General features: G+C 39.9%; 3 protein-coding genes across 3 annotated transcripts; 2 read left to right on the forward strand and 1 right to left on the reverse strand.

Moving 5' to 3' along the window:
• Positions 1–2,023: 2,023 nt before the first annotated feature.
• LOC139460960 (serine/threonine-protein phosphatase 6 regulatory ankyrin repeat subunit A-like) lies at positions 2,024–19,627 on the reverse strand. The gene is made up of 5 exons (XM_071242433.1): positions 19,584–19,627; positions 18,844–18,869; positions 15,989–16,033; positions 10,332–10,382; positions 2,024–7,264 (listed from the first exon to the last, which is right to left on the reverse strand). Exon 5 carries the CDS (start codon positions 7,224–7,226, stop codon positions 3,600–3,602), a length of 3,627 nt encoding a protein of 1,208 aa, XP_071098534.1. The 5' UTR covers positions 7,227–7,264; positions 10,332–10,382; positions 15,989–16,033; positions 18,844–18,869; positions 19,584–19,627; the 3' UTR covers positions 2,024–3,599.
• LOC139461333 (mucin-22-like) lies at positions 11,892–40,405 on the forward strand. Its single transcript, XM_071242950.1, has 5 exons — positions 11,892–12,025; positions 34,763–35,945; positions 37,105–37,208; positions 38,958–39,165; positions 40,313–40,405. The coding sequence occupies exons 1-5, from the start codon at positions 11,892–11,894 to the stop codon at positions 40,403–40,405; spliced, it is 1,722 nt and encodes a 573-aa protein (XP_071099051.1).
• An 8,096-nt stretch (positions 40,406–48,501) lies between these two features.
• Positions 48,502–64,955, forward strand: LOC139460937 (uncharacterized). The gene is made up of 5 exons (XM_071242412.1): positions 48,502–48,826; positions 60,293–60,486; positions 60,882–60,973; positions 64,255–64,459; positions 64,830–64,955. The coding sequence occupies exons 1-5, from the start codon at positions 48,502–48,504 to the stop codon at positions 64,953–64,955; spliced, it is 942 nt and encodes a 313-aa protein (XP_071098513.1).
• The last annotated feature ends 7,134 nt before the right edge of the window (positions 64,956–72,089 follow it).

Raw genomic sequence — 72,089 nt, forward strand, 5'->3', positions numbered from 1 at the left:
CACGACAACGCATTTGTTAAACGATACAGGAAAAGAAAGAGTTCTTGACACGACGATGCATTTTTTAAACGATACAGGAAAAGAAAGAGCAGTAGTTAATTACTTTGTGTTTAACAGGGTTACATGAGTTTAAAATTGGTACATTTATTTTGGATGTTCAATGTTCTATAGATTGTAATATGAAAGGCTTGTGGGAAAATGCAATCTTAATTCACGCTCCAATTTCAAAATGAAAAATGTCCACCACCATAACACCAAGGATGTGATTTTTTGTTGTTATATCGATAGGTTTGCATTGTGTGTAAATTAAAATAAATCAAGTTTAGAAATACACATGGACATTTATGAAACAATTTAGAAACAAAATATATTGTACCACATCATGTAAATTACTACGGGGACCTGTGTTTAGAAAAGTGATATGTGTCTTATTGTTTGTTTCTGCATGCTAATAGTCCAGGTACAGCCTAAATAATGTCACGATTGAAAAACAAGCAATTTAGTTTATTAATCAAAAATGCAAAGCTGAATGTGCACTTTAACTGGGGAAGTCTGTAGAGAAAAGGAAGCTATATTAAAGTCAATGGAACACTACATATATAGAGAGAATCTCACCCGGGTGAGATTCTGTTTATCAAACAACATCATTCTTCCAGTTCGTAGACAGTGATAAGCAGTGTCTTGGTGTAAAAGGTACTGCTAACAGCATCAGTAGCAGAGCCATTAGTGATGTCATTTGAATGTGACGTCAAGTGATATCTCCTGTGGGACCCAGTTTTGGATGGTAAATACTACTAAAATGCTTGTGAGAACTGTTCACCCATTATATTCCTCTCCTATGAACAACTTTTTACACTCTCTCCCTCCCTCACTATGAAACATTTCATGTCGCTTATCCAGTGTTGTATTTAATCTTAAAAAAATGTAACTGTGCTTCATACAATTTGAATGAAGATGTTTACACTAAAACTACACAAAGTAATACGTGGTCATGACTCTTCCACTTTAAGGTCATGATTCATAATGCGAATATGCATGTCAGATAGTTAATGCACGGCCACAATTTGGATGTTTCGTGTTTGTAGAGAGCATGAGACTCCTACACATACAAGCTGCATGTGTTGTAACAGACATGTTGAGTCAATGTAAACTTGGTGTACTGTCATGGCCGGCTGTTTCTCCAGACCTTCCCGATACAGAACATAGTCTTGGGTGAGATGGCCGATATCTACGAAATGACTGGAACCAGCCAATAACGCGAGCTCAGTGGGTCTCCACTGGACTTTTCTAATAATCTGGTGTCTTCAATGCGCCGACGCTGCCTCACCTGTATCAACGCAAACAGTGATCACACCTGACCTTGTTAATAAGGTTGTTACACCATCCCACTTTCAGGGCGTGTCACTCCTGTCACCAGGTGTTGGTTTTGTCATTCATTAGACGAATAACCAAATATTATGTTCAACTGTTTGTTTGTTGTTTAACGGTGCACTCAGCAATATTCCACTTATATGACGATGGTTTGGTTATAATCGAGTCTGGACCAGACAATCCAGTGAATGACATCATGAACTTCGATCAACGCAATTGGGATACGATGATATGCATCAATAGTCGCCTCTTACGACAAGCATAACTGCGTTTTGCTCGAGATGTATTCTATCCCGGATCTTCACTTGACTATTTTCAAGTGGAAATCATTTACACCACTTTATATGAAGTACAGTTACATTTCTTCCGCAAGTGCACATACATTACATTTTAAAATTCGTAAATACCATGGAGAGGGCAGTACAAGTGAATTAGTGTTTAAGTCAATGGAAGCTCCTGATATACAGCTACGATGTTCTAAACATGGATGTAAATAAACTGACGGACTAAAAAAAACTATACCAACATTGAATTGGTGTTGACAACATTATCAAATATATCACAAAAATATAGTGTTGCAAGTTGGAAAGAAACTTTATCTGACAATGTTCTGATTCAAGTTCCACAAAGGTGGCATTTACAGGAACTACAATATCAGGTAAGGAATGACACAGGGGGTAAAAGTCAATTTGCAAAATAAACAAATCATCTGAACGAAAAGAGAAAACGCATTTTTTTCACAAATGCAGTGCTGTCAGTATTTTGTATGGCCTCCATTGACTACAGGCTTTGACACGTCACCGCACGGAGTTTACAAGATCCCTGTTGACGCCATTGGGAATGGCTCGCCATTCTTCCAACAGTGCCTGAATCAACGTTTGACGACTTGACGGAGGGGGATTTCTTTCCCTTATTTGTCTGTCCAGATAGTCTCACAAGTGCTCTATGGGTGTTAAGTCAGGCGATCACACTGGCCATTGCAAAAGGTTTACATTATTTGCAGTTAGGAAGTCTCTGGTGATCCTGGCGGTGTGGGGGCGAGCGTTGTCCTGTTGGAAGAATACTCTGGGATTCCTCTGGAGGAAGGTAAGCACCACAGGATGCAATACATGGTCGATGTAGACTTGAGCAATTAATTATAAATTATGGTCAAAGACAACCAGGTCTGTTGTACGGTCCCTGCAAATTCCACCCCAGACCATGACGCTTCCAACACCGAATGGCACGGTCTCTTGAACACAACATTGGGCTGTTCTCTCTCCTCTCAGACAATACACACGCACACGGCCATCAGCTCGATACAACTGGAACCTGCTCTCATCAGAGAATAGAAATGCCAGAAGTTGCCAGTTCATGTTTTGCCACCGCTGTAGCATTCTTGCTCAATGGAGGTGGTTACGTCTGTCACGACGGCTCAAGGTCATCCCGCGAAAGGGCCGGAAAGCCCAAATACCGTGTTGTCGAAGACGCCTGGCAACTGTCATTCTGCTGACCACGTGATGTTAGGCTGTGGCTGCCGATGACGTCATAGTGACGAAACGATTGCGTAGATGTAAGATGCGGAGGTACTGATCTTCATTGGCGGTTGTGACCCTGGGTCTTCCACTTCTTGGCCTGTCATCTGTAAGACCTGTTTGTGTGAGTCGTCTCTGAAGCCTCGTTATCGTTGTTCTGGTGCAGTTGAAGATGCTCCCAACTGCAACATACCAATTGCTCTCTTTTCCTCTTGTGCGGTCAGTCTCGGCATGTCAGCTGTTGTGGTCGGTACGATTGTGGTGTAAAACATACAGGTTGGCGGATTTTTTACCGTTCCGAGCCATTTTGTGGTGATGCACGTGCTTCCCATTTTGAATGAAAAAAGTTTGATAAAGTCCATATTCGGGAAGAAGCAGGATTTTTTAAACTCAGCAATGATGAAGCTGCGTTCATGCGATTTGTTTGACAAAGAAAAATCTAGTTCTGTGCTGATGTCATATTTTTAAATAAAAAAAACTATAGTTTAGTTTCTTTTGCCCGTCAGTTTATGTTACTGCCATTACCGTGGGCCCACATACAGCAAATCAACAACAGAATATCATATCAGTCCATGGTGGAATTATTTACACCAATACCATGCAAAGAGTTTGTGCAAAGTACAAATTATGACTTGTATTATTTTACAAAAGCATTTCAAACATGTCTACAAGCCTAACAATATCGCATGCAAATAATCTTTTCATGCACAGATTTCACTGTGCTTCACTATGAAGTGGTGTGTCACCTGCATTATTCTGTACATTCACATCAGCTCCTGCCTTCAGCAACATATCAACACACGCTGTATATCTATCCCGCAATGCTGCTACTATTTTATACAATTGTGTGCTACCTGTATTATTCTGTACATTCACATCACCTTCCTCTTTCAGTAACTCTGCAAAGTTCCGTCCTGCTGCTGTTGCTTTATGAAGTGGTGTGTCACCTGTATTATTCTGTACCTTCACATCAGCCCCAGCCTTCAGCAACATATCAACACACTCTGTATATCCCCGTCCTGCTGCTGCATGAAGTGGTGTGTCACCTGTATTATTTTGTACATGCACATCAGCCCCAGTCTTCGGCAACTTATCAACACACTCTGTAGATCCCCGTCCAGCTGCTTTATGAAGTGGTGTGTCACCTGCATTATTCTGTACCTTCACATCAGCCCCAGCCTTCAGCAACATATCAACACACTCTGTAGATCCCCGTCCAGCTGCTTTATGAAGTGGTGTGTCACCTGCATTATTCTGTACCTTCACATCAGCCCCAGCCTTCAGCAACATATCAACACACTCTGTAGATCCCCGTCCAGCTGCTTTATGAAGTGGTGTGTCACCTGCATTATTCTGTACCTTCACATCAGCCCCAGCCTTCGGCAACTTATCAACACACTCTGTAGATCCCCGTCCTGCTGCTGTATGAAGTGGTGTGTCACCTGCATTATTCTGTACATTCACATCAGCCCCAGCCTTCAGAAACATATCAACACACTCTGTAGATCCCCGTCCTGCTGCTGTTGCTTTATGAAGTGGTGTGTCACCTGCATTATTCTGTACCTTTACATCAGCCCCAGCCTTCAGCAACATATCAACACACTCTGTAGATCCCCGTCCTGCTGCTGTTGCTTTATGAAGTGGTGTGTCACCTGCATTATTCTGTGCCTCCACATCAGCCCCAGCCTTCAGCAACATATCAACACACTCTGGAGATCCCCGTCCTGCTGCTGCATGAAGTGGTGTGTCACCTGCATTATTCTGTACATTCACATCAGCCCCAGCCTTCAGCAACATATCAACACACTCTTTAGATCCCCGTCCTGCTGCTGCATGAAGTGGTGTGTCACCTATATTATTCTGTACCTTCACATCAGCCCCAGCCTTCAGCAACATATCAACACACTCTGTAGATCCCTGTCCTGCTGCTGTTGCTTTATGAAGTGGTGTGTCACCTGCATTATTCTGTGCCTCCACATCAGCCCCAGCCTTCAGCAACATATCAACACACTCTGGAGATCCCCGTCCTGCTGCTGCATGAAGTGGTGTGTCACCTGCATTATTCTGTACATTCACATCAGCCCCAGCCTTCAGCAACATATCAACACACTCTTTAGATCCCCGTCCTGCTGCTGCATGAAGTGGTGTGTCACCTATATTATTCTGTACCTTCACATCAGCCCCAGCCTTCAGTAACATATCAACACACTTGGTAGATCCCCATACTGCTGCTTTATGAAGTGGTGTGTCACCTTTAACATTCGAACAATGGTTCACACTTGCTCCTTTCTCCAGTAACAACGAGACAACCTTAGGATTGTATCCACATGAGCTGTGAAGAGGGGTATATCCGTCAGATGACGTCATGTTAACAGAAGCACCCTGATCAAACAACATACTGATAATACTTAAGTCCCCTGCCTCACAAGCATTGAACACAGCATCACCGTCAACCTCTGCTCCTCTGTCTAAGAATAACTGGACCACATATGTGTTGAGGCTCTTACAAGCACATCTAAGACCTTCCTGGTTGTCTACTTCACATCCTCTTCTCACCAGCAGTTGCACCACCTCTACGTGGCCATTTTCTATGGCACAGTATAGAGGGATGTTGTTAGAATACAATTTAAGCCAACTGTAAATGCTGCGTTCGCCTGGTGACATATAATGCTTTTTAACATCCACGCCCATGTTAATCGTAGATTCCACAGCTGATGTAAGGCCATATTCGCAAAGGTAATGAAACACAGTTTGACCTCGGTCGTCTCTTGCATACAGGTCAGGGTCAAGGGACATAATCTGATTAACAAACTCACTGTCCTGTGTTTGTGCTGCTAACAAAAGTGGAGTTTTTCCTAAAAAACCATATCTACCATTTATGTCAAGCTCCATGTGTTGACTGATATAGGTCAGTACACTACAAGCAGCATTCATGCACACTCCATGTAAAATGTCCCTTATTTCACTCTGGCTGAATGATATGTTTTCTTTCTCCATAATGAATTTGATGAGATGAAATGACTTGTTGCTAGGAAGTAATTCACAAAATGACTGTTCTGAATATTCATCGGTTAGTTTCAGAATATCAGGAACAGACATGTGACCTTGTTTCTTCACGCAGTCCATCAGCAACTCAACAAACCCTGCTATACAACACGCCTGGTGTGATAAAACATGCAACAAATTGCTCCTTTCAATTTCAGTTGCAAATCTTCTTGCTAAATGTCTAGCACAGGTCCATGGGATGTTTGCAACAAGATCTGTCTCACTAGGAATGTTTTCCCCTGATTTTGAGGAAGGTCTAAGACGAATTCGCTGATGGATGAACGTCAAACTACAATTCTCTATGACAAACTTTGGTTGTGTTGTACTGAGAATTAAAGCAACACTGTCGTATATAGATGGATGATCAAACACGTATGTGCCATCTTCTTTCTTGAGATAAGAACCAACCAATTTTTCAGCAGCTGTAATGCAGTTATAACCAAGGTTACCATCCTCCTCCAACTCTTGTCCACTAATCTTCCCATCTCCTTTAATCATAACCATAAACAGTGAACGCTTTATCTCATCCTGAAGAAACTTTTCCATGGTGTTTGTGAGGAATGCAAGAGGTGAGTTGAAGAAAGCCTCCACTTGAGCTTGAGTCTGATCATGTTCATATGCTGTGACAAACATTTTACAGACATGGGGAAAGCCGTGTGGACAGTCAGCCTGACATATCCGAGACACAGTTGACTCATCAAAGTCTATGTGTTTTGTTTTGGCATGAACATGCCATATCTTCTTGCGCTCATCTGCATCTCTCTGTGAGGTGACTTCCACCACGTATTGGGGACTGGATATGTAATCTGCCATCCTTCCTAAATCTGGCAATGAGGATTTCAGCACATAATCGCGGCCTACGAGAATAATGATAGCTTTGCCTTTGTTTGGTCCTGCTCTTTTTACCTGTGTTTGTTCATCTTTTGTTCTCTCTAAACATGTTGGAATTTCAGCGGACTTGTCTCTCGGCTTTGGTTCAGTATATGTGTCAGAATTGTTCACATCCACAAAAGGTTGTAGACTTGGTCTCCACTTGGCCCACTCTGCTGCATCGAATTCCAGATCACCGAAAATGTCATCTAACATAATGGCAGGATCAGCACAGGCAGTTATGACCTCATTGAACTCTTCTGGTGACACCACCTGATAAACTTGTTTCCCCTGACTGTGCTGATCTTTGAGGGTCATGTAGGCTATTGTAGACTTCCCCTCTCCTGATCTTCCCTTGATTGTCATCCATGTTGCTCCTCTGTCCAGCTTCTCTGTCACCTTCCTCAGGGCTGCTGTCTCCACCATGTCTTTAGTCAACGCCTGTATCCTGGATTTCGTTCTTTCTGCGGAAGCAACACAAATTAGATTTATGTATGTTATTTGAACAAAATATGCTATCATTCATCATAAGAAGAAACACTCATACCAAAGTTGATATCCTCACTTTAATAGAAGACGTTTACAGAGTAAAGTAAACTTTTGAGGGAATATAACAGTTATGAATACATAAGTAAAAATAATGCAGAAAAGGGGACTGAACAAGAGTCTCACAATGAACAATACAAATACAAATACAAGTACCAAATCTTACCATTACATTTCTACAAATGTGTTCGTGTAGTGGCAATAAATAGAATTTTCAATATTGTGCCTTGCTATCCACATTGCGAATTGTTTTTAAATGACCAAGTAATGGCTGTGCACACTGACATTTTGACTTAAAACTGTTGACCAAATTCATGTGCCATCATTATTTGGAACAAGCAAGTGGTGTTTCAACTTCACTAGTTAGTGGTTTCAGTCCGCCTCATCTGTTTCATATTTACACCTGTGCAAAAAGATTCAGAGTGACAAAACACTCTCCACAAGACTATATGACAAGAGGGTTGACTCCAACATTTCAATAGTCAACTTTAAGCAATATTCAGCTATATCACGGCGGAGGACAGTGGAAATGGGCTTCACACATTGTACCCATGTGGAGAATGGAACACGGGTCTTTGGTGTGACGAGCTAACGCTTTAACTACTAGGCTACCCCACAGCCCCACAACGTTTAAGATCGAGCAAACAACTCTTGCACAGAAGTTGTGTGATCAAGGCTACACCATTCAAGGCCTCAGTAAAGCTTGAACAAAGGTTGATGGAGGACATTTCCACATTTGACACATCAGTGACAAAAAATATGTCCGATGCAATTCCCTGCAGTGTTCTCGTGTCTTTTCAGGTGAACAATTGACTTGACTTTGCGTGTGTTTGTGACAGATGCCACAGGTGGGGTCAGAATACCCTCAACCTTTCGCGAACGCCTGGTATCATCACTATGTGATAGAGTGATTCATGAACACATGGTCATGATATAGTTATGCAGAAATTTCTATAGGATAGGGACAGGGTTTTTTTCTGAGGAGACGCCGTTTCCAACAGATGACAGACGAAAAAGGCCATAACATAAACCAAATCGACTTTTGAACTTCTGTAAAGTAATTAATCTTCCAGATTAAAAGTGTCCTCAAGATCATGTTGTGGTCATCATTACATAAGGTTTCACTCGGAGCACCCTTGTGTCAACATGTGTCCTGTGAACATTGAATACGGTCAAAATGCTATCAATAGGTTTGACAAAATCACCTTTGAAACCAGATAAAACAAATGTCATATTTCACCTTCCCTCAACATCTTCTGAGTCTCCAATATCTGTCTTTGACTGAATGTACTGAACCAGAGAGCAGGCAGTTAACATAGCGTTTGACAGTGGACAAGGGGGATCGTACCAAGTCATGGACATTCAGAGGTACACAATCATGGCAACAAACCAATTAGAAATCTTTCCATTGTACGATTCCAACTGTATCATCAATATGTGTTCATAAATCACTATCAGGTGTTAACGAAAACGTAAATGTATCCTGTCCCAGAGTGGCTCCCAACACAAACACATGCAAAGGCATGTCAATTATTCACCTGAAGCAAGTAACACCAGGTACAAGGCAAAAAAAAGGAATTGCACTGGATATCATTTTGGTTAATGATGTATCCAATTTGCATACCAACCTGCGTATGAAAACATAAAAATGATGATATATACTCAACAACAAAAGTTCCTGTGACACCAATATTATAGTGTATTTTTTAAACAAATAAAGTTTTCAGTATTGTAGAATGTATGGAATCAAGTCACAAAAACTCAACTGCTACAGAAAATGCTACAGATGAATGCAGTCAGAGACCATCCTCGGAGTGGCAGGCCACGCGTAACCAATAATCGACAAGACAACTGGATTCGAACAACACACCTACAAAATCGATTCCAACGAGCAACAGTGACTGCAATAAGCATCCCTGGCCTTCGACGAATATCTTCACAAACCGTACGTCGCCGCCTCAGATGTGCAGGGATTTTCGCCAGAAGAACCGCCAGACGTCCAATTTGACAGGAAACCACCGTCAAGCACGTCTACAGAGGTGCAGACAGCATCTACCTTGGACGGCCATGCAGTGGGGACATGTTCCATTCACTGACGAGTCTCGATTTCACCTCAGCAACAGTGATGGACGGATTCGTGTGTACCGACGTCGAGGTGAACGTTACGTCAATCATTGTGTCATGGAAGAAGATCGGTTCGGGGGCGGCAGCGTTATGGTATGGGATGGGATTACAGCAAGACAGAGGACCCGTTTGATACTGGTAGAGGGAAATCTCAATGGACAGCGCTACCGCGACGACATCATCATCCCTCTTGTTCTACCATTTTTGCGACGTCATGTCCTAGGCATTACCTTTCCTAGGCGTTGCCTAATATTGTTCGACTTGTTCATGATTCTCTTCAACAAAACAACGTGAATGTCTTCCCCTTGCCGGCTCGCTCACCTGATCCTTCACCAATCGAGCACATGTTGGATGAGATGGATCGGCGCCTTCGACGGCAACCACGTGTTCCACAGACACTCCAGGAACTTCGAAAAATGCTCAAGCAGATATGGACAATACCCCACAGGACTTTGTGCAACGCCTGGCCCATTCCATGAGATGAAGAAGTATTGCTTGCATCGCAACCAGAGGTGGACACACGCTATTGATTTGTAACTTGACATTTTGGCATGTTCATGTTTCTTTTATGAAATCACACATTTTCTGAAGTCAGTATGGCAAATTAAACTATATGAACACTTACAGGAGTCTTTTATCTATTGCAAACCGAAATTGTTTCAGATTTGGTAAAAAACATAACTTTGATATTAAATCTTATTCAATGCCACAGGAACTTTTGTTGTTTAGTATATTACTGCGCCCGATTTGTATAATGTCTGCGGTGCACAAGTGCAGATATTCTTTTGCTTATAAGTAAAGATAAACAAACTATCCTTAGCTGAACGATCGTTCAGAGATCTAGTACAGCAAATAACCCACTCCTGATCTTCTGTGCTGCAGTCAGTGGTTCCTCCTCCTGGACTTTGGTATCTGTAACAGGAGCCATTTGAACCTAGATATTTGATACTGAGATACTGAAAACTGACATATGTCATGAACAAATAAATTATGCTACATCAGGCTTAAAACAAACAGAATGGTGCTCAAGCAATGGCTTTTTGAAAAATACTTTGCCCAATCGAGGGAGAGTTGAATTGACTTTGGAATAGGTAGAGGAATACAGTGTCCTAGCAGAATGTAAATATGTCTACATGATATGCAATGTTGTAAATATATTACTTATTCTTCAAAGTCATGATACATTAGTGTGTATTGTGATAAGTCATTGCTAAAGTAAGCCATTAGACTATAATGTAATCAGTGTGTAAAGCTACCACATGGTTATAAGGTGCTTTCAGTAATTTATATATATAGTTTATAGCTTGTAGTTGTGTTTATAGCAATAATGTACAGCTTACAGCTATAAATGTCAATAATATATTGTACAATATTGTATCAGTTAGTTGATTATTATGTACATAGTTCCATAAAAATGTTGGTAAACATGTACTCTGTGTGTATTAGCTAGACAGAGAGAATGCACATTTCAATGCCATTTTATTATTAGGTATAAGATGAACATATAGAGTATTACTGTTGGCTTTGCCGTGACGAGGTTGGTGTTCAGGTGCTTATATTTGTGTATATATTGATGTGTATTGTATCATATAAATGGGATTTGTAACTGTAATATACTGATGGTTATTCTGATAACATATGATTAAATTCATGCTCATGGTATACAGTAACTGTAATAATGTGTTTGTTTAATTGTAGATTCCTGTGATTGCATATCACTAATTCAACTTCATTATATTATGTTGTAATGTTTTATCAGCCTTATCTATATAGTGATGGGATCTCTGTATTCCCGATCCCCGAACACACAAAATATATCCCACGAGCCCCCAAAAAGTTTTCGTCAACAATCCACACAAACATGATAGCGCTGCTACATATCTATTAAAGTCAGTACATGTTCTTGCTTTTCCCTTTCTTATATTTGTCTTCTGTATTTGGGGTAAGAGATGACTGGCTGCAACAAAATGAAATTGACCAGATTACTCTGCTACAGTAATGGACGGCACGACACGACGTGTAAATACATACAACATAATTAGTATGTCTTATTTACGTATAACGCAGCTAATTCAGTTAATTATTAATGTTACTCGAAAATGATTACCATTTAATATGACCAAATGACATTCTTCAGAGCAAGGCCATCTTCATTCAAATGTCGACCAGATGCCACTTCTTAGGTCAATAAGAATTAGAGTAACCTCCCTTTTTAAGATACAAACTTAAAGCTTCGTAAAATCTTTGAACAGCCAAACACATTCATAGACTTCAGGCTGTATTTGGCCGCTACAATGAATCTCGTTTAACAAAGTCAGCTAGAAATAATTCAATGACACTTGACATTGAGTTAAAATAACTGAAATCAACCAAAACACTTCTGTTGTCCACTTGATCATATAACATTATTCCTAATTCAGAATGGCGGAATCACAATATCCGGTAAAGAGAGTAATGACACATCTAAGGGAAGAACGAGGTAGGGCACAGGGTTATGATGGAGATCTGCAGGCTGCACGACGGGAAACGAGAGAAAGGAAGGTGAGGACATCAAGGTAAGTAAGTTCACACAAAAGGTGTGGAAACTTCGCGAATAGAGCGGTCAGACACTTATCACAGGAAGAGCTCTTTAGCTCACCCAGAGGGAAATGCCAAAAGGAGCATCTGATTCGACCTAGGGAAGCTCAGGAAGATCCCCAGGAGATATGTGAAATCCTCCACAATGGTTATGAGTGAGTGTGTTAAAATTTAACGTCGCATCAGCATTTTATCAGCCATGTAGCGACCAATGGGATTGAAGACACATGTCCTGTACATGAGCTTCAAACATGGTGAGACCCTGAGAGGTGTTCACAGGCAAACTGTTCTGAGCTGAGCGGATATATTTGTGCCAAGAACTTTTGATTTTGTTCAATATGATTTTAATTTGGTTATCTTATATTGCTGTACTGACATGCTGGTGTGGAAATGATAAATCAGCCAATTTATTCTTGAAATGATACTTTGGCTGATAAACTTCTAGCATCTGGATAACGCAAGGGATAAATAAGTCAGCCAATCATAACTAACTACAAAATCGCATGGGAGTTTATCATTAATGGAATATATATTAACATATGTATTACATACATTTTGAATGACCTTTACCCCTGCGATGTTTTTATTGTACGATAAACAACTCCAACTCGAGATTTATTTCTAAATTACAAATGTTTGGAGAGTTCTAAAAACAGTCGGGAGTATTGACCATTAATAGAAAAGCTTGAAAGTATTGAAAGCCATCACCATATTGTTCATCTAAATCAATAAGGGTTGGTTACTGTTTATCAACAATACAGAAAATATAAGAAGAGGATTGTTTCATCCTGCAAAGATGGAGCGTATGATCCTAAATGGAATGATTTGACTCTAGGATGAAATCAGTCCAGAGTGATATAATCCGAGAGAGGGACCTGATCCTCCTACACTGGTAGTGGCGCTCACCTCATATATTTCCCATGCCTCCTCAACTAACGCCTTTCCTCAGCCCTTGGACCCCCTTTCCAAACAAGCACCCATTTACGATCATCAGGGTTAGGTACCACTTTCCGATCAAACACCCCTTGGCAATCCTTAGGGATAGACATTCCTTTACGATCATTAGTGTTTGTTGCGGGGTAGGTATGTGTTATGAACACACACTACCAGAGATCTAGACGACCAGTTGTCATACTTTCATTTCAGTTGAAGCCTCAGTGGCTGTGTGGGTTAGATCGCTGACTTTGTGAACTGGCGATTAGGTGCCTCCCTCTGTCTGTGTGGGTTCGAATCCGGTACGGGACTTAACCCCAAAAGTACAACAATCTGTACTTTACAAAGAAAGTGTGATCCCAAATTTAATATGTGTTACATAGGCATGCATAAGCAATCTCTTTTTATGATTTAATCCAATGTCATTTGAGGAAACACCGTACAAGTTCTACCACGTTTCAAGTTCGCGGAGAAACTGCCTCCTATGCATGCGCATGAGGGTAAACAATCAGGTGTTGATGACTTGGTATACGACGACTCATTTTTATTAAAGTACCCGTGGTCCAGTGGAAAAAGTGTTGGCTAATAAGATTAACTCATTTGCCAAGCATAGCTTCAAGCGGGCATCTGGAGGTAGATCCTCCATCAAGGGCTAATTGAAATCAGAAACAAGTGTGCCCGGTAAAGTGCACTACACCCATTTGTGTTATTTTTTCAGTATCGAGCAAAATATTGAAAATGTATTGTATTACTTTATAACAAAGGATTATCAGCAGACTACACCTGTCTGAGACACCACATCGGTGATATTGGCACTGACAGACACACTGTTGTCAGAGACACCACATCGGTGATATTGGCACTGACAGACACACTGCTGTCAGAGACACCACATCGGTGATATTGGCACTGACAGACACACTGTTGTCAGAGGCACCACATCGGTGATACTGCCACTGACATACACACTGTTGTCAGAGACATCACATGGGTGATATTGGCACTGACAGACACACTGCTGTCAGAGACACCACATCGGTGATCTTGGCACTGCTGTCTGAGACACAACATGGTGATATTGGCACTGACAGACACACTGCTGTCAGAGACACCACATCGTGATCTTGGCACTGCTGTCTGAGACACAACATGGTGATATTGGCACTGACAGACACACTGCTGTCAGAGACAACACATCGTGATGTTGGCACTGCTGTCTGAGACACAACATGGTGATATTGGCACTGACAGACACACTGCTGTCAGAGACACCACATCGGTTAAATTGGCATTGACAAACACACTGCTGTCAGAGACACAACATGGTGATATTGGCACTGACAGACACACTTCTATCAGAGACACCACATGGGTTATATCGGAACTGACAGACACACTGCTGTCAGAGACACAACATGGTGATATTGGTACTGGCAGACAAACTGCTGTCAGAGACACCACATCGGTGATATTGACACTGACAAACACACTGCTGTCAAAGACATCACATCGGTGATTTTGGCACTGACAGACACACTGCTGTCAGAGACACCACATTGGTGATATTGGCACTGACAGACACACTGCTGTCAGAGACACAACATTGTGATTTTGGCACTGACAGACACACTGCTGTCAGAGACACCACTTTGGTGATTTTGGCACTGACAAACACACTGCTGTCAGAGACACAACATGGTGATTTTGGCACTGACAAACACACTGCTGTCAGAGACACCACATCGGTGATTTTGGCACTGACAGACACACTGCTGCCTGAGACACCACATGGGTGATATTGGCACTGACAAACACACTGCTATCAGAGACACAACATGGATGATATTGGCTCTGACACACACACTGCTGTCAGAGACACAACATGGTGATATTGGCACTGACAGACACACTGCTGTCAGAGACACCACATCGGTGATTTTTGCACTGACAGACACACTGCTGTGAGAGACACAACATCGGTGATATTGGCACTGACAGACACACTGCTGTCAGAGACACCACATGGGTCATATTGGCACTGACAGACACACTCCTGTCAGAGACACCACATTGTGATATTGGCACTGACAGACACACTGCTGTCTGAGATACCACATCGGTGATATTGCGGTACAGTTTTAAAACAGGAAAGTATGTGGCTGCCGCGAGCATGATTCCATAATTTCTAAGGTCTCCCGGTTTAATGACATGCCTTTGGGTATTGAAAGCGCTTGCCAAATGGAATATAACCTCGAAAGTTACTTCCTATATCAAACTCAAGAACACAGGTATTAGCACTTCTGGATTAACGCTATGCCTTCTATTCGAGAAAATGCATGTCCAATGCAATTACTCCAAGATTCAGATAAACCACAAACAACTTTGATAGTTAATATCTAAATTCAGTCTCACATACTCAGATGCATCAACCTTAAGCAACATAGATCACGTTGATCGGGAGCTTGTTACACCCTCAAAACAATTCACATTTACTTCTGATTGATAGCACAATAACGTATAAATGCACTTGAGTCATCCCGCCCATTTTTGAAATGTCCTTGAATGTAGGCGGGAATCAGCAACCACCAACTCATTAGTGAACATACGAGTTCACCAGTAGCTTGTTGTTTCCAGTAACCCCAGCTGCTGCTGCACTACTTATGATACATATACCGCCATCATCATCTACGTCTCTACACCTGCGGGACGGTGGCGTAGCCTCGTGGTTAAGGCGTTCGCTCGTCACGACCAAGACCCGGGGTGGATTCCCGACATGGGTACATTGTGTGAAGCCCATTTCTGGTGTCCCCCGCCGTGATATTGCTGGAATATTGCTAAAAGCGGCACAAAACCATATTCACTGAAGGTAAGCTTTTATTAGGCATTGACAATGTGAACGTCAAGTCAAATTCTATTGATGTTAGTTTTCCTTTAACAATGTTACGGAATATGTGAGAATACATATAACGTCATCGTTACAACACAATTCTGTTGTTATGGTTACCTACTTGGCAGTAAAGGTTCGCCTTCAGGATTCTCAGGGTCAGCACCAGCTGGAAAAAGAAAAAAAGGAAAATCTCATAAGGGCATAACATGCGATAATATTAATAGGAAGTGAATCTAAAAATAATTTTAAGATTTAACGTAACCTATTTTGTGATTGAGTGGAATTGGAGAAAATAAGCTTCCAGATGGTGCTGAGTCAGTGGGTAGGCTCATCAATATAACATAAACTGACAAAAGAAGAGAATAACGCACCTATATTTTCTGCCAAAACAGATTCAATTTGGCGTAAAGGGCAAATAGATGTTGAAATTGTGTGAATGGACCACTGAAATTCAGTGATAACACCAGATATTCGCAAAAAGGGTAAGCCTGTCCTGACCTACCGGTAGCACCCGCCATTCATACAAATTGCATAACAAAAGTTAGTATGTATTTCCTGACGCAACACAGCAGTACCCCTGCCATGCGGCTTCAGCCTGTAAACAAACCAGACAATCAAGTGATCCATGCGAGTTTGTGTTCATGATAGTTGAAAACATGTTTAATGCAACTGTTACAACTGTTATGACTCAAATATTTAGGAAGGATAAGAATGTATGGATCAACAACTTCTTTATTACGATAAAGAGCGAAGTCAATTCAGGAAAGGAATTATTTCAACCCCAGCGACACGAGCTCACAACACCTGTTTTACGAAGCAGCATCTACCCACTGAACTAATCCACCTCAAACAAGAATGTTCACAGTATAACCTCTACCCTGAGCAACTAGTACAACAGACGATACAGAACATCACCAAGAAATCTCAGAAATCTCCCCGTCAACAGTCTGCACCCTTTGTGATCAGCCTCCCCTACTTTGGAACAGTTAGCTAGCCACAAAATCCAGAGACTCTTAAAGGAACAGGCCAACATTGATGTAGTTTTCAAGAAAAGTCATACCATTCAGAAAACAATTAAAGCCAGAAGGAAACCACCGTCCAGCCACAAGCTAGAACCACCAGGAGCAGTGTACCACATTCCGTGCAATTTTGAACAAGCTTACATAGGAAAAACATCTAGGCCCCTCAAAACCCGAATTAAAGAACATCTAAGCTCAGTCTCCAAATATGAGTCTAGATCAGCTCTGTCAGACCACATCAATGACAACCCAAGCCACAGCATTAAGTGGGATAAAGTCAAAGACCTCGCCTCCAACTTCAAAGACTCAACATTCCCCCAGCGTACCATCAACTCATCAAAGACCCCAACCAGTCATAATCCGGTTGTTAATATAACTGGCTTCCTTCACTGACTTCAACGATGATTGTCGCTACTACCGTTGTGTGTACATAACAGGCTTCTCCACTCCAGTATAACTACATCTCATATCTACTCTTCTGTATAAACATTGCCTCCTACCTGTATATATAATTGGCAACCAGGCTGAGTGGTAACTGCCCACACTGCAAACAACCAGAAATCCCAGAACACGCACTCATCCACTGCACACACTACCTAACACATCGAACCGCATTACAAACAACCCACAATCTAAACAAGGCTCTAACTCTAGAAGCAATACTAAACCCACAAAATAAACTACAAAACTTCAAGGCCTTAGGCATATTCTTAATCAAAACGGAACTAATAAAACGCATCTAAAAACACAATAACCTACCAAATCAAAATCACATCCACCATACCCAGCTCCCTTAGTTCTCCTTCCCAATCCCATCGGCATCTATTCCAAATCTCAAAATTCCCAAATTCTATATAAGCAACCCCTTAAACCCCCCTCTTGGGTTGCACAGACCACTTTCGCCCCTTTCGGAAACACATTAAATGGCCTGGCCGGGCCCGTGTGCGAAATACGCATCAGTCGGAAAGCGCACGTTAATTCTCCAAAGTAAGTAAGTAAGTAAGTTGTGTTGTATATCACTTGCTTCATAACGATTTAGAACTAATACTCTAACGTCGCTCTTAATTGTAATAAAGAAGTTGTTCATCCATGAATTAGTATCGTTACTTAGTACTCCAACTTCTAAATCCCTATCAAAGAAGACTCAAACATTGACAGAAGCATGACTACTGTTTTGGGTGAGTTGAAGTCACGTAATGACTGGTACAGTCAAAGTATGGGGAAACATCGCCTTTAAATATTTGTTACTGATGTGTCAAATTAGGAAATGTCCAAATAATGAAACGTTGGAATATATCAATAGGCTCAAGTCAACGAGGATTATAGTGTTTTTGATTCAATAAAAGTGTTAATGTACACTCGTATTGATTCTGACATATGTTTTTTTGTTTTATGTGTAATGTTCTTTGTCAGTTGTTTTTTTCCAGAATAGACTGACCCTGAGGACGAGGATTTTCCCCGGGGCTAAATTATGTTGGTCTGTGCATAATTCTAGAGACTGACAACATGAGCATCGATAACCGCAAATGAGGAACTATGCTGATCACCGTTACGACAAGCATGGGTTGCTGAAGACAATTTATAACCCAGATCTTTACAGTAGTAGGTTACAATGAGGACTAAAGAGATACAACTAACATCAACCGACAACCCGACCTTACTCTGTACATCAGCCACTCAAGGAGATAACAAAAATGCATCTTGCTAACTAATTTTTGTTGTGCTGCATCAAATCAGCCTCCATCCATCATTGTGGGACAATGACATACTGAGTACAGTTCTAGAGTTGTAAATATACATCTACGTGCTAGATGTAAGTTTAGGCCTACTGTTGGTTGCCATCGTGAAAAGAATCGACCAAAGACACACAGCAATGCATCAGCATAAGGGTCAATTACCCAGTGACAGTTACCATGTGTGAAGATATCTAACCCTCTAATGTCGTTTGCTACATTACCTGTTGGCCTCCAGGTTGACTTTCTTCTGCAATTAATAAGAACATATCATTAGTTCTGAGAGTAATTTGATAGACACAATCCTGGTCATCCAGTTGATAACAAGTACACTCTACGTCCACTGATGTAAAGGTCACAAGAAGTAAGTTTATTGTAAGGAATCACGACTGTCTCATCCACCTTTCCACAAACTCGATTTTTTAAATATCCTGCGTAAGACAGAGGCAGCAGCATCCCAGCTATCTCGTGAAATTCAGGTTAGTCAGACGTTTATTGTAAGAGATGTAAAGTTAAACCTATTATCGGAACAACTCTTTAGGGGAAAAAATAACAACAACTGCAATTAAACAGCACTGGCAAGATGTCATTCATGTCCACTTTACTAAGGAACAATTGTTGTCATTTGTATGTAAAACTAGTTCAAATTTTCACTTGTGGCATCGAGTATGTGATAATTACAAATGATAACCTATTTAGCGAAATATCGTTGAACTGAGTACATGTATTAGAACTCCACCGTCACCATTCTCGACAGTAACAATAACATTTCATCATGACTCGTATTTTCACTTCAACAACAACAAAAAAATGCATTTGTATTTTTCAAACCCAAGTGTTAGCACTATCAAAGAGGTCATCTTCTTTTAAACCATGTAGCCTTTGCATCAAGCTTACACATATACTATCTTAGACATGAAAGTCACTGTTTCAAGAAGATTACAAGAAATATTGTTTTACTTACCTCTGGCGTCGACGTTTTATGACGACGGCAACGACGATGATAACAATAATGGCCACAAGGGAGATTGTAATGATCACTGCGACGTGTGCCGTTGATAGTCCTGTTGTTTCATCCGTTGATGTATGTGTTGTTTCATCTGGTTTGACCTTGACGTCTGTCGAAATAAACGTTGCCTATGTACAACCGTACAAACGCATCATCTTATTGATATAGTTTACGTGATGAATAGAGGTTTTACTTGTGGTATGTTGTTCTTAATGCTAGATTCCAATGTTGTTAAAAAGTATTGTGATGTAATAATATTGTATAATTATTTATATACTATTTGATGTGATGTATAAGTAGATAATATGTACTAGTGTACACAAACAGACATAAATGAGATGATAAATAGTTCAGATTTATTATACTAAAATAAACCACAAACATATTGCTAACATGGTGAGTGATATTGAATTTATGTTTTATTTTTGAAAATTGCAATGCCCAACAGCTGTTTGCTCTGAGGAATCATTGCATGAAAATCAGGATTTCTATAATGTCATTTGTCAACTTCTAAGCGGTGCCAATCAAACAAAATATTTAAGAATCGCAGATACACCTGATGAAGCCATGTTTTGAAGTAACAATGTGAAACCGGTGAGCATCCCACACCTTCAGTGACCTCACAGAAATCCCCTATTTGGTTTCCACTGCATCCCCTTGTGCAGTGTCCATTCACATGATTGCAGACGTTGTCTAGACAGTTCTTGCTGCAATGTTGGTCACATTGAGTAGCATACCATCCAGTGATGCATCCATCGGAACACTCTCCAGTGTCCTTGTTACAGTGTGTGAGGTTCCTCTGTAGGTTAACCTGACAGTTTGGGGGGCAGAGTTTGTCACAATCATCACCATATTTGCCCCACTCGCACGCTGTGACTGCATGAGTCAGTACTGCTGAAACTGTCAGGAATAAACATGACTGAAACTTAGAAAGGAACACACAACTTTTATTCCAGCATTTCTTATCAACTGGTGATACTGTGTCGATGTGCATGTTGCACTTAATGTTGTATGGTTAAGGCATCATGTACTTTGATGTTTACATTTAAGTAAATATTACGTGCACGAATTGTTTATAACTGACCGTATCAAATCAGTCATGCACATGTTTTTGTTAATGTTATCCTTTCCTGTAAATCATAAATATTACCACAAACTTTTTGCCATTCCATTATATCTAGTGCGTCGTAAACAACATTTCAGTTGCTTTACCATAGGAATATTACGGTAATTGGGACATATTGATGTTGTTGCATTAACAGTTCTCGTCAAGTCAAAACAATGAAATGATGTACTCACTGAATATCAGAGTTGTTCCTGGCGTCAGCATGGCTTGGCTACTTGTTCAAATACTACCTGCTGTGAAAGTGAAAAGCCATGACTAAATTGAGCTCTTATGTGAGCCTTGTATATTATATTCAACCGTTTAACATTCAACGATGTCAGTATATACGAATCACAAACCAGTTCACAGTCAGTAGTGAAAAATAATCAAAACTCAGATATATAATCTGATTGAACGATCATTCATCATAAACTTTTCATGTAGTGGAGATTAAAAAGCCAAGATTTCTGACGAAACAGATTCCACTTGGCGTAAAGGGCAAATAGTCTTGGAGGTTATATGAAATCAGAGATGACAACAGGAGTTCGCGAAAAGGTAAGAATGCCCTGCCCTGCTGGTAGTAGACACCATTCATACAATTTGCGTACACACATGTATTGCCTGACCCAGCACAGCAGTACCCCTGCCAGGCGTCAGCCTGTAAACAATCCAAGTGACCCAGAAACTCCAGTGATTCGAGAATACTATTACTGAATGTGTTGAAAGTAATAACACCGGTATGTTAATTACGAATTACGCCTGCTGTGCACAGATGTTGCTGCTTATGAGGAAGACAGAAGTCCTGTGCTCTTACCTCTTATTCATGATTATTATTATTTTTTTTACATTCTGTTGAACCGTTTAACATACCACGACGTCAATATGTACGAATCACAAACCAGAGTTCAGTCAGTAGTGAAGAATAATCAAACACAAATATATGATCTGATCGAACTAGCTTTCATCATTAACGTCTCGTGTAGTACAATTATATGTAAAATATGTACACGAACCAATATACTTTATGAAACACTGTCACTCGATTTAAAAGTACCTTCAGATTTCACATAAACGCCTGAACCATGGGTTTCTGTGAAAAGTTAAAACTGCAGTTTGGGCAAAATGTTCACCAGATACACTGATCTGCTGTTTGTGGAACTCAATTCTTTGGATAAGATGGTCAGAGGACTCGTTGCAGTACCTTTACATAATAAAAAGGAACACCTGCTCCACTTCGTCCTTTGTACTCACAAGTGTACATTTATGTAACTGTCATAGTTATTATATCTAATGAAGCAAGAAAATTGATGATGGGACACCAGATGCACAGACTATTTGCTGGTCTCGATGCTGAATGCAAAGGTGGTAAGGCAAAGACAAATTCAGATGTCCCGCAGCATAATCATGGCCTTTGTGCAGGACCTTTATTGTCAGATTGTTTTAATTTTCAAATTCATGGGAAAATAAAATTACAGTTTACATCTGCTGATACTTCTGGAAAAAATAATAATCAAAAACAATATGGTTATCTTCTTTGACCTAAGCTAAACTTTCCAGAAATACCGTTCCAAGAGAGGGACTTGCTGTTTCATGGATAGTGTTTGAATACACGACTGCCTGGAAGTTCATTCCCCTCACACGTAGGAGCAACGCGTGATGCAAACCTTGTGCACGATAACATAAAAGCGACTTTCGTGAATTTGGTGAATTTCAAAAGCAAATGTTTGTGCGAAATGGTGTATGTACAGAATCGGGCGAAATTCGAAGGAAAGCAATTGCCGGCTCCAGGGCCCTCAACATCCAGATTCCCTTCTTCTTCCGACACAGGGATGCAACCAAAGGCAAACAAGTTGCCCGTTTTGTCACATTCTACATCGGAACCCCAGAGGCTTTTGGCTAAGTACTTGAACTCATACGCTCATCCTGATTGGTTCATTCATCGATGGCCGGACGAGTTCATAGTTCACCACTCCACACTTTCCGTAACCTGCGAGAAGACTTGACGAATAAAATTAAAAGTGTGACGTTATAATCGGAAAATATTTTAGACATCATTAAACAACACCCAGAACCGTCGACGTAAAGTCCCTTCAAGTGAACCTAAGAGGTGTGACACCTGCTTCCAGTTATGGCTTAATATATTGTATATAGTTGTACTTAATTAAACAGCAATTAATCAACAGTTAGTAAGGTATCAATATGACAAACCGACATCCTTATTTTCACCTGCCAAGAAGAGGCCTGTGGGTTTTCCACTAGCTTGCTCATCAACCATAACTCTTTTTTTTATGAACAAAAAAATACACTAAGGTTCAGCATAATGTGTATGAACTTTCACTAAATGTGACCAGCTATGTTAAAAAGTTCAGAATGACACATGTTACCCGAAACACTCTACCGACATCGGCCTATTAAAATACCAAAGTATTTAACGAAGACCACTTGGTCCAACCATCAAGATAGAGACAGGTGTTGTGGTACCAAACATTGAATCAGTCATGTAATATTACTCTTACAAATACAACTGTCGTACAAAAGAAGATATTTATTGACTTTTATAACCTATTGTCTAAAAATGCAACAATATGCAGAATTATTAAACTCATTTTTGAAAAAAAACAAACTTAAATAGACTTTACATAGACTGCTGGTGCCATGTACAATTTGAAAAGAGTCACTATACAATGCGGGAGTGTCGGAATGATTAAATCTTAGAGAATTCTAAATACTGTCAAAGTAGCTGTCCAGTGATATCAAAGTTGATTAGTGATTACATACTTCAAACATTGATTTTAAAGACTCAGTGGATACGTTTGAAGCAAAAGTGCATGATACCAAATCCTGATCGAAAATGATGGACGATATAATAATTAAGGTAAAACAGTATTCCGTTGATTGAATAACCATAAAAGGTTGAAACTAGCAAATACCTTATTTCTATAAAATGCCGAAAAATTGCTGAAACATACATTGTATTATACAGGTATCTGTTACATGTTATGTATTCAGTCTTCGTTTAAGATACAGTTGTTGTCAGCACATTGACATTTTGGGATATTAGATTGGATGTTCATCAGACATATAAATGTTTCCTTAATAAGCAAATTCATGACGTTTTACACGAACGAGGCAGTAACAATGCAGTCGTAAAGATGTTATCTTGTGTAATGTGATGTTGACTTAGTGTAAATGTAAAGGTAACGTTGCCTTACCTTGAGTACAACACAAATACGTAATATTAAGTTAATGTCCTTAAAATAGAACTTATTTTTTTACAGGCAGCCTTATTACATATGTAAGAACTTTATGTTATCCATATTCCTCAGCACATCACCTGTCACATGTGGTCGTTCCCCTGGCCATCAGTGTATTGCTTAATGGGCGACTGCTGGTATCATCCCTCTGCCCCTGCCACGATTGGGTTGTTAATGCAGTTGGATCATTTCTTATACAAGCGCTACACAACATTTCAACATCAAACTATACTAGATAAACGTGAGTGCAGCTATTTCCGGCTTAGTTCAAATGAAATACACATGGTAATCCTTATCCTTGTATCTAAAACACAGGGAGTACATCTAAATTATAATTAATTAAGCCAAGTGATGTTTAATCGCTAATTTCAGTTTTCATTCATGTGATTCTGCAGTGATTCTGGCGATGTCGAAGATGTAAACACGACTTTTACTTCCTTCCGCTCAAGTGAGCTAAAGCTGCTCAATTTTTTTACAAATATATGAATTGTCTCTGCCTTGTCATAACCTGTTATTCTCTGAAATCATCTATTGCCAGCTTTTACCATATCGTTCGTAGTAAACTGATAAACATCATGTATTATTACATGGTGGCTTAAAGTTACATATTGCGATAATAACCAGGTCAGTGTGCTCCCAGTGAATCTGCTCTGACAGGGAAGGACAATATGTGATTCATGGCGACGTAGATACAACCTAACACTCAAAGATAATGGCTATTAGAAACTCTACGCTGGAAGGTTGTTCATAGAACACGTGGACTCTCCAGATTTCTCACTGAGCTACTTCACCACCTCTACTCTGTCTAAAGCAAATGCCAATGATTGTATATTCGAAACTGTGTATAACTCACAAACCCATTCTGTATACTTTGGACGATGGTTAAATATAGCAAAGAAGTATCTGTTATCAGGGTATGCATGGAGCATGATAGTCGTTGAACTATGTATTCACCACATTAGCAATACTATCAGTCGACCTACAGATGTGTGTCGTTGTCATGCTACTTGTCTCTGCAGTACAAGGTGACCTGCTGTATCACTTCAGATACGTCTGGCAAGGTTTATATTGTATTCCTTGCAACGTGTCGATTTGCACGTTAACTGCGGGTATATCATCATGTTCTTTTGCACTCGCCGTTAGGGGCGGTCGGGTAGCCCACTGGTTAAAGCGTTCGCTCGTCAGGCCGAAGCCCCGGGTTCGATTCCTGATATGGGTACAATGTGTGAAGCCCATTTCTTGGTGTTCCCCGCCGTGATATTGCTGGACTATTGCTAAAAGAGGCGTAAAACCATACTCACTCAATCACTCACTCAGTGACAGATACATTCTGCACCTAGTTAATTTGCCAGAATAAATAGTTAATGTTATAACTACCTGGGATGTTTATCTAGATGATTGAGAACATCAATGCCATGTAGTTGAGAAAATGTATGCATTGGATGATACATTCCAAAACAAGACATTATGTGACCCTACCGCCAAAGATATCCTTCTATCAATGGAGTTGTGATCAAATAGAAATGGTGGGTGGAGGTCCCCAGCAGCTAACACACTATGTTTTAACCTTACTGAGTAACTTTTGTTTTCACAACGTATTAACAACGTTGGGCATTTACGTTTTGAAGAAGTTGTGCATCGGACATCACGCAACGCTTTGTAACTACGTTTCTGAAAAGTCGGTGAAATAGTACACACTCTGACGCTTGATAGTGATATAGGAATAGAAATGCTTCATCAATTATGCTTGATTTCCTCAGGATACCAATACATTATGTTCCTAAAGTGAAACGTTTTCACGTAACGTTTTTTTGTAATAACGTTTATGAAACCATTTGCAGATCTACCATCTCTTAATTTCTTTTTTCTTTAAACATGTAGATTTTTTTATGAAGTAATCTGTTTGCAAAATGTGTAATGAAAATAAGGCTTACAAAAGTAAGATTTAACTGAACATGTTGCCAGAATGACGTCACATTGTCACGGAAGATGTTGTCACATGCCATCTTAGATCCAGCAGACTCTGGATACTGCAACCAATTCACTGTGCAGCAACTGGAACTGGATACACGATCTGTGAGTTCGAGTGAGGTAAGTTAGTTTAACACCAGCAGTGTCTGTTAGTCGTTATGTTCATGCACATACCCATAGTCATGTATACATAGCATGCTTGTCACTGACAGTTATCGCGATTTCGTCCGTGTTATATCTGCAATCGTGTTATATCTGCAATCGTAACTGTTTAAAGATCACTGCACATGTACTAATCTGCTAACTTTGAAGCGAGGGATCACGATAATGGAAGTATATCCCGGTCGACTAACTTTAGGTTGCTAGTTACTGCCCTAGTCGAAAGAACTAAATGATGTTATAAATCGTATGTCAATCGTATGTTCGGGAAGAGACAGAAACATGCTTGTTAATAACTTAAGATTAGTTCTAACTGATAGAGCCTAAATGTGGATCATCTGGTTGTTGGGTGGTGTCTACTGTTATATTGTAGCAAAGTGCGTACAATGTGTATTATTAATATTTCCTTTGAGGAAAATCCATTCATTGTTTTGTGATAGATATTCCGACTCCCTTCTAATGAAGTAAAACGAGTCTCTTATCGTTCGATATAAGGGATTAGCTAGTGTGCGGTGAAGTGATGATAAGCTAGGTGTGGTGAGATGAGGAATGATGTGAAAGGCGAAGGTAATTTTAAAAGATTAGGAAATGGATGAAAGGATAATTAACCTGTATGATAACTGATCAAGAAAGAAGAAAGATGTTGAAGTATATAGGATGGTTTTGAAAGAAGCACGAGTAATATGCACAGATGCATTTTCACTCAATACATACAAAATATATAGGGATATTATTTGATGGCATGTATAACTCCACGTGAATCAATGATCGATACCATGAACATCTGCAGGCAAATCAATGATTGATGGCATGAACACCACCAGGTAAATCAATGATTGGTAGCATGAACAACTCCAGGTAAATCAATGATTGGTGGCATGAACACCCCCAGGTAAATCAATGATTGGTGGCAGGAACAACTGCAAGTAAATCAATGATTGGTGGCATGAACAACTGCAGGTAAATCAATGATTGGTGGCATGAACAACTGCAGGTAAATCAATGATTGGTGGCATGAACAACTGCAGGTAAATCAATGATTGGTGGAATGAACAACTGCAGGTAAATCAATGATTGGTGGCATGAACAACTGCAGGTAAATCAATGATTGGTGGCATGAACAACTGCAGGTAAATCAATGATTGGTGGCATGAACAACTGCAAGTAAATCAATGATTGGTTGCATGAACAACTACAGGTAAATCAATGATTGATGGCATGAACAACTGCAGGTAAATCAATGATTGGTGGAATGAACAACTGCAGGTAAATCAATGATTGGTGGCATGAACAACTGCAAGTAAATCAATGATCGGTGGCATGAACAACTACAGGTAAATCAATGATTGATGGCATAAACACCCCCAAGTAAATCAATGATTGGTGGCATGAACAACTGCAGGTAAATCAATGATTGGTGGCATGAACAACTGCAGGTAAATCAATGATTGGTGGCATGAACACCCCAAATCAATGATTGGTGGCATGAACAACTGCAGGTAAATCAATGATTGATGGCATGAACTACAGGTAAATCAATGATTGGTGGCATGAACAACTGCAGGTAAATTAATGATTGGTGGCGTGAACAACTCCAGGTAAATCAATTATCGGTGGCATGAACAACTACAGGTAAATCAATGATTGATGGCATGAACATCCCCAGGTAAATCAATGATTGATGGCATGAACACCCCCAGGTAAATCAATGATTGATGGCATGAACACCCCTAGGTAAATCAATGATTGGTGGCATGAACAACTGCAGGTAAATCAATGATTCGTGGCATGAACAACTGCAGGTAAATCAATGATCGGTGGCATGAACAACTACAGGTAAATCAATGATTGATGGCATGAACATCCCCAGGTAAATCAATGATTGATGGCATGAACAACTGCAGGTAAATCAATGATTGGTGGCATGAACAACTCCAGGTAAATCAATGATTGATGGCATGAACTACAGGTAAGTCAATGATTGGTGGCATGAACAACTGCAGGTAAATTAATGATTGGTGGCATGAACAACTCCAGGTAAATCAATGATCTCTGGCATGAACAACTACAGGTAAATCAATGATTGATGGCATGAACATCCCCAGGTAAATCAATGATTGATGGCATGAACACCCCCTGGTAAATCAATGATTGATGGCATGAACACCCCTAGGTAAATCAATGATTGATGGCATGAACAACTGCAGGTAAATCAATGATTGGTGGCATGAACAACTGCAGGTAAATCAATGATCGGTGGCATGAACAACTACAGGTAAATCAATGATTGATGGCATGAACATCCCCAGGTAAATCAATGATTGATGGCATGAACACCCCCAGGTAAATCAATGATTGGTGGCATGAACACCCCCAAGTAAATCAATGATTGGTGGCATGAACAACTGCAGGTAAATCAATGATTGGTGGCATGAACAACTGCAGGTAAATCAATGATCGGTGGCATGAACAACTGCAGGTAAATCAATGATTGGTGGCATGCACAACTCCAGGTAAATCAATGATTGATGGCATGAACAATTCCAGGTAAATCAATTGTCAATAGCATGACCAACTCCAGATAACTCAGTGATGGATAGCATTAATGACACCAGGTAAATCAGTGGTTGATAAAATAAACACCTTCAGATAAGTCATTGGTTGTTGACATCAGTTCAGGGTAAATCAGTGGCCAATAGCTTGAGCAACTTTGCACGCTATTGGGGAACCTGTTCATCGGTAAACGGAAAATGATTCTGACCAACTATGTTTCGGTACTGCAGAGTACTAAAACAACAGCTCCCGAAGCTCATTGGTGCAGACAAGAAACAAGTCTGGCATGTAAGGTTTCTTTTGGTTTTCAGTTGATTTGTCTGTCCTATTGAACATAAACATTTGTTCCCAGTGTTCATTATGAATGTCAAATTATATATGTTGATATTTGGAGGTAGATAAAATTCAGGCCAAATAGGTTAAAAAATAAAATGGACTGAAATAAAACTGACAAACACAATATATAGCTTTTAAGAGGGCAAGGTGACATAACAGTCGAGCAGGCTGATAACAGGTACAAGTCCATTTAGTCTCGAAATGTAAATATCAATCAGTTTGTGAGAACAAGTAAATCCCGGTCCTGTTTCAGAAGGTGAAATATGATGGAATAACCTTTGTCTGGTAAAGTTTACCATTTACGGATTGTACTCACCACGACGATGCAAACAATAGCGCCAATGCTGCCTCCTTAATGCCTGATGTCCCTCCTCTTCCCACTATCGTGTACTGTGACCACGAGACATGTCACATGATGTTTCAGATAATGTAGGCTCAAGTGTACACGCTGAGATGAATATATCAGCTTCATATTTAGTTGAGTGATATGATGTGCCTGTGTTCTTTTGATCGGTTCACATGTAATAAATAAAATAAAATGATAAATAAAACGTCTGAAGAAGATAACAATATTCAGGGGTTTGGGGGCAAACATTTCCTCAGGGCCTGATTATGTATGCCTCTTACTGGTACTCCTAGATAGGGAGGATGTAAACGTACATCACCCAGTTAGGGCTAACCCCCTAAATCTGGTATAATTAAAACTGGGTTACAGAACGCAATGAGGAAAATCGTCTATCTACACCGCAGCCCAGTCACCTTCTCCTGGTATATAAAACAACCAAACTGGAGATGGGACTTGCCCCAGGGGGAGGCACAGAACCCGCCCCAACATATATCTTGGTCGCACCACAAGTCCACACTTCTTGAGCAACGGGATGGCAAGACATACAACGAATAAATGACGTTATTGAAGAAGAAGCACTTTTTACAAAGCCATGCCAATGTATGCATACCTGACAGAGCTAATATTCGTGATAAACTCCGGCGACTGAAGCTGTACCTGCTCCGTGAACATGGTGAGCTAACTGCCAACACTTGTTCAATCAGTAGAAGACACGAAACTGAAATGGACGTTGGCATTATTCTTACCTGATGCAGTTGTCACTAATGACCCACTCATGGGCTCATAAAATGAAATCCCTGATGTTGGCCTTTTGGGTTTTGGGTTTCCCCTTCTTCCGAAAAACTCGGGCTGTTCCGCCTTGGTTGTTGAAAGGTCGAAAACTACTTCTCCCAGAGAAAGGGGATTTGACTGATCCCCAAAACTTCTGCCTCACTATCTTGTCTGAAAATAGTTACAGGGTGTCTTACAGATCATACTGCGCTTCCAATGACCTTTTTTACATGTAGCAGAAAGGAGAAAGAAAGGGATTTTGGGGTGTAAGGATCAATTGCTAGTTCAGAAAATGATCATTTGAAGAGGCTACATTTTAACCTGCTCTACTACATCCCTCCCTCAAAGCGTCCCCTCCCTGCTTTCCTACAGCATGCTGCACCAGCCTGTCCCCAGTTGTACCCCACACAGAAACAACGTATTTCTAGGCAACACTATAAAACGGTTTACAATCCTACTGCAATGTTTGAGTTAAGATGTATGAAATGTCTTACATTGACCACAAGTTGATTGTAAATGTCTTAGTCGTTGTATTTATTTCAAGTGGAAACATACACAACATATCACTACACTTACCCTTGTGTAGCTGCGGGTGATCTATAAAAGGTGAGAGTACCCTGCCAATCAGTGCCACAAATTGCATACACAAGTATGTGTGCCTGTTCAAAAATAGGAACATGTGGTTCAAGTCAAAATAGGGAACTGCATTTTGTTTTGTCGCAGATACGTCAAATTGTGAAAAGACCTCCATGTGACTAGCACAACACTTTTTTAAAAAAAAAAATCTTTATCGATGTCTTGACTGTCGTAACCCTGCTCAAACCAAGCTGTAACCCAACAAAAATTATGTATGTCGTACATTTGCATAATATATGACCTTTCTGATTGTGTTGTTTGTCTGTTGTTTAACGTCGCACTCAGCAATAATCCTGTTGTATGATTGCGGTCTGTAAATCATCGAGTCTGGACCAGACAATCCAGTGATTGATATCATGATACCTTTCTGAACCGGGAGGATGCTGTAAGTATTAGTTAACAGAATAAACTTCGTAAACTGGAGGATAATGGCTGAAAATTTAGAAATATTCGTCCTGAACATTGTAGTTATGTTTAGTTATGTTTATATTGTCATTTGTTCACAATATACGATTTAAAAATAACACAGATACGTTTTTTGAATTAACCTTTTTTGGTATAATTCAGGCACATCTGCATGGGGATTTCGAAGAGGTTAAAACGACTTATATTTCCTTCATTTGAGGTAATCTAAAGCTTGATTTTTATCAAATTATGAATGGTCTCTACTTTGTCATAGCCTATCATCATGTAATGTTACATCGTTGATTACAATCATCATGTCAATGTGTCCTACACAAGGACAAGGTGGCTGGGGAACCTCTGATAGGGAAGAACAACGTGTGATACATGGCGACCTAGATACAGCCTAACATGCAAAGATAATGCATATCAGAAACCGTACAGTGACAGGTTATTCATAGACGACGCACGCACCATGTGGCTATTTTACTGAATCTCTAGCGATTTATTTAATTTGCTATGTGAAAATTTTACAAACCCGTCCTCTATCTGATCCATATACATAACATTTACATTGCATAATCCATCGTTTATAGCTGAATGGAGTTCTAATAATCTGTTTGAAAACATCCGCGGCAAGTCCAGGAAATACGATTGTTCTACTAGTTAACTTTTCACACTATACATCGTTTGATCTTAGAAGCGCATGTATGCAATAAAAGAGAACCACAAGCAAAGTTTATTTTCTTAATTGGTGGGCAATCCAATTTGAGGCGACACTGTCAACTCACATGTATTTGCTGTCACAACACGGCGGTCATTCCTTTTGATTCGGATCAAGTAACCGTATCAAACCAATTTATCTGGCTTGAATGTGTATCTATATTTGCATGAATGCGTATGAATGCACATAGTGCTGGTCAAAACTCTCGTTTTCCGTATTTTAAGCAACATGACCAATCAATGCCACTGAATCACTCTGTACTTGTGTAATGAATTGTGATTGGCTCTTCACTCATAGCGTCTGTTATTACCATTATCGATCGATATTTTCATGTAAGCAGACTACATTCACATTGAATGTGACAGTTAAGGCTTGTAAATAATAACTTGTATCATTGCAATGTGCGAGACAAGGCGAAGATCGTTGGATTGGCCGAGCGCGCTCCCCCGCCTCGGCCTCGGTTAAACGGCTCATCGTCTATAACGCCCACCAATTATTTGGACCCCATTGGTGGCGTTATAGCGAGGGACCACTGTAATTATGAAAAAAAAACATTATCATTTACGAATTTCAAAAACCTGATCCGTATAATTATCGAAATATCTGTGTTTAATGCATGGTCATTCAAAACTCACAGGAACTCCTTTTGTTTACATGGACATATATTTAAAGTCTACTGATGAATGTGGCGTCAAACCAAAAACAAATCGAAAAACATACAATAAAACTAATTTATGTTTCCTTTTTGTGATAGAGATTTTAATTTGACCTCAGCAATTTGAACTGTTCTTTGTCCTCCTGGCTATTGCATTAATACAAGGTTTTTAAAGACAATGAAACTTGTTGATTCCAAAGTTACTGCTGTGTCACCCCTTCGTCCTGCAGTATTGGCATATCCCTGGCATAACGTTGGTGTCATGGCTGAGCTTGGGATTTGCATATATTATGAAACTTGAAAATAAAAATCTAAGCTGTATGTTATAACTGAAACACATCATAATCCGCATTAAATTAACATTAAGTGACATGTTGTTCAAAAACAAGTTATCAAGACACTGACATGTTTAGATTCTAAGAGTGTTCTCTACACCCTACCCTCCGTATATTGATACACCAAAATACATACCCTAAACAAAGGTGTAACAAATAGGACTGATTAATGGTAATCAATGATATCAGTTTCAACTGCTCTGTCACATACACACATATAGCATGTATGCTATCTTGCACGTAGCTGTGAGTCATCAAGTTGGAAAGACGAAACTTGGTGACTCACAGATCAGATGATAACAGCTTCAAGTTTAGGATGTGGCACTGCAATGTGTTGATGTGTTAAAACGGAAATTGTATTGCAACATATTTATTATATGGTTAGGTTTGATGTAAACGGCGCTGCATTGTTTGAGCAGACATGTTGATCTATATTCAGTCTTGAGATCTGACAAGGTAGGGGATTTGCATATAGTTGACTGTTATGGCTGTGTCCAAGCTAGTAGTATGTAAGGTACACGACAGAGCTTTGCAACCAACATCGACAATTTCTGTGTTATCTGCTTGTCAGTTTGCCACTCAGCAAGATTGAATTAATGACATAAAATATAATTAATCGAATTTTTAAACATTAACACAAATAGTATAATTCTTAGTTGTGAGGAATTACATTGTCATGAACACTGGTAATACTCGTCACATATTTCAGCTTTAGTATTATCAGTAGTAAACTAGTAGTCTACTCATGCATGTTTTGCAAGGTGGCGCGTAGTTGTTGCACCAGGAAGCAGGATAATGTCTTTTAGCAATATTTAGCTAAATGGTGTAATTGGCCCGCCTGATAAATCTACATTAACTTATAGATCTAATCTTAATGTAATTCCAGGCATATCCATGTAGACGATGTACATCATGTATTCCTTTTCGTCCACGGGGACACATACATGTAGGCGCACACTCATCTGATCATACAAAAGCATGTTCAAGTTTACATAGTCACACTAAGTTACAATCATAATATAATTATACATTTGGTGACTCATTTGGTAATTATCACCCTTCATTTTATGATACGGAACAACCACAACGATAACACGTGGCCTTGTTGCCAAACAAATGCTTCTCCTTGTTATCGTCTTTGTTTGTTTGTTTGTTTCTCAAGTGACGTCATATTTATGACGTCATATAAATTACGTCATTTCAAAAACACTCACTTCACCATCTTGTAACTGCGACAGTACATGAGTACACTTTCATAAAAATTACCCACCCTCCCTTCCCTCGCTCTTGTCGCACCTTCATGTACATATCAGCAAAATGTAAAAACCTTATGAATGTTGTTGATGTTGTTGTTGCTGATTATCGCTTTATATCAATAAATACCGTTATGTGTGGCAATGTTTGGACGGGCGCTGGACCGATAAGGTTTAGCTCGTATGCTCTGTTGCCTGCTTTTACAGTGGGAGCCCATTCCAGCCCTTATGTTGCCGTGGGTGGACACAAATGCATATAGCTCGTCTGCTGTACAGAAGAGAGCACATGGTTTTCGCTGGTGCTGCTCGGTCTAGCGCCCGTTTCCGCCTTCCACACCTGGCCATTCATTTCCAAACATTCTCTTCTGTTATTATTCTGTTCCATGGTCCTCAACAGGTCGGCCGATAATGACGCTATATTGTTGCTAGGGACGTGAATACAACCAACATGGTGGCGCGCACGGCATGACGGGATAACTCTGAAAACCCTTTATTGGGACCGATGACCTGCATCAACCAAGTCAGCGAGCCTGACCACCCGATCCCGTTAGTCGCCTTTTACGAGAAGCATAGTCGCCATTTACGGCAAGCATGGGTACAACAGCCACCTCACTGACGTCCACACGGACAACAGCCACCTCACTGACGCCACCACAGACAACAGCCACCTCACTGACGCCCAGACAGACAACAGCCACCTCACTGACGCCAACACAGGTAACGCCCACCTCACTGACGTCCACACCGACAACACACACCTCACTGACGCCACCACAGACAACAGCCACCTCACTGACGCCAACACAGACAACAGCCACCTCACTGACGCCACCACAGACAACACCCACCTCACTGACGCCACCACAGACAACACCCACCTCACTGACGTCCACACCGACAACACCCACCTCACTGACGTCACCACAGACAACAGTCACCTCACTGACGTCCACACCGACAACACCCACCTCACTGACGCCACCACAGACAACACCCACCTCACTGACGCCACCACAGACAACAGCCACCTCACTGACGTCCACACCGACAACACCCACCTCACTGACGTCACCACAGACAACAGTCACCTCACTGACGCCTACACAGACAACAGTCACCTCACTGACGCCACCACAGACAACAGTCACCTCACTGACGCCACCACAGGCAGCAGCCACCTCACTGACGCCCAGACAGACAACAGCCACCTCACTGACGCCACCACAGACAACAGTCAACTCACTGACGCCCACACAGGCAACAGCCACCTCACTGACGCCACCACAGACAACAGTCACCTCACTGACGCCACCACAGACAACAGCCACCTCAACGACGCCACCACAGACAACAGCCACCTCACTAACGCCCAGACAGACAACAGCCACCTCAACGACGCCCGTAGAGACAACACCTATCTAACTGACGCCAACACAGACAACAGCCTACTCACTGACGCCCACACAGGCAACGCCCACCTCACTGACGCCCACACTGACAAGAGCAACTTCAACGACGCCCGTAGAGACAACACCTATCTCACTGACGCCAACACTGACAACAGCTATTTCACTGACGCCCACACTGACAACAGCCACCTCACTGACGCCCACAGAGACACCAGCCACCTAACTGACGCTCACAAGGACAACAGCCACCTCACTGACGCCCACAGAGACACCAGCCACCTAACTGACGCTCACAAGGACAACAGTCACCTCACTGACGCCCACAAAGACAACAGTCACCTCACTGACGCCAACACAGACAACAGTCACCTCACTGACAGTTTTTACCTTACAAACCAATACCCATTTGTTCCAAAAGCATTCCAAAACAGTAGTATAAGTACAATGCTGTTCAGAACTAGTTTTATTTTTTTATTTTTCTGAAACAGTCATTGTGATAGATTCAAGGTTCATTGAACTTACCCAGGGTCTGTGAGAAAGTTACAGACAGAATACTTACTCAGTGTGTTCATGGTTTCTTGTCAATTTAAAATAATTCTTTATTTCGAATATATCTGTTTATGAATGTAAAGTTTTCATTCATGTATCGAAGGTGCCTGTGATGCCATATTTATTTGTTGTTTTGAGCATCAGCATGATAGAAACTAATAACGACTATGTAATACCATATGCTAAGTGTAACTTACATGTGCTCGTGGGTTTCACCGAAGTGGTAAACGTCTGAGACCTGCATCACTTCGGGCTTTACTCTCACATTAAGCTGACACGCCGCGATATAACTGGAATAATGTTAAAAGCGGGGTTAAACCCAACTCATTCATTCACTCACTGTTATTTACAGAACATCAACATCAACATCGTCGAGGTGATCGTTTCGCTGGGAGAGAAACGTTGTGGAAAGGGATCCATTGGGTGGACGTAGCGTCATGATATGGGCAGGGATTCGACTTAATGCGAGAGTTGGACCCATGTGCTTTCTGAATGTTGTACATCGACCAAGTGATCGGACCCAACGTTGTTCCATTTTTTGCACACCATCAACAACTCATTTTCCAGCAGGACAACACTCGTCCCCATGATGCCAGGACTACCATGGCCTTTCTGCAACAACACAACATCCGTGTTCTAAACTGTGAGTGTATGCTACTGTAGACGTACGTATTGTACCTATTAGTGTTGGATATTTATACATGTTGTAACATAAACTGTGAGTGTATCCAACTGTAGACGTACGTATTGTACCTATTAGTGTTGGATATTTATACATGTTGTAACATAAACTGTGAGTGTATCCAACTGGAGACGTACGTATTGTACCTATACATGTTGGATATTTATACATGTTGTATCATAAACTGTGAGTGTATGCTACTGTAGACGTGCGTATTGTACCTATAAGTGTTGGATATTTATATATGTTGCAACATAAACTGTGAGTGTATATCATTGTATACTAATACTTCATTGTTTGCCTGTAATTGCAGTGTATGTATTTATTTCCCCCTAGACCACTGGGAAGCAACTCATCAACGATCTGGGATTTAATCTCCAGCCAGGGATGACAGTGACGTGGAGGCTAGCGGGAGGGAGTCCACATCGCCCTCACACGAAGTTAGTTCAGACAATATTTGAATTATTACAGCGACACCATCACCATCCGATATGTCCGATATGTCCGATATATCCGAGTCGGACGATTTCTAGTGTATAGAAAGGCAAAAGGATCGAGTAGGTACAGTGTTTGCTTGATACGCCACGAGTCTTGATTTCAATCCCCAAAGAACCACACTCAACGATTATCATAACAAGTCTTATTACTCCCACACGTCTTCGCTATGTCTACTTGATCAGATATATTAGTATTTATCTGGAACACATACGATATACACATGTACATTTTATATTTGTAACAAGTATGATATACACATACCGAAACTCCCTTTACCTCGCCGCGTTGTGTACTTGACCAGACATATCAGTATTTATGTGTAACACATACGATATACACATATACATATTATGTTTGTAACACGTCCGATTATACACATGCAAACTACCCCTCTACCTCGTCGTGTTGTGTGCTTGACCAGACATGTCGATATTTATCTGTAACACATACGATATACACATATACAAATTACAACACCATTACCCCTTTACCATGTATATTGTGTACTTGTCCAGACATATTATTTATTTTCCGATATATACTAGAATTTAATTAAATATAGTGTTTATGTACATGTGCATTAACTCTTGATAAATGCACAAAGAATGACAATTATCTCTATTCAATACAATAGAAAAGTAGGATACTTGTCCATGTTAGGGAATACATGTGCAAGTTTAATGACAAGATAAATTCTCTGCTATGTACACGTGACATTCCGTATGTTTACAAAGATCAGCGAAACAGTCGAGGGTGGCGCCATTAAGTACATATGCAGAGTTCTCCCCCATATGCGTGTCAGTATCCACTGACGTCGACTACAAATTTGCCCTGATAATGAGTCTTGTTTTGTCGCAGAATGCCTGTGACCGTAGGCCTGGTGAAAGTGGTAAACGGCTGAGAACCTGGTAAACACATACAGTCACGATTCTTTATAACAATATAAGATAGCTACGCGATAACCCCCAAAAGAACAACAAAGAACGAAGCATGGTTCATTTCAAGATAAAACCTTGTTCTGGTATGACGTAATTTCTGAAGATTCCAACATGCGCTCGCAGCTTGATGACGTGATAAGTTGGACGACGTCGTTTTTAGGAGTGAAGTGTCTGGTGACTTGTTCCCCATAAATGTGGCGGGATAGCGCAGATGAACGCAATTGCCGAACGATCGTACCCAACAGTGGGGGAGATATGATAAACGGTATTGGGAGAAAAGGTGCAGATAATCGACGTGTACATTGGGAGAATGCCAGATTTAGCTTCCCTACACATAAAATGGAGTTGTGACATTGCCAAGGTCGGTTTCAATTCTGGGAGACAACATTTTTTAAACAGGGGTAAATGTACACCTTAAAGCTTGGACAACTTATTGACATCCTTGGAAAGGCTGTACACAATGTTGCTATCGTGGTCGTACACAGTGCATTGTTTTATCGTACGATATACAGCTCCCACTCGTCGTGTATTTCTTAACTGAACTGACACGGTATGTCATAACTGAAAAAGTGTTTAACCGCCGTTAGCCCAGCCCCTTCACTCACTCTCCCAATTGGACAGCGCAGTTATATCAGACGTGTTTCTGTAAGCAAAGCCATATGCGTGGTACACTGAGGGTGATTCCTCTCACCTATAATATCCACAACATATTAGTCACACACTTATACTTCTCATCTGAACTTGCCTTTTCAGAAGCCAAATATCCCTTCATTGCCAAGACTCCCATCCCCACCGCGTCTACATGGCGTCATTCAGATTTTGGCTACACAAACCCAAGGTGATATTCAACACCCTCATCCATGGTTCTGGATATGGTCATGGAGAATCGTCTTCAGGGTGGCGCCCTAACGACTACGACCACTTCATAATTGACGTCAATGTCGGCATCGGCATATTTCAGGTAAATGGTGGAGTGCATGAGTGTGTACATGAGTGACTTATATTTCACTAGGATCATCTTCCCACTCATAACCCCAGACAGAGACGTTAAACAGAGTACCAATACCCCAAACTATTAACTAGATTCGGGAAACAAAGCAGAAAACAGCTTATAGATAAACTATACGCAGTAAATCCGTTTCCAAATTCCTAAGAAATTTCTGCCGCAAACAGAGTCGTTTGTACGATCACAACTATATAACGAGCATAGGTTTATGAAAAACTGTTGAATAGTAATGCCAACGGGCGTTGTCTGACCAGATTAGGGAATCCTGTCTCACCAGAGACATCCGCACACATTCAAAATCAAGCAACAAATTCTCCATCGTACTGCAAATTTGACGTTTCGTAACAGATCCTGACAGTGCAACGATATAACGATCAATACCGGAACTGCCCGAATCTTGTTGCTACCTTGTCCACCCTGACCTAAGAAATATGTATCAAACAACTAGATTTGGAAGCGGAAATACTGTTTGTTTATGCATATTAATTTATCCCCGGGTTATCAAAACCAAAACAAGGCCATTTGACCAATAAGTTGAAATAAAGTTGTTGGTGCATCGAAACCTGAACAACAAGTAAAACTAATCGCCTCATGTATTTCCTATTCAGATCCATGCATAAAGATTAAGAGTGACGAAACATTCACCAACAGACTGTATGACAAGAGGTATTACTTCAACTTTCCTATTGTCAGCGTTCCCATTCTCATTTTTGTTTTGTTTTTAAGACAAGTGGAGGCTATTTCTAAATGTGACGCTTCAGTGACAAATATGGTGTCTGATGCATTCCATCCATCCATCTGTTCATCCACCCATACATCCATTTGTCCATCCATCCGTTCATCCATTCATCCATCAATCCATCCATGTTTCTCTCTGTGGTACTAGTGGAACACTGGGCTTCGTGTTTGTTCATTTTAATGTGTCATGCGGTGGTTGTAACAGTCACAGGTTTATATATGTTGCGTTATATCCATCTGTGTTTTGTTTCCATCGGATCATGACTGTGTCCAAGCATAATGATTCTTAAAACATAATCATGGAGTAAATGAATCTGCTTACAGAGCAAGGCAACTTTCATGTGAACTTTTTTGTGTTGTGCAGACATACCTCGACGGTTCCCTTCTGATGATCAACAAAATGCGATTCCCCTTCACAGAAGTGAGACATGCAGGAGTAAACGGTATCACTGCATAAGCTTCAGGTCAGATTCAACAAGTGCTGATTGTCGATAAGAAACGTTTAATATCGCTTGGCCATCGAGACGAATTCTACAAATATTCCATATCCTGACTTTGTCAAGTGTCGATTATCGAGTTACGTCCGTGGATGTGACTACGCTAGTTAAAGTCGAGGAGAGTTCTTTTCAACATATAAGCCTACCTTTGATACACAGCTAACGCTGAGGAATATACAGTGATTATTTTACAATACTGATTTTACGAAACGAATGTGAGGATTATTGTATTTCCCGAGCGTCGGCGATGGCAATGCACAATTTCAAACATCAGTTTCGTAAAATAAGCATGACAAACATGTGAGTTTCATAATTTCTTTATCAGCCATTATATATAAATCCTTTCAAGCTGTCCTTTAAAGAAATGCGCAGATCACTACCGCTATCAAAGAAAACCACACATAGTTGAATAACATCAACAATCTGCTATGACGCCGTTTCTAGTTTGACGTCATGCCGACCTTACGTCACAATTAGATTCGAATGACGTAAACAAGGCCGCCCAGATAACGGAAACAATACATTGATGTGAGAGATTAGATGTCTCCACAAGTGCACATACGATGTTTTGAGAACTCATAATTAGTATCATGAACATCTTTCCTGACAGCAAAATCGTACCGATTGATGTTATGAGACATAATCGACTCCTTTTTTAGCCCCAGGGAAACCCGACAGTGACCATGCAGAGACAGTAAGTACCCGCCATTCGTGTGCGGCGGATGTTCAATTCAGACCAGTGCTTTGGTTCACACTAGTCTGCATCATTTGCAGTACTCAATCATTTCGACAAAAAAATATTATCAGTATTTGCCAAAAGACAACAGTTGTTTTAGTGTATCATGTGACGTCACTGCAGTGAACAATGCACCCATTTTATGTAAGAATCACACCTTGCTTGCACGTGAGGTCGCCGCGCTGTCCTTTGTGATTTTCACACAGATGCTGACAAGTTGAAACGAAGCTGAAACTAACCTATGTAATTGTCAAGCTTCAGCCAAAAGTTGACAATGTTCGAACATTGGAAGCTAGACTAGAAGCTAGATAAATTCAAAACCGATTTGACCTGAAGTCAATGTCCATAACTGCATGCCCTTAAAAAGACACGCTAGTTACCTTCAGAATGATAAGCTTGTGACAAAAGCCTCCTAAAACCACGTTTAGTAAACACCAAGAGGTACGCTAAGCAGGAGCTCCTTCATCACAAAAACTGAACTGCAAACAGTGTCTAAATTATTTAAGAATCAGCCAAATACCACAGCTCAATGGCTTCACGTTTTCGTTGATAAATGCTATTGTTTCAACACGGATAGTGATGTGTTAGACGAGATTCTAGGTGGTTCTTCTGTAAATCTTTCAACACGTTTTATGGTAGACATTTGGAGGACATTTCCAAATTTGACACATCAGTGACAAGAATGATGTCCGATGCAATTTCTTATTTCGACCATCTGTTTCCGTGTTGTGATTTTCATGTGAACAATTGACTTGACCTGTTTATGACCTCTGCCATTGGATATCATCACCATGGATATCATCACGTGGATATCATCACTAGTAACCATGTGTCACATCGAATGTCTGTGTGTTTTATTGTTCATATTATTCGTTGCAGACATGTAAGACAGAAATATTACTTAACGATATTGTGTCCAACTTTAAACGTGATCTCCTTCAACATGAGATGTATGTTCAAACAATATTTGTTGTAGTTTCAGATTTTGTCTGATTCAAATGTCTATTTGTATTCATTGAATTATTTGTATTTACTCCTTGATTGTGTTGTATTATATTCAAAAACGCATCTGCTTGTTTGAGTTCATGTGTTCAACCAAAGGTAGACGGTGCAAGCGATAGACGGTGGCGCGACATGTACCTGCACAATACATCTGGAGCATATTTTAGAATTCAATGACAGTGAGTTCAGGTTTAGAGTCACATCGGCAGTATTTCAGCTATATCGTGACTTAATCAAGGTGTTCATGAATAATATATAAACATAGACTATAAAATCTGCCGACAGATGACAGTGAAATCATTAAACTATCACAGATATAGATTTAAAAACTTACCATAAAAATGTGACTATTCTGAACCATACATTATAAATGAGCTAGAGATCACCAGCAACCAAAGTTAGGCCACCATACCAGGGACCATGGGGCATTCAACACAGACATGTTGTTTTGGAAGATATTTTAGCTGTGAATAGGGATCGGATCAGATGTTAGGAAAGGTAGCTTTTGTAAGACGGTTACTGGATCACTGTTTAGTCGTGACTGGAAAAGAGCAGTGGAGGTTTAACCAAAGGAACCCAAACAGTCATTATCTCTGTGTACTGAGGCAGTTAGTAGGTTCGAGTACAACCGATCCCAGACGCAAACGATCATTAATTCGACATACGTCCCTCATACACTGAATCTTAAAACCAGACCCCATCAATGCTACGATAGTGAGACTTCTGACTCTTGCTCCGGCTTACATAAACAGCTTTAGAGCAAGAGTTGTTCAACTCACGTTGAACAGTAAGGTAGACTGCTTGTCGTTGTAAGATATCTGACAGACACACGTGTTGTAATCCCTATGTCAAGACCGAGCAGTGGTACGACGTAAGAACGTTTTGTCTGGACTAACGAGTCTATGCATAGTCCAATCAAAATCGCGCACCGAAATCAAAGTCCGTTTCGTAAACTGTGATCACAGTGCTGCGCCCCAATGTACGGGCAACTGAGCATGGGTACACTTTCAAGTGGACCACGTGTTATGTATTTGCCAAAAGAGTGAGGACTGTTTGTACATATAGGACCCTGTCCACATGGAACTGATGTCACTTTGTTCACGACTGCCAGAAGAGACAGGCATATTCCGGATTCAATCACTGTCCGAAGTTACCTCTTTCCATCTGAATAACTATCTACCCATTATGATCCGGGATAGAATTGGTCTTCAGCAACCCATGTTTGCCATAAAAGGCGACTGTGTTTGTTACAAGAACCGAATAACGGGAACAGGTGGTCAGACTCGCTGACTTGGTCATCATGTCCCAATTGCGTGGGTCGATGCTTATAGTATAAATCATTGGCATGTCTTGTCCAGACTCGATGATTTACGGACCGCTGTTCCAAGGCTGGAAAATTGCAGAGTCAGCGCTAAACAACAGTAAAAGAAACGAAAAATTATCCCCCCACCAGAGCTAACAGGTCGTTTCCTCAAAATAAGTGTGCATAAAATATTTGATAGCAGACCAGGTAACATGATTTATGTCAATTTGAATACAAACGTCAGAATTGAAATGAAAATTACAAGTGAACAGATTAATGTGGACGATCTCTGCTTGCTATGCGACATTCCCATCCAGAGAGAGACATCTAACAAGGCAACAGTTTAAAACTACCATCAATGTTTTGCATAATGTTTGGTTGGAGACATACCACAGAAGGAGAGTGTTAAAAAGAGATTACAACATTACAGCAATGTCATTCTTTTAATGTCAATCTAAAAATTGTGTAATAAGGCAAATAGGAGCCCCCTCGTATCGCAAGATTATATCCTAAAACAGTGCATTATTGCTCTGCCTCGCTACATTCAAAACGACAGCCACAGTGGGGAAGAGTATCTGTCAGATGACGAAACCAACAATTCAACTGACACGAGAGACCTTCCAGCATCTGGTACAGAAAGAGTTCCAGTCCACTGATCAACAAGACAATATTATCAAAGGAAACTACTCATAGGTCTCAGATGAACTTCATTTGCAAATGGAAAACAATAATCAATCGTCTTTTGTAAAGGATCAATCACACAGCGTCGAGGGACTACTCGACTTACTCTTACATTATGTGGAACCAGTAGTATTATTGGAAAACACATAGCTTTGTGTTTATTTCTAAACCAGCAGCATCAATTAGCTTTCTTCTCGTGGAACTTAATCTTACTGAAGATCACAACAACGTTCTTCACTGATCACATGTGATAGCCTAAGTTTACTATTCTGTCATGGGCACTAATGAATCAGATGCTGTATCTTCAGGTTACAAACAATACAGATAAATCGTCTCAAATCAACAACGTTCTTCACCGATCACTTGTGATAGTCTAAGTTTACTATTCTGTCATGGGCACTAATGAATCAGATGCTGTACCTTCAGTTTACAAACAATACAGGCAAATCGTTTCAAATCAACAACGTTCTTCACCGATAAAATGTGATAGCCTAAATTTACAATTCTGTCTTGGGCACTAATGAATCAGATGCTGTACCTTCAGGTTACAAACAATACAGACAAATCGTTTCAAATCAACAACGTTCTTCACTGATAAAATGTGATAGCTCAAGTTTGATATTATGTCATGGGCACTAATGAATCAGATGCTGCATCTTCAGGTTACAAACAATACAGTGAAATCATTTAAAATTTCCAAGGATCGTCCAAGAGACTGGAGGAGAGAACAAAACACAAAACGTGGCAATGCCCTAGGTATATTGGGAAGAAAGTGAAGTATGGATTTATATGTGTAAGGAGGTGGAAACACCCAGAACATTAATAACTATTCATATTGTGACTCAACCACAATACCTGATCGTGGGTGGAGATAAACAACAACCGTTACTTTCAGAACAACAAACTCACCATATTTGACACAATTTATTTATCAATTCATCGGAAAATATTTGCTGTATTTCACAATAGAAATTATTTCTTAAAATCGCATATATATTATTTCCCAAACAAATCACAAAGATGAAATGTCCTCCTCGGTTTCTGATCTAGTGTGGTAAATTGATGGTGTATCAGTGGTCTCCTTGGTTGTTGCGGTTGTTGTGGAGTTGGTGGTTGATTCCGGAATGGCTAGAGGTTCCACAACATCACATCAAAGTTATTTCGTCAAGATATAGAGGGTATTTCATATGTATTTCATATGTCATATATCATGGTTCTCTTTTCGAGTGACAGATACGACACTCGTGAAAATATCTCCTTTTCTACCCGGCCAACGCATAGTCGGTGGATGCCGAGCTTTGGCACAAGCACACCGACTTAAGAGACATGATATATGAGTAGTCCCAATGAGTGAAATATGTTGTCTTGTTATCTATCTAATATTTACCATTACTGTCATCCCGTTACTTATGGGGTAACAAGACGTATTCTTATCCTTAAATTAGAAGGGAGAATTTCGTGAGTCAGTGTTCAGTCAAAGAGATGTTCCAGTATTTATTGTGAGATTCAATGCGTTATACATAATATATTAATCAAGCAATAATCATAAATAAACATTTCATTTTGATGGGGTATTAACGTTTGCATGGTAGATTTTGTATCATAACAAATATAATATTTCATTCTTTCTGTCCCTCTGTACATTTATGTGACTGTACATGATCCTGATAGTTTACAGAAAAGGTTGCTTGGAACTCTGGTGCAGGTGACGACTACCTTTGCGGTACAAAATAAACTGAGAATATTTATCTTCGTAGATGGAGAAGAGGACAATCCCACTGTTGTGTTCAGTGAAGAGAACTTTTACATGATAATCATTTGAAAGACATTATATTTTACAATAAACAAAACACGAAGTACATACTAATAATGTATTGAATAGGTATGTTCCGCTGCGTTAACGTCAATGCAGACATTATGTATGATAGATACGTCAATTAGAAGTGAGGTGCGTCAACAGAGCTTTGGTTAATGAAGATATGAGTTAACGATTTGAGTATTGTTTTATCAAATATACGACACAAAAGCAAGAATTTGTTTTCGTAGCCGATGTCTGTTACACAACATAAAGTGCATATTGTTTACAATGTAGGATATAGTGCCACCAACCTACTCCAATATAGAATCTAGATTTAAGACGATTATCCTATTATGCTAGTGGCGTTCTCTGATAAATAGCCTAACAAGGAAAAAGAGATGCTATGCCAGTCTAGGCGATATCTTTTTAGGAATATTTATGTAATAGTTATTGATATTTCTCTCAAAATGAAGGATACAAAAATAAAAAAATTGCAGACTGATAAATATTAAGGACAAAATGCATCAATAATATTACGCCCTCTCCACGCCATGATGTAGCACTTGCGTAATGAACGAGTATCTCGGCACTGTGGTTTGATACCAATCATAATGTGGATAAACACTATCGATACTACTAAAGGATATATAATCTATTTCAAAGTCTGGAACTTTGGAGATATGTTGTATGACGGACAAACATTCTCCAAAACCATTACACCGCGTTTGTAATATGTGTAAATGATACTATCATTGCGTCACTTTCAAACCCTATGGTAACAATTCAAGTCTGTCTTTTTCATTTCCATTACATTAAACCTGTATAAAACTGATCTCATAAAATGCATTCGTTCTGTTCCACACTTTTTGGAATACATGGAAATAATTCATTCAATGGGCATAGGTTCCTAACATTTGGCGTACAAAGACATAGTTGCACATACCAATGTAATTTCCCGAAGACGATCTCGCCTATGGGCGTAGAAGCCAACAATTCTCATATCTTGTTCCAAACATTAGGGCATACATGGCAATACCAAATCTCATGCAGTGTTAAAATTCTAAAGTAACTCTAAAGTGTAAAGTACCCTACCTCTACAATGCACACGAAGTATGTTTTATCTCCGAGCCATCTACTTAACTCTTTCAACACCGTAGGCCCGAACACTGGCCAAACCATACTCGCTTCAAAATAGTATATAATTGTATGAACCTTCCTGTCATAGGATTCACTTATTAAATCTATCACATTTCACAGTGTCTGAAATACGTATTCCATTGCAATTAGTCATTTTTTTATTGATAAATTCAAAAAAGGTCTTCACTATTTCCAGCAATGTTATTGAAAATATACTTCTCAGACACACACTTCGACAACAGATCCACATTGTACATGTCAAAGAGCATGAAGAAATTTCAAGCAAATCTCTCAATAGAGTATACAAAGCAATAAATACAATCAAGAACAATATATCAACAAGTTGTCAAACTTACAGCTAAGTAATTATTTCAATATTTTCATTTTCGATTTCTCGGCACGGACACGATGTTTTATGCAACAATTTAAGCATGAAAAATCCTTGTTGTAGCTCGTAACCTAGCACGAGGCTCCAAATGTTTAATATTGATCGCGATTTCCTGCTTAAAACGTTCAGAATAACTGGCTATAAATTGATTGGCTGCATCAGGTCACGCGCTCAAATTTGACCAATCACGAAGCTTTTAGCAGATTCCGACAAGAAAGCGTCATAAGAAACCAATTTTTATCCAATTATAGATCGTGTTGTAAGTACGAAAGGAACCTAGGTGATGTGACGAGCGTGTAGATAAAACAAAATAAGCTTTCTAGCGATGTTTCATATGTCAGTCTTTAACGAACGTATAATTCATACGAAGCTTCGAAAACGGGGGTGTATTTTCATGTTACTGACCGGACAGCCACTGTTATCGGAAAATAGGTGATGACTACTATAAAAAAAACGGGTCCTTAATATGGACGTTATGAATTTGTTAGCTTAAAATTGTTTTATTTAAACGAACTTAATTAAGTTGTAAATGAATTATTTCAATAATGTGATAAAGATAACTGTCATATTTATAAACAACAACAAATGATGTATAACATGCACGAGCAATGATGTTTTTACAGAGGAAATGCAATTAACTTGAATTGTTTGTTTTACTCCCTGGCATCGTGGACGCATCCACATCCTTCATCTAGCAAGAGCTTCCTTATATTGATAATCCATATAGTATCGACTCGCTTCTTTTGACAGTTACCTGTTCATATTTTTCAAGTGTTGATGTTTGTGTAAATACACCAAAGACCAGCCAACCAATGTATACACAAATTGAATTTATGTAGTCAGGCGTGATGTCATAAGTGTCTGTGTTCCAGAGTTAATGGAATGAGCTTAAGTAAAGAATGATTGTACGTAAGGAAAACGTAGCTCTAAGAGAGAATGTGACTCCATCCTTTTAAGAGAGCCTGACGAATGTTCAGTAGCAGCTTACACGATTTATTCCAGTAAGAAGCAATGGTGTTCCTGAAGTCAGTGGACATCTTAGGATTTTGTATAGCTTTAGAACAAGTTCGTTGTCAATTTGTGTACAACATGGACAGTTGCACCAATGTGACATTCCACAGAAGGTCTGAGATGGATGATCTGGTGTTTGTCGGGAGTCTGATAGAAGAGATCAACCAGGTGGACATGAGGGCAGAGTGTTTCTCTCAGTGTCAGTGGCGGGTGATGTGTAACCTGGTCTCGTACAACCCACTCACCAGAACTTGTAGACTGCACTCTGAAGGCTTAAACTCGAGCGGTGAAGGTGTTTTCGAGAGTGGATGGCAGTATTATGGTGGTGAGTATGACAAATAAAACATGGAAAGTTCCAGTGTGTATGAAGGATTTGTGTTGAACACAACTAGGACATTACGACCATTCTAGTACTGATGGTTATTGCATCATTTTATGAGAGCAGACGTAAATGTGAATGCAATTCTGTCAACTTCTTTCAAACCCTTTCAAAAATATACAACACGTCCCATTTTAATTCTGGAAAGCCAAAAGTCCAGAAACTCTACCGTCTTTTCCCAGTCACGGTCAAAGTTTTTTACAAAAAATAAGCATGCAGTTTTCATGGGAACATACTAAGGAAGAAAAAATGAAAAAAAAGTAGTTTAAAAACTCAATATTTAGACCATCTCGGCAATGGGCCTGCCCATGGGCGAAGATTGGCCCATGGGCGAGAATATTTTTCTTTACTCAAAACTCATGTTTTTTTTTCGCAAATACTTAACTTGTATTCCATCAAGTATCATACACAAAATTTAACTCATTTAAACTTAATTCAACGATTTTATAGTGATATTGAAATATTTCGCCCATGGGCGAGAAAAAAGTTTGGCCCATGGGCGAGAATATTTTCCTTTACACAAAACTTATGTGTTTGTTTCGCAAATATATTTTTATGCATTCCTTTACGTATCATGACACAAAATTTACATCATTTTAACTTAATTCAACGATTTTATAGCGATATTGAAATATTTCGCCCATGGGCGAGAAAAAGGCTTGGCCCATGGTCGAGAATATTTTCCATTACACAAAACTGATGTGTTTGTTTCGCAAATATATTTTTATGCATTCCTTCACGTATCATGACACAAAATTTAACTCATTTTAACTGAATTCAACGTTTTTATAGCGATATTGAAATATTTCGCCCATGGGCGAGAAAAAGGCTTGGCCCATGGTCGAGAATATTTTCCATTACACAAAACTTATGTGTTTGTTTCGCAAATATATTTTTATGCATTCCTTCACGTATCATGACACAAAATTTAACTCATTTTAACTTAATTGAACGATTTTATAGCGATATTGAAATATTTCGCCCATGGGCGAGAAAAAAGCTTGGCCCATGGTCGAGAATATTTTCCTTTACACAAAACTCATGTTTTTGTTTCGCAAATACTTAACTTGTATTCCCTCAAGTATCATACACAAAATTTAACTCATTTTAACTTAATTCAACGATTTTATAGCGATATTGAAATAGTTTGCCCATGGGCGAGCATATTTTCCTTTGCTCAACAGTTTTAGTTTCGCTAATACATTAAAGGATTATAAGCATGACACATGATTCAACTCATTTTAACTTAATTCAACTAATTTTTGGCGTTATTAAAATATTTCGCCCATGTTTTCGTCAGCCCCTTTAAAGAATTAACAAATTGTTTACAAAGTATATTGTATCATGTGAAACACACTTTGTATTATATCATTACATTACTATTTTAAAAGGGCCTTTGGTTGGATGTTTCCTTTGCAGAAGTTTTACAAATTTCACCTTTTTTACATATTGCAACGATCTTTAATGAACCCGGCCTTATCTCTCAAAACGTTTTGACAGTTTATCATACACATTCATGCGCGTGTACACCAATTCATTGCCGTTATTTTCAACGAATTAAAGTTTAGTTTGTTTCTTTTTCACTTCCCATTTTATGTCTCGTTAATGCATCACACTGGGAAATTAAGTGACACTGGATATGCAATATACAGGTACATGTGCGCATATTTAATGGGAAAAAAACACGATTCGTCTTTCATTGCATAACGTCTAGCTGAATATCTCACATTCTAATGAAATATCGAAATAATATTTCATTATAAGCGGTGCGATGTCTACAGGCGATTGAGAGAATATTATGACACTAAAGCAACTTGTAAATGCATTGTCACTTTTGGTATGAAAATGGTTACAGTTCAGAAAAACAACAGCCTTCTTATGATAATTCTAATTAGTACGTTGTATCTAATTACAGTGTCGGAAAAATTTACAGGTGATTCTACAATACCTGCTCTCGGTCAATTACGATCTACCACACCACGCGCGAATAAACAGGAGCCGCCCAATATACAAAGTGTCGTCCGGTGAACTACCACCCCACCCTGTACGTAGGAGTTATGTTATCGGTACACAAATATATACAGTCCTCATATTTGATAAAAAAATGGGAAAACAAATTGAAAAAGATTTTAATACAAAATTATTGAATTACATAACTTGCCTGAACACAAGGGGTACCCAAACTTGTTTGACAGTTATTCGGGTGTTGTAGACTGTCGAATGGGACTCATGCGTGTACGTAGGGTACACATATCTATTGCAAGTTTTAGTACTCATACACTTTCTCTTTTTGTGTTCATATGATTTCTATTTTCTTACATAGTATGATGTCATTTTGTCTTTGGCTGCTCTGTTTATATATCCTTGAGTAGTTGTCTGTCCCTCATAAATTGTCTCGGTATTGCATCTCTTGACTACAGGAGATTTACAACATGTAGCGGATCTAACTGCAATTCTTGTTTTAACCAGGCCCGGGTTTGACATTCCAGTAACTGGATTCAGGTCGATTGCAAAATATGCATACCTCGTCATAGTGATTGTTGTGAATTCCTCAAAGTTTTGTTTGTTTGTTTGTTGTTTAACGCCGCACTTAGCAATATTTCAGCTATATGACGGCGGTCTGTAAATAATCGAGTCTGGACCAGACAATCCAGTGATTGAGTGACATCATGTGCATCGATCCACGCAATTGGGATAAGGTGACATGCATCAACCAGGTCAGCGAACCTGACTACCCGATCCCGGTAGTTGCCTCTTACGACAAGCGCTGTCGCCCTTTTACGGCAAGAATGGGTTGTTGAAGATCTGTTCTACCCCGGATCTTCACGGGTCCATTGACGCAGGGATTTGCGTAAAGTCATTCCGACAGCATACAATGCCTACTCAATGTCTTCTCAAAGTAATATAGTACGGTACTTAGAGTACATGTGAGATTATACTCAGGTTAGGGAGATGTTTAATCTATATAACGTTTTATTATTCTACCTAACAATGTATTTAATGAAATGAATGCAAAACAAACTCAACGGTTGAAAGGTTTTATTGAAAAAACTACCCCTGGTCTTGCCTAATAAAACAACTGCAACCTGACACAGATCAAACGCAACTTACAAACACAATCATCTGGTTAATCTCTATCACTCAACGTGTTGGAATAGCTTACTCTGCCCACAGTATGACAGTATTGGACAGCTCAGTAATTAGGAGGTAAGACCAGGCAGGTACACTGGTCACACTTGACTGGCCTGTCTGATGATTAGGTCGTCGGACAATTGGGAGTGAACCATAGCAAGAACAGTAAGAGTGTTGCTCCTTTTATAGGACCGATTAGTTTTATGACCACGGGCCTCGGCACAAACGTGGTGCTGGAAGACAAGTTATACATGTACATCCCATATGGTGACTGTTTTTCGCTATTGACATTCTAAATTCATTCATAATACCACAACATTGAAGTACTCCTTGAAACTTTACAATCACTTCAATATGTACAATAGATTAAACGAGAACAAATGATATATTGCAGATTATTAAGTCATCTTCTCTTTTACCAGCCGCTACGTTTCTATCGTTTGCATTGTACAAAGACATATTTTGTCTGTACTTTTGCAGATTAAAGGGGTCCTGATCTAACGCAATTCCCCGGACTGCTTGTTGCCTTTGTTATTGTTTTTTTTCCACGTGAGTACCCGGATGATACGCAACGCAACTGAGCGTGACTGGAGACTGGGCTACCGTCTGCAAGGACAGCTAAATAAACTTGGAGGCTGGAGGCAATATTTGTTTTACGCATTTTTGCCTAAACACTGATTGGTTTACCGTGATCTATAATGATTTCGACAAAGGGCGCATGTTAATTAATTTCTTCAGCCTAAACTAACAGACAAAAAGAACGGCGGAGCTCATCGGATGTCGTCATTTGGAAATACCCCAGATGGTTATAGTTAACACTAAAAAAAGTATCCATGCAGTGAAAGCATTTTCGGATTTCGGATTGGGTCGAAAATACGATTTCCCTTGTTGTCATCCACGTTTTCTCGTATCACCCTACACTTGTGTATTTGTCGTCATTCACTTGATGCTCAGATAATGAATTTATTACAAGTACAATTAGTGGTAGCACCACTTAGATTACCTGACAAAGTTCCCATTTGGCATTTATTGTGTCTGGGATAATTATTCAATCTAAATCCAGGTTTGAAGTGAGGTGAAATGACGTTATGTAATATGCACGTTGCAGTCCAGCAAGAGGTGAATGATCAGTTGATTTACTTTTTTTTGTAAATCAACGGATCGTTCCTAAACATCAAAGGATTACCAGAAAATACGTTAATGATTAATCACTGTTATCTTGCACAGTGCATATGTCAAAAGTGAGTGTTTACGTGTCTAGGTTTACTAAGACAAAGGGAATACACTCATATCCTTGCGTGAAGTGCCGATGTAAAAACAACTACTTTGTTCAAAGGGTTAACTGATAAAACGTTGATTGATTGATCATTGTTATCTAACACTCAATAGATTTTTTCGGAACCGTGGACGTTATGAAAATAGTTGTCACGTGGGCTTTTTCAGCTGACCCTTGAGACTTGACACCTATGTGAAACACCTGAAACAATCCAAGTGATCAGTTGAGAAACGAACACGAGTTGTAATATCCCGAAACGATATATGTTTTTTGAAATATGTGATAGTTACAGAGACACGTGACATCGAATATGTTTCTTTGTACAGCTGCAGACGAGTGGGATATTGTTCCTTTGTGTGGATATTCACGGATAGATTCCTCGAACAAGGAAGCTGCCTAAAATTTATTCACATATATTTGGTAGTTATGGTTTGTAAGTATGGTATTTGCATTTTGTTTTCCTTCATTTGCTGTAGCACTGAACCGATTCGTCCTTGTTTCTCTACGTCCTGGATGGGGAAATTCTTCAATGCGCGATAGACATTGTTTTCAAAGGCCTTTTCCCCTGTAAGCGTGTATATATTACTGTCAATTTGTAAAATGTAATTCTCTCAGGCAATTTATAAAATGTGTAAATATTTCAGTCCTTTTGACTAAAAAATCTGTCCAGATTGATTAAGACGATCAAAAGGGCCTACAAACACCACAACAGATTATTATGTAGTATTAGAAGCCAAAGAACATAGAAATTTACTTTTCAACGTAACATTTTCAGTCTCTTGGTGATGACATTCAACATCAAAATGTTTGGAATTCTTATCATAATAATACAGATGGAAATGTTTTTCAGTCACTTTGTTAAATAACTGAATATTTAGGTGTTTAATAAATTTGAAAATGTTACACATTTTGACAGTAAAAAATATACACACTATCAAAAAGCAATGCTCAGGTGAAATATTTACTTTGTGTTGCAAGTCAAAATAGTGTTAACGAAAATCGCAAAAATTACCAAGCGAGTGACTTATCAAAACTTCGTCACCATTACCGATGCTTCGACCATTACCCACAAAGATACCTACATTTCTTTATTATCTCGAAAACTGTATTTCATTTTGTTGATCAATGTGACCATACGCCCTATTTACTACCAATACAAGTGACTAATGCGCTTACGAATGGCGCAGCAGAGGTCGCGAACTAGTCTAGATTTCTGCTATACATCCGGGTACTCACTGGGAACAAACAATAATAAAGGCAACAACCAGTCCCGGGGAATTGCGTTAGATCAGTGTCTCTTTAAGCCTCAGAATGTGCTCATTCCAATTAGGAACGAACATAATTGCTTATCATGAGTATATATGATACAGTTAAAAGTTACTTGTACACTGTAGATGTATTCACTTTAAAGTCGTATACGACCTTCGCGAGTGAGTTATATGATCCAGGTTAATTGGAACGAAGTCTAGAAAGGGTTATTAAGTTTTGTATTTGGTAAAGTGTAGGTTTGTTAAATATGATTTTTTAATTCCTTTTATTCAAAATGTAAAAAAAATAATTATGCGCTGAAAAATAGAGCTGCTTTGATTGGAGATATGGCGTTAGCCACATGAGATTGTCTGGTGGACACGGTTTAACCTTACTGTGCCCTCACCCTGGTTGTTGTTGTCGTTGTTATAAGGGATTGGGAGCTACAGCTCATTGCATTTTTGGTTACAGTCTGTCTCACTAAAGTGGACATGTGCAGGTGAACTCTGTTCAATTAGTATATGAAATGTCCCCAAATGTGAACTCCAGACAATAATAACCTGAGAGTAAATCCACGTGCGTCTGCCTTTCCCCTCGTTCACCTGAAATTCAGTGACAACGTTGCTTGACAGTTGAATCTGGTGGACGTTTTGTGCAGAACCTGTTTGACACTATTGGTTCCAGGACCATCAACAGTGGGAAGAGTGGCACACTGAGCTGAAAAAGCGGAAAATATAACAACCTCGACACAAGTGTGCTCAGTCAAACGATGAACTTACGACCGGCAGAAAACAACTCCAGTTGAGTATGCCGATGCTGTATCTCAACCGTGTTGGCCTGAAAAATTAAACATGCTAATTCAACCCATAATCGTATAATTATTTTTAATAGAAACCATATCTTAGTTTGTTCTTGCACTGTATCATATCGTGTATTTCATCTGTATATGTGTATATTATAAATGACTACACTTTTACCGCATATTCTGCAAAAGACAATAATTAATCACCTTATTATTGTCTCTCCAGTTATCATGGCTGACTGCACTAATACCCTTTTTAACAGTGGAGACCGATTTCAGTATACATGTAGGCTTTTTGTTTGAAAAGGGATATACAGGTAAATTATGTGTAACAATTAACTGTGTACCATTACAATGCAAATAGTTTAGTGATACATTTTTCAGAGGAGAGGGCATACACACAAGTATATTGCTTCCGTGTGTGAATGCAGGTAATACTTGGCATCTCAGTTCTCAGTTTTATACCAGTTGTATATCTGAATTTGTATATGGAACCATGTGTACAGTATGACAATTACTTGCTAGTCGTCAGTCTACAACGTACATAACACGGTCAAACAATTTTGGGCACCGCTTTTGCAAGTTATTTATAACAATAATGTTTTATTAAAATCTATTTCAATTTGTTTTCACCATTTTCCCTATTCCAGTCCATGCATGTTTATGTTGCTACATCTTATTGCTCATGTTCCCAAGTATTATAAAACACTTTAATGTCTCTCCTTCCTAATCTAACGTTAACACATTTCAGGTCATTACCATCATCTAATACACAAGAGATAATACCAAGACATATCTAATTCGGTTTTATGGTCTATGTGGTCTTACAATTGATTTTATTAGTCTATAAATCTTATGTCTAGTACATATTTTCACAAACAGGGCTGTTAGCTGATATAAGGAAGGTAACATCCAGTTGAATTCCCAGTTGACGTATTTACTTTTTTTTATCAAATATAAGGACTGTATACGACATACGTTAGTCTCGACGTTTCTACAATTGATATTTTGAATAAGCCGTTAATATGCTGGTTGTGACTGGGATGATGGTATGGTAGCTGTAGCAGACAGATTGACAGTCGTTGTTGCGTCGATTACCTCTGTGGCCAGTGGCGGACGTAATTCAAACTCCTTCCACACTGACACCGCATCAAGTATATTTGTGTACCGATTACATAACTCCTACGGACAGGGTTTGGGTGGTAGTTCACCGGACGACACTTTGTTTATTGGGCGGCTCCTGTGATATCTCCTCCAAACATACTTTTATTGAATGACCCATTAAACGATGATACACATCTCGTTGAATATATCAAGGCACTAATTCATCTTTAATAAACTTGTTTGTCTCTGTGCTTAATATATCCACATATCAACGAAAATATGTAATACATGTACAATACAAAAATATATACATATACAGGCTAGGTATTTGCCCACAGCATCACCTGCATAACTGTTTATTCGCGCGTGGTGTGGTAGATCGTAGTTGACCGAGAGCAGGTATTGTAGAATCACCTGTAATTTTTTCCAACACTGTAATTAGATACAACGTACTAATGAGAATTATCTTAAGAAGGGTGTTGTTTTTTTTAACTGTTACCATTTTCATACCAAAAGTGACAATGCATTTACAAGTTGCTTTAGTGTCATAATATTCACTCAATCGCCTGTAAACAACCACCGCTTATAATGAAATAATTATTTCGATATTTCATTAGAATGTGAGATATTCAGCTAGACGTTATGCAATGAAAGACGAATCGTGTTTTTTTCCCATTAAAATACGCGCACATGTACCTGTATATTGCATATCCAGTGTCACTTAATTTCCCAGTGTGATGCATTAACGAGACATAAAATGGGAAGTGAAAAAGAAACAAACTAAACTTTAATTCGTTGAAAATAACGGCAATGAATTGGTGTACACGCGCATGAATGTGTATGATAAACTGTCAAAACGTTTTGAGAGATAAGGCCGGGTTCATTAAAGATCGTTGCAATATGTAAAAAAGGTGAAATTTGTAAAACTTCTGCAAAGGAAACATCCAACCAAAGGCCCTTTTAAAATAGTAATGTAATGATATAATACAAAGTGTGTTTCACATGATATAATATACTTTGTGAACAATTAGTTAAAATTTTAAAGGGACTGACGAAAATATGGGCGAAATATTTTAATAACGCTAAAAATTAGTTGAATTAAATTAAAATGAGTTGAATCATGTGTCATGCTTATAATCCTTTAATGTATTAGCGAAACTAAAACTGTTGAGCAAAGGAAAATATGCTCGCCCATGGGCGAAATATTTCAATATCGCTATAAAATCGTTGAATTAAATCGTTGAAATGAGTTAAATTTTGTGTCATGATACTTGATGGAATACAAGTTAAGTATTTGCGAAACAAAAACATGAGTTTTGTAAAGGAAAATATTCTCTCTCATGGGCCAAACCTTTTTCTCGCCCATGGGCGAAATATTTCAATATCGCCATAAAATCGTTGAATTATGTTAAAATGATTTTAATTTTGTGTATGATACTTGATGGAATACAAGTTAAGTATTTCCGAAACAAAAACATTAGTTTTGTGTAAAGGAAAATATTCTCACTCATGGGCCAAACCTTTTTCTCGCCCATGGGCGAAATATTTCAATATCGCTATAAAATCGTTGAATTATGTTAAATGAGTTAAATTTTGTGTATGATACTTGATGGAGTACAAGTTAAGTATTTCCGAAACAAAAACATGAGTTTTGTGTAAAGGAAAATATTCTCACCCATGGGCCAAACCTTTTTCTCGCCCATGAGCGAAATATTTCAATATTGCTATAAAATCGTTGAATTATGTCAAAATGAGTTAAATTTTGTGTATGATACTTGATGGAGTACAAGTTAAGTATTTGCGAAACAAAAACATGAGTTTTGTGTAAAGGAAAATATTCTCACCCATGGGCCAAACCTTTTTCTCGCCCATGGGCGAAATATTTCAATATTGCTATAAAATCGTTGAATTATGTCAAAATGAGTTAAATTTTGTGTATGATACTTGATGGAGTACAAGTTAAGTATTTGCGAAACAAAAACATGAGTTTTGTGTAAAGGAAAATATTCTCACCCATGGGCCAAACCTTTTTCTCGCCCATGGGCGAAATATTTCAATATCGCTATAAAATCGTTGAATTATGTTAAAATGAGTTAAATTTTGTTGATGATACTTGATTGAATACTAGTTAAGTATTCACGAAACAAAATCATGAGTTTTGAGTAGAGAAAAATATTCTCGCCCATGGGCCAAGCCTTTTTCTCGCCCATGTGCGAAATATTTCAATATCGCTATAAAATCTTTGAATTAAGTTAAATTGAGTTAAATTTTGTGTCATAATACGTGAAGGAATGCATAAAAATATATTTGCGAAACAAACACATAAGTTTTGTGTTATGGAAAATATTCTCGCCAATGGGCTAAACTTTTTTCTCGCCCATGGCCGAACTATTTCAATATCGCTATAAAATCGTTGAATTAAGTTAAAATGAGTTAAATTTTGTGTATGATACTTGATGGAATACAAATTAAGTATTTGCGAAAAAAAACCATGAGTTTTGAGTAAAGAAAAATAATCTCGCCCATGGGCAGTCCCATGGGCCAGTCTTCGCCCATGGGCAGGCCCATGGGCGAGATGGTCTAAATATTGAGTTTTTAAACTTTCTTTTTTTCATTTTTTCTTCCTTAGTATGTTCCCATGAAAACTGCATGCTTATTTTTGTAAATACCTTTGATCGAGACTGGGAAAAGACCGTAGAGTTTCTGGACTTTTGGGTGTCCAGAATTAAAATTGGACGTGTTATACTGAAGCTGTGTCGTATAATCGTAGAGGAAGTTAATAGTACTACAATTGTAATATCTGTAATAATACTGCCATTGTGATACTTGTAAATACGAATTGTCATATTCTGACATTGCCTTAATCAACATGGTTATGGGGCTTGAGATGTAGCAATAGCGTCGACTTTCAGTAAAGCACAGTAAAGGACACACATCCCTTCTTTATCCGGTACACGTGGGATCATTACTATTTGATCGAGATTCACAAACAGATGGTTGTGATATAGTTGGAATCGTACCATTGATTTCTTATGATTATAGAAACTGTTTTGTTGATTATGTTGTCGACATAATGTCATACACTATATGAAGCATGACGCGAATGAATTTGTCGTTTCACGTTTCACAAAGTAAAAAGCGGAAGTGCTGTCAACATCCATTCTAAAAAGACAATGTGTACTCGATGTACCTAAGCATAAGCTATTCAACTAATTAAGCTGCGCATTTAAATATGTATGAGTAAAGCAATAAACACTCCTTAATGTATGTATCGATTTGTCCCCATGTCACAGCTGTGGATGTTATGTAAGGTATCTCATTGTGAGTATTTTGTGCTGCGTCAATGAAGCATCTTAAGTAGCACCAATCAGTCAAGGTTGTGAGTAAAAACAACAACGTTGATGTGACAAATGTCACGTCATACATAGACAACCTTAACATCATGAAAGATAGAAATAATCCGAGACACTAAATGAAATGATACCACTAGTTTTCCCTGTTCAGGTAACGATTGATTGGTCACTTAGGTTGAAGACGTGACAAGGACAGCCATGTGGCATGTGGGGAGGCAACAGTAGCAGGAATAGTGGTAGATGTTGATTTTGTCAGAAGCGAATCAGAAGATGATGTCAGGCTACAATCAGGTTTGGGATGTCCTCCATCAACGAAATGGTAGTACATTCCACCAGGGATTCTTTTCCAGAGCGACATACGACACATTTTAAAATGTGTTTTCCTCAATCTTGTTGTTCAAAACAAAATTCATTTCTGACGTTGCACAGGTTATACAAAAAAGTATAGTTGCTATATACTTGCATCAGAACCTCGAAGTTCTGCTCTTCCCCCACAGCTGCCTGCGATGACTACATATTGGCAAATAGCCGGGAGGGCGTGGACGTCATCGACACAGACCCAGCGGAGATGTGCAACAGCAGCTACTTAACAAAGTCTGACAACTCCTCTTCCTGTTTTAGAGGAGCATCCTGGAAAACAGTGAAAATAAAGTGTCTTCCGTGTTATAGTCTTGCTGCCCGTCCGTTAATGGTAAGATATGATAAAGTTGACATTCTTACAAATCCCTCGATGAAGGGTTTGACTATTACTGGTTGATCATATTTCATTTTTAGCATAGTAGGGTTACTTTACATTCTTGACATAGTTGCTATAGCAACTGTTCAGGATAAAAAATAATAAGGGTAGCATTACCATTGTTAATACGATAAAAGCTTATTATGGATTATTTTATGTTTGGAAAATATGAAATACTCACCATAATTGTCACCGTCGTCGTCGTCGTTGTTCTTCTTCATCCCCATCATATCAAATACTCATTGTGATACGTTATTACATTTCAATTGACAAAGTACAGTTTGATCTCACAAATTAGTTAGTGTATGTGATAATGTCACTATTACGGCAATAACCATTATCTTATCCAGGATCCAGCGGCATCCTACACGGAGGATCTGGACTTTGATCTCGACGTTGGAATGACTCTGAAGCTCAATGTATCAGGAAGTGAAACAATATTGTACGTGAGTGCATGAGTGAAATATTTCTCTTACCGTACGAGTTTTTGCACGTGTCCAATTGACAGCATTTCTGCGATCTGACGCTGTTGGCACTTTGTAATGCAACTCCCAAGAATAACTGAATGAGCTTACACTGCACCTCACTCCATCACCACTCCCCAGAATAACTGCATACCCTTAAACTGCACAACCCTCCATCACCACTCCCCAGAATAACTGAATACTCTTAAACTGCACCACACTCCACCACCACTCCCCAGAATAACTGAATACCCTTAAACTGCACCACCCTCCATCACCACTCCCCAGAATAACTGAATACCCTTCAACTGCACCACCCTCCACCACCACTCCCCAGAATATCTAAATACCCTTAAACTGCACCACCCTCCATCACCACTCCCCAGAATAACTGAATACCCTTCAACTGCACCACCCTCCATCATCACTCCCCAGAATAACCGAATACCCTTAAACTGCACCACCCTCCATCACCACTCCCCAGAATAACTGAATACCCTAAAACTGCACCACCCTCCATCACCACTCCCCAGAATAACCGAATACCCTTAAACTGCACCACCCTCCATCATCACTCCCCAGAATAACCGAATACCCTTAAACTGCACCACCCTCCATCACCACTCCCCAGAATAACTGAATACCCTAAAACTGCACCACCCTCCATCACCACTCCCCAGAATAACTGCATACCCTTAAACTGCCCCACCCTCCATCACCACTCCCAGAATAACTGAATACCCTACAACTGCACCACCCTCCACCACCACTCCCCAGAATAACTGAATACCCTTAAACTGCTCCACCCTCCACCACCACTCCCCAGAATAACTGAATACCCTTAAACTGCACCACCCTCCATCACCACTCCCCAGAATAACTGAATACCCTTAAACTGCATCACCCATACACCACCACTCCCCAGAATAACTCAATACCCTTAAACTGCACCACCCTCCATCACCACTCCCCAAAATAACGGAATACCCTTAAACTGCATCACCCTCAAACCACCACTCCCCAGAATAACTGAATACCCTAAAACTGCACCACCCTCCACCACCACTCCCCAGAATAACTGAATACCCTTAAACTGCTCCACCCTCCACCACCACTCCCCAGAATAACTGAATACCCTTAAACTGCACCACCCTCCATCACCACTCCCCAGAATAACTGAATACCCTTAAACTGCATCACCCATACACCACCACTCCCCAGAATAACTGAATACCCTAAAACTGCACCACCCTCCATCACCACTCCCCAAAATAACTGAATACCCTTAAACTGCCCCACCCTCAAACCACCACTCCCCAGAATAACTGAATACCCTAAAACTGTACCACCCACCATCACCACTCCCCAGAATAACTGAATACCCTTCAACTGCACCACCCTCCATCACCACTCCCCAGAATAACTGAATACCCTTCAACTGCACCACCCTCCATCACCACTCCCCAGAAGAACTAAATACCCTTCAACTGCACCACCCTCCACCACCACTCCCCAGAATAACTGAATACCCTTCAACTGCACCACCCTCCACCACCACTCCCCAGAATAACTGAATACCCTTCAACTACACCACCCACCATCACCACTCCCCAGAATAACTGCATACCCTTCAACTGCACCACCCTCCACCACCACTCCCCAGAATAACTGAATACCCTTCAACTGCACCACCCTCCATCACCACTCCCCAGAATAACTGAATACCCTTCAATTGCACAACCCTCCATCACCACTCCCCAGAATAACTGAATACCCTTCAACTGCACAACCCTCCATCGCCACTCCCAAAGATAACTGAATACCCTTCAACTGCACCACCGTCCATCACCACTACCCAGAATAACTGAATACCCTTAAACTGCACCACCCTCCACCACCACTCCCCAGAATAACTGAATACCCTTCAACTGCACCACCCTCCATCACCACTCCCCAGAATAACTGAATACCCTTCAATTGCACAACCCTCCATCACCACTCCCCAGAATAACTGAATACCCTTCAACTGCACAACCCTCCATCGCCACTCCCAAAGATAACTGAATACCCTTCAACTGCACCACCGTCCATCACCACTACCCAGAATAACTGAATACCCTTAAACTGCACCACCCTCCATCACCACTCCCCAGAATAACTGAATACCCTTAAACTGCACCACCCTCCATCACCACTCCCCAGAATAACTGAATACCCTAAAACTGCACCACCCTCCATTACCACTCCCCAGAATAACTGAATACCCTTCAACTGCACCACCCTCCATTACCACTCCCCAGAATAACTGAATACCCTAAAACTGCACCACCCTCCATTACCACTCCCCAGAATAACTGAATACACTAAAACTGCACCACCCTCCATCACCACTCCCCAGAATAACTGAATACCCTAAAACTGCACCACCCTCCATCACCACTCCCCAGAATAACTGAATACCCTTCAACTGCACCACCCTCCATTACCACTCCCCAGAATAACTGAATACCCTTCAACTGCACCACCCTCCATTACCACTCCCCAGAATAACTGAATACCCTTCAACTGCACCACCCTCCACCACCGCTCCCCAGAATAACTGAATAACCTTAGACTGCACCACCCTCCACCACCACTCCCCAGAATAACTGAATAACCTTAGACTGCACCACCCTCCACCACCACTCCCCAGAATAACTGAATAACCTTAGACTGCACCACCCTCCACCGCTAACCCCTAGAATAACTGAATAGCCTGACACTCCGCAGCCATTCCCCAGTTTACAAGTAAATATCTTCACACTGCAATCATGTCCGCCTCCACTCCCAAGCTTAAAAGGGAATATCCTTACACAGCACCCATGTCTGCAACCACTCCCCAGCTTACAAGTGAATATCCTCACACTGAACTCATGTCCTCCTCTATTCCATAGAATAACTGAATAGCCTTACAGTGCACGCATGTCCGCAACCACTCCCCAGCTTACAAGTGAATAGCCTAACACTGAAACCATGTACGTCTCTATTGCATAGAATAACTAAATATACTTGCACTGCAGCCATGTCCGCCCCAAACCCCCGGCTTACAAGTGAATAGCCTAACACTGAAACCATGTACGTCTCTATTCCATAGAATAACTGAATATGGTAACCATGCGCCCAGGTCCGCCTTCATTTCAAAGAATAGCTAAATATCCTGACACTGAACCCATGTCCACCACCACTAACGAGCTTACAAGTGAATATCCTTACACTGCAGCAACCATGTGTGGCTGATACTTCCCAATCAAGACGTTGTCTATCTGTTGTCGTTGAGGTGGGACTTTCCCAACATTGGACTCTATACAATTATCTTCAACACTCGTCAAGGAAACGCATGGGGTGCTGAGTTTCAGACCGACTTTACCCCAAACAGTTCGGACAACTATGTGATTGGGATATCCATAACAGAGACGTCTTTCCTGGTAGGTTTGTCATGTGTCAATGAGTAGAAGGAAGTTTGAGTGTGTTAAATATTAACAAATATCCTTACACGTCTTAGCTGCTGATATGGGTGTAAGAATCTTTATCAAAATGTCGCTATATGCAATAAACCAGAAGTTGTTATCCATAAAGTTGTACGCTTTCTTACTTACTCACTAACTCCGAGAATGCCGGTCCAACAGTCAGTGTTCACTGTTGATCTCCACGTCTTTCTTGGTCGGTTGTTTAGTCGTGTGTTAGGTATTGAGATATACCTTATTTAGGAATTGGTATAACTTACCAGATTAGAACTTTAACGAACCATGGTTTCAATGTATGGTTCCCTACATAATCTAATACTTTATTTTCCAGACGTACGTCGATGGAACGTTGTGGATGACTAACCCAATCCGCATTCCTCTCAGCGGTGTCCGACGTATCGACTTTGATGGATTCACTGCAGTCAATGAATTCAACATCGGGAAGGGAATGTGTTGAATTTTAAAGCAACTAGCTGTCGATTTCCTTATCAAATTTGAGATGTGTTCTGGTGGCAATTGTTTCATTGTCACCAATATATCCCTAATACCTTCAGCCAAATGTGTCATCACATCGATGCATATATTATTACACCATGGCCGACTGTGACATTTAGCTAACTGACTTTTAATGGCGGAGCGTGAGACAGTCAGTTGTCAGGGCAGTTTTCAAACCAATGGTTCTACCGACATATCAGAACACCATTTGTCATCATGGGTTGGTATTTTGGCAGCAGTGGTTTGCATCACAATTACATTATGAAATATACACTGGCCCTATATAGCCACACCGATAAGTTCTGGATGTGGTATCATAAAATCATTAAAAAATAACAAAAATCTCTTACTTTCGGTCATCATCAGTCGACCAGAATGATTCTCCTGAACGATAATTTTGAGTGAATTCTACAATGTCGACTACGTGAGATATATCCTTTTGTGTCGTCAAAAAATAAACAATAAATCAAATGATGTTATCAATAACGTTTTAACGGGTACAATACTACTTGTTTTGAGATAAAAGTAAGTATGTGTTTACGCTCCCGAGATTGTCCAGTTACATTTAAGTTAGTTTATAACACAATGCTAATTGAATTATGAAAAGATCGGTTTTCTTTGTCTGACTTTGTGGATGACTCGACAACTCGGCAACTTGAGTGTACAGATTTTCGTTGTTCCTGACCATACTTACAACAAGATATATGCCAGTTTAAATGCCGGTTGTATGTCATGACTGCAATACCCTGTCCTCTATATCTTTATTGCAAATAAACTTAAACAACAAATGTAGCATATTTGTCATTTTAATTGTGGCTTCAATATTGTACAATATCGCCAGCGACTGAAGGGATGGTGTAAAACCTGCTGGGGTCCATGCAGGAAGCTAGGTACTGTTAGTCCAAATGGTGACTAGTATAGTGCTCTACCTTCAATTGCTGGCGATCTATAGCCCGTTTTTACAATGTATTGTTCTATACAGTATTATTTCATTATGGACACATATTAGTTGTAAAAATATATATCTGTGATACGTCCTGTAATGTTACTGTCCTTTGCTGACAGGTTTTTATATAGTCTAAATTGATGTTTTCATAACGCATAAATTTCTTTAGTCACGATATGGCTGAAATACTGCCTATGTGACTATTAATCTTAACTCACGCACTCACTTAAACAACAGTGGGAATGTATGTAATTTGAACTCTTCATGACTACCGTATGTGGCTGAAGGATAAATATGAATTTATACTTTAATACCAAATGTATACTACAACGTGTATGTTTTTTTTCATGTGGATCTGACTTGTGTTTTCTTTCCTACTCCTTGGGATCCGGGTTTAGAATTAGGTCATAAACTTGTCATGAGACAAAAGTTGTGTTTGGTGGTTAGGCATGTCTGATTGAATGTCAGCGTACCCACGCGGTGCCATTGCTCAAAGGACTGATTACATGTTTGTCGTTTGCTCACCCTTGATTATTTAAGAGACGCACATAATACAACTGATGACTAAAAATATAATAAGAGTGGGTGTTAATACTTGCCTCCTTAACAATGCACAGAGCAGTACCATCATGCAAAGCACTATTCCGTACTATTTCAAGGCATCTACATTGGTCAACATAATGCCCAGTTCCTCTCTACATTCCCTCCACGGAATAAGAAAAGATAGCACTTCCCTGAACGGACCTACACAAGGAATCACTTCTCTTCATTGAGATACCCAAGGTAGCACTTGGCCCCAAGGACCTACACAAGGAGACACTTCTGTAAGTGGACCTACTCAAGGTAGCTCTTCTCTGCAAGGACCTACACAACGTGACACTTTCCTTCAGGAACCTACACAATAGGGCAGGTTAGTGTGGAAAAGTGCCTCATAACCCAATGGTTTGAAATTTGGTTGAAATATTGATCATGCCTGTTGTGTACAAGCACATATATTCTAGCAAAAAATAGCAGTGAAAGACATTCACGAAACATGTTTCTTTTGCAGCACATTAGTGGGCAGTTTTAATGTCTCGGCCCAAACATTTATTTTGTTGATGACTCAGTATTACTGACAAATGATACTGAGCTTAAGATGCCGATCAGGATCTTCAGTACATCAACACAGACACCGACCCACCCCAAGCAAATATAAAATATTAACGCCAGACAGAGACCAGTATCGATTATCGGTGAAACTGAACAGATACATCAAAATCTAAAATAGCGGTAAAAAATATTTGAATATATAACTAAAATCAGTGATTTAATCATATGTGATTAATCGATAAATGATTCACGGAATGTAGGAAACTATGTACGTGTTGACATTTGATGGGTATGATGATCCTAAATCTATGCTACATTGCCCACCATACATGTTTCCATCAACACCAAGCCAATACGTTCCGGCTAATGTTTTTGTTATGTTATGAAGCACTCAAGTCACCCTTGCTGTGAATGCATGAATTCTTATTGCAATTCCTCCTCAGCACTTCTCATCAGGTTTAACAATGGTCGCCTTCGGTGCATTTTGTATCCAAGACAAGTAGCGGTGTTTGAAGGCATGTGGGTGTGTACATTCGATAGGGTACAATAATTGTCATGTTGTCAATTCCATTTGCACTGATTTACCTAGAAATCAAAGACAACAGTGGCATCACCTCATTTGTTTTATTCTTTGTATGAATCTATAAAGAATAAAAGTGTCAAAACCATATTAACAAGTGCATATGACAAGAAGGAAGACTTTAACTTTCCAACAGTCAACTTTGCCTTTATGTTCAGCAATATACCAGCAGGGTTTGTGATATAATCGAATGTGCTTTTTCTTCAGAAAATGTCTTTCATCTGTTTACTCAAAGGGTGCTCAATCAGAGTTGCATAGCACAAAGTATTTGTTTCAAAATGTTTTGGAAGACCAGTGGATGACATTTCAAAAAAAGATTTCGAATCACTTTGCATCTTATGTTTGCGTAATGTTGGACTTGCCGTTGCATGTTTTGGTGACGGGTGAGGAGTGACGTGTACCTGTTAGCCATCACTTGGCATCATCACTATTTGATCCATAAACACATGCTTGGGATAATTCATTCTGATCAGAGAAGCAATGCCATAGAGAATACAAGTATAAGATGTTTCCTCAATGGGGAGAATGTTTAAGAGTCACCCTTTGCGATTGCTACCCCATTACAGAGTAATCTGATCAAAATTCACTTGCATTCATTTATGCCGTTCCAAAACGCAACATCCGTTCACAGGAATGTACATTTCAGGACGGCAACAGAACGCCCGTCCTTATACACACGTTTTGATTAAAGGGTTTGGCATGACCTAAACAGAAATGTTTGAAGTCTAAATTATTTTTTAAGAAAACTCGACGTCTTTGATCGCAAAGGCATACTGCACTTGGTCAAAGAAGAATTGTGAAAAGAAATAAGATCAAAGCAACTGAAATAACTAAGCCATCAGGTTACGCCCATTAACATCGTTAGAACTGCTTAGCCTGACTTATTAAGTCATTGACCTTTGAACGTGACTGCGGCTAGAAGTCAATACACACATGAAAGAGATAACTACGGGATGAATCGCAAAGAAAAAAGAAAACGAAGCATTGTATATTTTAAGACATGGCTCTATCCTAACGTCATTTCTGATGATTCGACCATGCGTCTCTCTGTCTGTCTCGGTGTCTGTCTCTCTGTGTGTCGCTGTGTCTGTCTCTCTGTGTGTCGCTGTGTCTGTCTCTCTCTGTGTCGCTGTGTCTGGCTCTCTGTGTGTCGCTGTGTCTGGCTCTCCCTCCTCCTTTCTCTGTCTCTTTGTGTATCTGTGTCTGTCTCTGTCTCTCTGTCTCTTTGTGTATCTGTCTCTGTCTCTGTCTGTCTCTGTCTCTGTGTGTCGCTGTGTCTGGCTCTCCCTCCTCCTTTCTCTGTCTCTTTGTGTCTCTGTGTCTGTCTCTGTGTGTTACTGTGTCTGGCTCTCCCTCCTCCTTTCTCTGTCTCTCTGTCTCTTTGTGTATCTGTGTCTGTCTCTGTCTCTGTGTGTCGCTGTGTCTGGCTCTCCCTCCTCCTTTCTCTCTCTCTGTGTCTCTTTGTGTCTCTCTGCCTGTCTCTTTGTGTCTCTGTGTCTGTCTCTGTCTGTCTGTCTCTGTCTGTCTCTCTCTCTGTCTGTCTGTCTCTGTCTGTCTGTCTCTGTCTGTCTCTCTGTCTGTCTGTCTGTCTGTCTGTCTCTGTCTGTCTGTCTCTGTCTGTCTCCCTGTCTCTTTGTGTCTCTGTGTCTGTCTCTGTCTGTCTCTGTCTGTCTCTCTCTCTGTCTCTGTGTCTGTCTGTCTCTGTCTTTCTCTCCGTCTTTGCCTCTCTGTCTCTCTATCCCTGTATCTCTCTCTATATCTCTTTATCTCTCCCTGTGTCTCTCTCTATCTCTCTATCTCTGTCTCTCTCTCTCTCTCTCTCTCTCTCTCTCTCGCTTACTTTCTATCTTGAAATTGTTACTCTGTCTATCAACTGATGAGATGTAAACATCTAAACCTGATGTTAACAAGTCGTGTGAAGTCAGTTGACCGTGGCCTTCTGTTCCACCACCAGCAGATTGAAGCCATTTCTTATGTCAACTTTCACAGTTTGCTTGACAATGTAACGTGATCTGATGGCGCAATTATTTATTCTGGCAATGAAAACAGGTTGGCGCCTAAGAAATCTCCCTTCCTAACTCACCCCACCCTACCAGATACATCTGACCCTTGGTGACACCAGCTTACCACACCCTAACTAAATCCTCATATTATTTCACCCCTGACCAACTTGTCGCAGATGTTGCTATGTCCTCTGTGTTAGTAAGTTAGCGAGTTAGTGTGCAACATGGACAGTGGCACCAATGTGACATTCCACAGAAGGTCTGAGATGGATGGTCTGGTGTTTGCCGGGAGTCTAAAGAAGAGACCAACCAGGTGGACATGAGAGTGACTGAGAGAGTGAGTGAGTTGGGTTTAACGCCGCCTTTTACAGTATTCCAGTCATATCAAGGGGTATCAGCTTATTGTCGGAGGAAAGTCAAAAGTGATGGAGGTCTCAAACGTTTACCACCTCGGTGAAACCCGCGAACAAACCTACAGACATAATCGGGGCCAACCGGGATTCGAACCCACAATCATAGGTTTCTGGTGTGCCCAAGGGCCGCAACCCTGAAAAGACAATAGCAGCGCCTCAGACGACTCTGCCACCCGTGCCCCCGCTGGACATGAGGGGGAGGTTTTTTCTCTCTGTGTCAGTGTCGAGGGCAGTGTAGCTTGGTCTTGCACAAGGACGTGCAGACTTACTTCGAGTCCGGGAGTGGATGGCAATGCCATGGAGGTGAGGATTTTACTTTACAAACGTTTTCGTGTAGGTTAAATCACTACAAGCTCATGTTTCCCCACACGTAAAGTGTCAATATGTTTTTGAAAATGAGTAAGTGGGTGAGAGTGTGTGAGTGTGACACTTACATCAAAGCATATGTTAGAGTAGTATGACGCTCTTTGAATTTGTCCTTGTAGGAAGAGCATGGTCGAGTGAACCTCCAAAGGCTGAAACAACACGCTCAATGTTCCAATGTCGTATAAGTGGTACAGGGCGGCCACCGCGTGTCCAGGTGCCGACATTAAGAATGCCGTTAAAGACATTTGTCACTGCTAACCAAATGTCTTCCTGTCTGCGATATTCATCTTGGAAAATATTACTGATCATATATGTCATACTGAGTAGATCTTCATTTTTTCGTTAAGTACCCATGACCACACTAATTATGACAAGTCACAATGCACCTTGTTTTCGTTCAAATCCCACACCAGTTATGACGACCAGGCATATTCCCACATCGAGGACCCAGACCACATACTTACTGTTAAGTGTATATATTGTTATAATACTGATGAATGTGAGTCGCATTTTGTCATCTAATATACACGACAAACATACAGAGAGAATGGCAAACCTCACACAATACAATAGTCGAGGACAACATTCATATACGCCAACAGTATTCACTGTCTGAAGCTAAGGAATTCAGGTCTTCATCAAAACGACTCCAACAATGCAGAGTGATGAGAACATCAGGTTCACACTGAAGAAACACCTACTCTTGTCGCATGATCAAACATCGATGCGGTGGGGACATTTGTCTTTTGGAACATTTGAGAGTTGTGTCTATCGTTGATAATTATTTTTTCTACCAAATAAATATAGTGTTGATAGATATTTGTGTGTAGCATAACATTGTCAATAAGGATAGTTGATGAAAATTCCATCTGAAAAAGCGTGTGGGAAAATAGAGTTAATTTAATCAGTTTGTTTGTGTCAAAACAGTCATCAATAATTGACTGATACTTGATGTATGGCTAACATGGAAAACAAAACGTGGGAAAAAGATGGTATGATACTTTAAGCAAGATAGTGTCAATAGAATCGTAAATATTTGACTTGTCATAAATAAATAAAAGAATATCAACGCCATAGAACAACCAGTCTCCAAACAAACTCCTTTGGTCGAAAAGGTAAAAAGGCGTTGAAATATATATGAATGGATCACCTGCAACTCACACAATGTGCATATAAAAGTACACGCCAGTTGCCCTACACCTCTCATCAGCGACGGTAGCATCCAAACAAACGTTACAACAAAGGGATAGACCAGAAAGCCAGTCACACCATAGCGCACTTCCTGATTGTTAGGAAACTTAAAACGATACGTTACATTTGAACTATATCCACTGTGCACAAGCTCATAGCAACAAAAAGGAAAACGTATAAAAATGTTTGTAATAGAATGCTGTTTCATGGGTTTTTTTAAAACTAAACTTTGAACTATGTCAACTTTGTAAAAGCGAATAGACTGATTATTAACAAGGTACATGATCATGTCAAATAGTAAGTAGGACTTAACGCCGCTTTTAGCCATCATTCCATCAATGTATGAAAGGTACTGGTACAAATGAACTTGACACATTGATCCAATGGGCTATTCCACGTCCCCATAGCTGTGGCGATGCTTATCTCTGGTTCCACGTTCTCAACATCGATACTGACGCCTTCGTCAACAATGATAATCCCACGAGATAAGATTGACGTTTGTGTTTCA

The sequence above is a fragment of the Haliotis cracherodii genome, unplaced genomic scaffold (assembly GCF_022045235.1).
Source record: "Haliotis cracherodii isolate W230 unplaced genomic scaffold, xgHalCrac1.p SCAF_14, whole genome shotgun sequence".
Taxonomy (NCBI): Eukaryota; Metazoa; Mollusca; class Gastropoda; order Lepetellida; family Haliotidae; genus Haliotis; species Haliotis cracherodii.

Coding starts and splice junctions, on each gene's coding strand:
- LOC139460960 (XM_071242433.1), bottom strand. CDS start 7,226: ATGGTGGAGACAGCAGCCCTGAGGAAGGTGACAGAGAAGCTGGACAGA.
- LOC139461333 (XM_071242950.1), top strand. CDS start 11,892: ATGGCGGAATCACAATATCCGGTAAAGAGAGTAATGACACATCTAAGG. Junction 37,209..38,957: donor CCACATCGCCCTCACACGAA/GTTAGTTCAGAC, acceptor TTGCCTTTTCAG/AAGCCAAATATCCCTTCATT. Junction 39,166..40,312: donor TCGGCATCGGCATATTTCAG/GTAAATGGTGGA, acceptor TGTGTTGTGCAG/ACATACCTCGACGGTTCCCT.
- LOC139460937 (XM_071242412.1), top strand. CDS start 48,502: ATGGTGTTCCTGAAGTCAGTGGACATCTTAGGATTTTGTATAGCTTTA. Junction 60,974..64,254: donor TCAGGAAGTGAAACAATATT/GTACGTGAGTGC, acceptor CTTACACTGCAG/CAACCATGTGTGGCTGATAC. Junction 64,460..64,829: donor TAACAGAGACGTCTTTCCTG/GTAGGTTTGTCA, acceptor TTTATTTTCCAG/ACGTACGTCGATGGAACGTT.